The sequence below is a fragment of the Mustela lutreola genome, chromosome 8, assembly GCF_030435805.1.
Source record: "Mustela lutreola isolate mMusLut2 chromosome 8, mMusLut2.pri, whole genome shotgun sequence".
NCBI classification, from domain to species: Eukaryota; Metazoa; Chordata; class Mammalia; order Carnivora; family Mustelidae; genus Mustela; species Mustela lutreola.
In genome coordinates, this window is record NC_081297.1 from 11385335 (window position 1) to 11452110 (window position 66776).

A 66776-nucleotide genomic window follows, 5' to 3' on the forward strand; every position below is an offset into this window, starting at 1 on the left:
ATGAGAGTGGGAGAGAACTTCTAGAGATATGTTTAGGCAGGGACTGCGGTGACAGGGTCACGGGTGCCCACGTATCTCCAAACCCAGCAAGTTCTCAACACTGAAAATGTTTGCATCCGTGTGTACGAATGCAGCTTCCTGAATGTCAATCATGCCTCAAGAAAGTGATTTTTTTTTTTGAGACATACATGTGTGTACACTTCAGGGGAGGCCTTCAAGACCCTGAAGACGTGGCCCCCCCCTTTTTTTTTTTTAAAGATTTTATTTATTTATTTGACAGACAGAGATCACAAGTAGGCAGAGAGGCAGGCAGAGAGAGAGAGAGAGAGGAGGAAGCAGGCTCCCCGCCGAACAGAGAGCCCAATGTGGGGCTCGATCCCAGAACCCTGGGACCATGACCCGAGCCGAAGGCAGAGGCTTTAACCCACTGAGCCACCCAGGCGCCCTGACGCGGCCCTTTTTTGAGAGACAAGCTTCTTTTCTCTGCCTGGGTTTAGAGGACCCTTTGCAGGAATTCTTGCTTATTCTTTGATTCGAACATGGGGTGTCCTGTTGCTGTCATGTTCTGTGAGGTCGTTTCTTGTGACAGCGGCCCACCCCCTACCCAAGGAGCGGCTGTGAAAGCCACCAGGTTGTCCGAGATCGAAGGACTTGGAAGGGGCTGGTTTGGACGACTGAGTCCTGTTGGAGGCCCCTGGGCCAGAGCACGGCTCCCGAGTGAGGGGCGGGCGTTCCCACTGTCCCCCGCCCTGGAAGAGGTCCATCCTGGTGTGAGGAAGTAAGGATCGAGCGAGAAGGGTCTGGAGGAACGGCCTGGTCCCTTCAAGGCTAAAGTTGGGCCCAGCATGCAAGGTTGGGACTGGTTCAAGGGGAAGCTGGTTCCCACCTCACGGAACCTCACGGGCAAGGAGTCCTACAGTGTAGGCCTGCAGGCTGTGGGCGAGGTTCGTTAATTCAGCAAATATCTACTCAGCCCCTGCTCTGTGCCGCTCACTGGTGTTACTCTTTGTATTACACTCTCCTAGAAGGAAAGTCTCGCCGAATTCACACCCTGACCCGAGGGGTCACACTGGGGGAGGGGAGCAAGAGAAGGGTCTGTGCCCACCCTGGGCAGAAGTTCCAGAAAAGACGGGAGGTCCTCCCCCAGAAAGGGGAAGGAGGGGGATGCGAGTCGCAATGGCTGAGACTCACCTCAGAGTCCTGGTCAAGGCCCAGGGGAGGGTGGCCTCAGCCAGCATGCGTTACTGGGACAGCCAGGGATCCCTGGAAGGCTCAGGAGGAGCCCCTAGAAAAGAAGCTGTTCTAGGAAAGCAAGACAAAAACGCAGCCCTATTGCGGGGGAAGTAGCGAGGCCTCCCCCGCTGGTGAGGTTTGGGGTGGCCCCGCTACAACAGGGACAAGGAGAGTGGGTTTCAGAAGGAATATAAAAGGAGGAGAACAGTTCATCCAAACACACACACACACACACACACACACACACACACACACACACAATCTCGTTCCCAAAATCTAAAACCTCCTACCAGGACCAATCACAGACACACCCACGACCCTTGAACACCATAACATGGAAAGGGGTTCTTGACACGTGGGGGAAGCAGAACCTACTTTGCATCGGCCGCTTTCCACCCGTCACCTCTGCTGAGGAAGTGAGTCTGGGACTGACCACGTGAGGAAGGGGAAGTGACAGCCCCGTCGCAGCTGCACCGGATGGCCGAGCGCCCGGGGGGGCGACCCAGCAGCCGTCCTATTTTGGTCCTGCCTGGGTTCCGCTCTTTTCTGCTGAAGCGGGAGCGGAGGGCCACCACCTCCAATGTGCAGGCGTGAGTTTGCTCTGCTTTCCTATAACATCATTTCTGTCTTGATAAGTCACTTCCAAGCCACCCACGTCTGTTCACTGGCTTCCCGGTCCTTCTGAATCAGTTAGATGGGCTTTTCCTTCCCTTGCGTCTCTCCAAGAGGGGAGGTCCCGCGGGCTTTGCAATGATGTCACTTACCCTAGCAGAGGTGACCTCTCCCCCAGGCTTGCTGACTCCGTGGGCTTTTCCAGAAAACCAAGGCACAAATCATTTCTGCCTGAGAACCTTCCAAACCTACATTAGTTTGTCATATCCTATCGAGTGTTTAAAACTGTCATGAAATACACATGGCATGAAGACACCGTCTTTTTTTTTTTTTTTAAAGATTTTATTTATTTATTTGACAGAGAGAGATCACAAGTAGGCAGAGAGGCAGGAAGAGAGAGAGAGAGAGGAGGAAGCAGGCTCCCTGCTGAGCAGAGAGCCCGATGCGGGATTCGATCCCAGGACCCTGAGATCATGACCTGAGCCAAAGGCAGCGGCCCAACCCACTGAGCCACCCAGGCACCCTGAAGACACCGTCTTGTCATGAAATATACGTGGCATAAAGACATGGTCTTGACCATGTTGAAAGCGCGGCGGCTCCAAGTACATTCACAGGGTTATGAAACCTTCGCCACCATTCCTGGCCAGAACTCTCTTCTTCTTGCAAAAATAAAACTCTGTTGCCATGACACAACAATTCTCCACTCCCCCTCCCCACCCCGGCACCCCACCTGCTGTTCTACTTTCTGTATCTATAATTGTAATGACTCTTGATGACCTCACAGAAGTGGAGTCCTGTGGTATGTGTCCTCTTGTGACTGGCGTGTTTCACTGAACGTCATGTTCCCAGAAGTCACCCATGGGGTAGCTACCGCCCAGAGCTTGCTTCCTTTTTAAGGCTGAACGATATTCTGCTGTATGGACGGACTGTGTTTTGTCCGCCCATTCCTCTGTCGATGGGCACTTGGCTGGTGACCAGCTTCCGGCTGCTATACATCAGGCTGCTGGGAATTGATTCTCTGGGCGCACACCCAGAAGTGTGATTGCTGGGGGACCTGGTGATTCTCGGTCTACCTGCTGAGGGCCCACCACGTGGTTTTCTGTATGGGCTGCCCCTATTTGTAGAGTCCCGTGGGCAGGGCACGGGGTTTCTGGCATAACCAGTCATCTCTTGCGCTGGCTATTTTCTGGGTTTTTGATAAAGCCATCCTGTGGGTGTTGCGTGGTGTTCTATGGTGATAGTCTCTTGAATTTTTTAAAAAGTCCGTCCAATCCGCTCCAGACTCCAGCAGGGAAAGCCCTGCTCAGGGTATCGCTTTCAGCATCTCACTCCATTCTCCACTGTCTAGACATTATTTTTGTCTCTTCTTTTTGGGAAACCTCGCTCGGGTATTGCCGGGATCCCTCCCAGCTGCCCGATGTTGGGCAGCAACCAAAAGGAGAGGGGTAAGACTCCATCTCTTCACCACTTAGGGGGCTGGGTGGGGCCCGAGGTGGACAGTCCCCCTGGGTTGGTGGCAGGGGTGTTGCAGGTTTACTCCGCAAATACGGTACAAATACGGGGGGGGGGGCACAAGATGGAGGAGTTGGGGAGTTCTGCCCTGGAGTATAATCTTTGCGCTTTGCCCCCTGGCATCCAGTGTTAGACTTTGGGAACTCTAAAACCCTTCCCCTTTCAAAAAAAAAAATCTCAGTTCCTGTAGACGAAGTGAAGCTGGGCTTTAAGTCAGGAACTATGACCAGGAGTTTAAGCGTTCTCGGAGGGGCCTGGGTGGCACAGTCGGTTAGGCTTCCAACTCTCAGTTTCTGCTCAGGTCATGATCTGGGGGTCATGAGATCGAGCCCCACCTCAGGCTCTGTGCTTAGCGCACAGTCTGCCGGAGAGATTCCTCTCCCTCCACAGCTGCCCCTTCTTGCTCCCCTCCCACTCTCTCCCTAAAGTAAACAAATCAATCTTAAATGTCATCTGAAACTCCGTTGACTGCTAGGTGGTCTCCGGGTTATTCTGTGAGGTCCCTTTGGAATGAACGGCTGTAGGCTCGGGGGAGGGGTCAGTAGGGGTGGTCCTCACTGACCCGCAGGAGCAGGAAAGGTGTCCTCACCCTCCTCCCTCCCAGCTGCCCCCAAAGATGTGTCTTTTGACTGTGGCTCCACCTTTCCAAGCCCAGAGGCTCCCTGGTTGGGCACTGCCTGGATCTGTGCTGGCTGGTTTCCCGGAAAGAGATAAAAAGAGAGAAGCACCCCGGGTGCCATCAGGAGATCAGAAAAGAGAAATGAGTCTCTTCTTAGCAGGGGAGCATTTAGCAAGAAGGGAACTGGTTTTCGGAGGTCCTGGTCCTCATTCGCTCCCTGGGACACGCAGCGGAGCTATTTGAGGTCAGTTGCTTATCCGTCGTGTGTCCCAGTTTTCTCTTCTGCAGAAAGACACTAATCATACTCCTGCATGGGTTGTGGAAACGGATGAATAATCAGGGCCTCCCACAGAGGACGAATGCCCTCAAATGCAAAGTCAGGAGTGGGGATGAATGCTTATGGCTCGGAAGTAAGGAGAGACGCGCTCAAATTCCGAATTTCAGCGTTGGATGCAGAAATGGCGCCTCAAGAAGGGTCTGTCCTTGAAGGGAACGCTTCTCACCAGAGGCAGACTGAGCATAGCAAGTTTCTATAATTCATAAAAAGCCTCTCTCCCTCCCGCGGAGTTCCCTGGGACATCTGTCAGGAAGAAAATTAAGCCCTTAGTTTGTGGGAGGCTGACTTGAAACCCTAAAATGGTGTGTCTGGATGTGTCTACACACATCTTCTGGTTTAACGGTCCTCAAAGGTTGGAGAAAGGGTTCTGCTGCTTTAAAACAAACGGGCAGGAAAAAAAAATGTATTTAAACCCTTATTTAAATAAAACTTGTTTTCAGGGGGAAAAAAAAGTGTATTTAAACCCTTCTTTAAATCCTTCTTTAAATAAAACTTGTTTTCAGAAAAAAAAAATAAGACAAACTGGCAGATTTTGGATAGAAACCAATTCACCAGACGGATAAGAGGGGAACCGTTGGGTTGACTGTGAGGTGGGGGCCTCTGAACACCCCACCCACTCTGGCAATCCATAGTCCTAAGGTCCCTCCTGGGAACCTCAAGGGCTTCGCATGACGCAATGTGGGAACATCCTGACAAAGATTCTCTCCACAACCAAACTTTCCCACCTGGCTTCAACTTCCAGACTCCCCTGCTTGTCTTTGCGTGGTCCAGTGTGAGCAAGAAAGCTTGTTCATTTGCTCTAGCTAGAACCCCACCCTTCATACGACTCCCCTCAGTATCAGATCGGGTACTTTACCCTCCAGCATGCCTCACATGACATGGTGTTTGATCACCCTGGGCCTGCCTTCAGCAAGAATCCTGCTAGGTCAGTTCGTCCCTGATGTTTCTTTCTGGTAATTTTCCACCTACTGACCCCCACCCTCCCGCTCCCCACGGCTATAAACCCCTACTTGCCCACGCCATATTCAGATGGAGTCTGGCTCTGTAATGAGGTCTCTCTTCCCCGACTGTGCTAGCCCCGAATAAACTGTGTTCTTACTCCTTTAACTAGTAACCAGCTCTGGCTTTTCTTGAACAACCTCAGTTAATTCACCTCTCCCATTTGATGGATGTGTAGACAAGTCTACAGAGGCTAGGTTCCTAAAACCTGAATGTCTTGATTCCAGGCCCAGGTCGTGTCCCTTTCTGTGATGCCGAGCATGGCGGAAACCATCGATAATGGCGTAATGGGAGTGGAGATGGCGGGTAGCATAGCAGAGAGGCAAGGGGAGAGGGACAGGAGGCGAAAGATGGATATGAGCAACATTTCTGCGCCAATGACAAAAATCAAGAGGGCGGGGTACCTGGGTGACTCAGTGGGTTAAGCTTTTGCCTTTGGCTCAGGTCATGATCTCAGGGTCCTGGGATGGAGCCCCGCATTGGGCTCTCTGCTCAGCTGGGAGCCTGCTTCTCCCTCTCTCTCTGCCTGCCTCTCTGCCTACTTGTGATCTCTCTCTGTGTCAAATAAATAAACTCTTAAAAAAGATCAAGACGGCATGTCTGACTGAAGGAGGTTGGAGGCAGCTTCTTCAGACATAAAACATCATGTGAAAAAGAAGAAACCCTTTTCCCCTGAGTTGGGGAGAGCAAAGTTGATGCTGTGCTGTTTTCCATCCATTGGGCAAGAAGACCACATCTCTCGTGTTTATGTAGCAGCACAGATTACTGAGACCGCCAGTGACTGAAATAAGCATTTTTTGAAACTCTCTTTCTATTTTTTTTTTTCTTTTTTGAGAGACAGAGAGAGAGAAAGAGAGAAAGTGAGCGCGTGCAAGTAGAGGGAGAGGCAGGGAGAGGAGAAAGAGTCTTAAGCGGGCTCCATGCCGAGACCCCAAGATCATGACCTGAGCCAAAATCGAGACTCGGACGCTTAACCAACTGAGCCACCCAGGTGCCCCTCAAAACACTTTCTCTTTAATCAGTGATACTCTAACCTCAAGTTTATAACATTTGGGTCTTTGGTTGGAGTTTTTGCTCATCGATCTGTGAATTCTCTGGAAGGGGAAAACAAAGCAGCAAAGTTGGAGGAATTCTTAGCTCACCTGTTCACCCTCCACCTGTCCCATCACGCCTGCCTACTGAGCCTCCATTTTCTTTATTGTTACAAATGGCGAGGAAGTCTTTGAAATGCCTAGGAAACTACTCATTCTGCACAGCTCTATGTACATGTCAGTATAAAGGCATCTAGTGTGCATTTTAATCTTTGTGCAGCCAGTTCAGCGACATCAATAGGCAGTTTCTAAGCCGAACCCAAGATCATAGTCCTTCCTTTAAAAACACCCAAGAGGGGCGTGCCTGGGTGGCACATTCGGTTCTGATATTTATTTATTTATTTATTTGAGAGAGAGAATGAGCAGGGGGAAGGGCAGAGGAAGAGGGAGGAGCAGACTCCCGGCTGAGCAGGGAGCCTGATGTGGGGCTCGATCCCAGGACCTTGAGATCATGACCTGAGCTGAAGGCAGATGCTTAAACCACCGAGCCCCCCAGGTGCCCCAATAAATAAATCTTAAAAACAACAACAACACTGGAGAGAAGAGGAACAATGCTTCTGGGGGACAGTTTGGCAACACATACTAGAGGTCTTCAAATAAGTTCGTATCCTTTGATCCAACAAGTATGTTTCTTAGAATTCACTCAGAGAAATATCAGAGCTATGCACCGAGCATATGCAAAACGTTCACTGTGGTCTTACTAATAATATTAAAAATTAGGGGCACTTGAGTGACTCAGTCGGATAAGCAGCTGCCTTCAGTTCAGGTCATGATCCTAGGGTCCTGGGATCAAACCCAGCAGCAGGCTCCCCACTCAGCAGGGAGTCTGCTTCTTCCTCTCCCTCTGCCTGGTGCCCTGCCTACTTGTGCTCTCAATCTCTCTCTCAGATAAAGAAAAAAAACTTTTTAAAAAAAGTTGGGAACAGGGCACCTGGGGCAGCTCAGACGGCATCTCAGAGTGTGGGATTTTTGATCTCAGGGTCATGAGTTTGAGCCCCATGTTGGGGAGAGATCCCTTAAAAATAAAATCTTTTAAAAAATTAGGAACAATTTAAATGTTGGTCAAGACAGATTGGTTAAGTAAATTATGGTAAAGCTATCTGATAAAGTAGCATGATGTTATTTCAGCCATTTGTAGGGGAATAGTGTATCATGGAAGTATTTATAAATTATTTTACAAAAAAGTAAGTGGTAAAACCTCATGCTGTATTACTCCAAGTTTACGTTTTATGTTATGGGATATCCGCATTTAGAAAATATGAGTAGCTTAGACACAAACTGGGACTTCTCTACGTCTCAAGATGTAGCTGTAATTGGTTTGGTTCGGCCTCACGAATTCCATGGACTGTGGAAGTTCAAAGCCTTCCCTGAGACTCCTGCTGTTTTCAAGTAGGAGCGGTGGGAGCAGACACGTTTTCATGGCTACATCCCGTAGACCCAGATGTGGAACTCAGCCCTGCCTTTAATTTACATACACCTATGATTCCGCACGGACGCCCCCCCACCCCGCGACGTGGAGATAAAGCACATAATAAGCATGAAGCACCTTGGGGGGAAGGGGCGATGGAGGACAGGAAAGGAGAGGTTTCTGTGTCAGCTCGCAAACCACTTGAAACTGCACCCGAAGCTTTTGTTCACTACATGCCTCTGAATTCTGCCAGTGTGTTCAGCTTATTCAAATTAAGTCGATCCAAATAAATAAACAGAGGAAGGCAAAAATGTTAAGGTCTTTCTTACAGTAGAGGATCGTGATGAGAAATCCAGAAAACAATGGTGTTTGACACCTGTAAATCCAGGCATGCCAAAGTGCCCAGGCGCCACTGACATCCTTGGATTAATGACCCTTGACCCTTGATCGATATCAGAGTTAGCGGCACGGACCTACCTACCACGCAGTGGAAAATCCCCATGTAACTTTGGACTCCCCCAAAACCTTCACTACCGACGGCGTAAAAGACCGATGAACATATTTTGTATGCTGTATGTATTACATACTATATTCTCGTAACAAAGCAAGCTAGAGAGAAGAAAATGGTACTAAGGAAATCACAAGGGAAAGTACATTTACGTGCTGTGTTCTAAAAATCTACCCCTCCAGGGCGCCTGGGTGGCTCAGTGGGATAAAGCCTCTGCCTTCAGCTCAGGTCATGATCTCAGGGTCCTGGGATTGAGCCCCGCATCAGGCTCTCTGCTCAGCAGGGAGTCTGCTTCCCACCCCCAACTTCTCTCTGCCTACTTGTGATCTCTTTTTCTGTCAAATAAATAAATAAAATCTTTAAAAAGAAAAAAAAAAAAACTTATAGAAATGTACCCCTCAGTGGACCCACACGATTCAGACCCGCACTGTTCAGGGGTCACCTGCATAACTCATGCTTCGCATATTTAGACCAACAGTGCGGGGGCGGGGGGGGGGCGTCAGTTTAGCCTTTGTCATGACTTTGAGCCTTGCCTTGGGCTCCATGCTGGATGTGGAGGCTACTTAAAAAAAAAAAGAAAAAAAAAGGGCACCTGGGTGGCTCCGTGGGTTAAAGCCTTTGCCTTCAGCTCAGGTCATGAGCCCAGCGTCCGTCCTGGGATCGAGTCCCCTGTTGGGACTCAGCAGGGAGCCTACTTCCTCCTCTCTCTCTGCCTGCCTGTCTGCCTACTTGTGATCTCTGTCAAATAAATAAGTAAAATAAAATAAAATAATAAAATAAAATTAAAAAGAAAAGATTACATTCAACAATGGAAGTAAAAGTCTGGTCCAAACTAACAAAAGGGATCCACACTGACATGCGGTTATGAAACAAGAGAATAGTGTTTCCTTATTATATGTAAGTGAAGTTCTCAAAGCACCACATACACAGTAAGAAAACAAAATCAGAGGCTCATGGGGGGTTGAAAGCCCCTTGTATGTTTCTGACAAATGTTTCGGCATTTTCTTTCTTTCTTTCTTTTTAAAGATTTTATTTATTTATTTGGCAGAGAAAGAGAGATCACAAGTAGGCAGAGAGGCAGGGAGAGGGGAGAGCCTGCTGCGGGCTTGATCCCAGGACCTGAGATCATGACCTGAGCTGAAGGCAGAGGCTTAACCCACTGAGCCACCCAGGTGCCCCTGTTTCAGCATTTTCTTATCTGAATATCAATCTCTCCGTGGAAAGGTGAAGAGCACGGAAGGCCGCTCGTTTCTGCGCGTGGCCTGCGGTAATCTGCCTGGGCTGCGGTAACCGCACGCCTCAGACTGGGTGGTTTTAACCGCAGAGGTGTTATTTTGTACGATCCAGAAGCTGGATGTTGGAGATGGGGGGTGGGGGAGGTGGGCAGCAGGGCTGGGTTCTTGGCGAGGGCCTTCTCCCTGGATTGCTGACCGCCACCTTCCCGCTGTACTGCCCACAGCACAGACCACATTCTGGGCTCTTCTTCTTGTGAGGACACTAATTCCACCTTGGGCCTCACCCCCACGACCACATCTAAACCTACTATCCCCCAAAGTCTTCTTTCCAAATACCACCACGCTGGCGGTTTGGGGCTTCAACATATCAGTTTCGAGGGCGCACAATCCGGTCCACATCACAAGCCCCAGCCCTTCTTCATGTGGAGGACCACACTACCAATGTGACATCCAGAATCGGTGATCACAGGACCCTTCGCGCAGAGAAAGCGGGTGCATCTTGCCTTGTCTCTGACCACGGGCGGTCTTTGGATTTGGTTTACTAATTCTTACTTTGCCCACGAAATTGTTGTCTGCCTTTCCTTCCTGTCATCCACAGCTGATCAATACGACCAGTGAGACAAAACAAGAGAAGCCCCATCATCTTTAAAATAATTTAGAAATGAATCCATCTAGAGCCGCCCACATAGTTTTGCTGGGTTAGAGCACCCCCATGTGTTTGCAAAGGGAACTACCTACAGAAAAATCGACCTTAGAAAAATTATCATCGCCTCGAATCAATGATCCATAATAATTTTTTTGGTCTTTGTGCACAGTGAGCACCTACAGCTGAAGCCTCATGGTGGCAGATATAAAGAAGATTGGAACATGAATCTTGCCCTTGAGAAGCTCACGGTGTAGTAGAACATCAGCCACAGAGAAAGAAACTCGAAAGGAAAGGCAGAACGTGACAAATCTCTTTAACGGCCACAGAGAAAGTGCTATGGAGGCCCAAAAGAAGGGAAACTTCCTTCCAGCTGTGGGTGTCTGAAAGGCTTCATGGGAGACATGACATTTGATACCCCTGGAGGACTGGGTATAATTTAGGGACTGTCATTACTTCACCCGTGAGATATTGTAAGTCGTGGGGAAATAAAGACCTCAAGGCAGAAACCTGTAGAAAGAACAGTCTGGAGTTTTAGGCTACTGGAGTGTGCATTTGTGAAGGGTCATGACATGAATTAAGATCAAGCAAACTTGGGATTCTCTGGGTGATGGAGTAGGAAGGAGCCAACGAAGGCTTATGAGCACAGGAGAGATGCTCATCTCGTCTTTGATTTACCCAACAATCTCATTCAACCAATGTTAGTGTGTTGATCTGTGCCACGCACCAGTGTCCGGTATACAGAAGTAATGCAAGCGTACGTGGGCTCTGCTCTCACAGCTTATGGCAGAGAGAGGATAAAGAAGTATTCACCCAAGAAATACTTGACTCAAGATACTGATAAGGCAGAAAAAGGAGAACAGGAACTTACGAGAGAATAAGGAAGGGCTGAGGACTTCACTGAGACTCCGTGTCACTGACAATGACATTAGAACTGAGATCTGAAGGACATGGGGAGGTGTCAGCCAGGTGCCTTCCATGCCTTTGTAAAGGCCCTGAAGGAGCCAGGGGTCTGCTGAGCTCAGGAGACTGGGAACAGGCTGATGTGAGTGGAGGTCACAGCAGAGGAGGAAGGCAGCAGAAGGCAGCAGAGGGAAGTGGGCACTAGCCTGTGCTGACCTTGTAAGTCATGGCAATGAACTTGAGTTTTAAGTGCCCTGAAAATCCAAGGAGAACTTGACCACATGGGCAGGTATAAACACCTAGTCCGGTACAATGCGAAGAACGTACCAGAAGCAGGGGCATGGGCAGCTCTGGAACATCAGTGGCAAGATCCCTGCAGTTGCCAGTGGTGACTGCGTCAAAGCAGCTGTCAGTGGGGGTGGAGAGGAGGCTCCCAGAAGGCTGGTCTGGCCCCAGTATAGACTTCGAGGGGAAAGGCTAGAAACAGGGAGGCCCCTGCGAGTGTCTTCATGGGGGATGGGAGTGGAGCATGAGAGGGGAGGGTGGTCAGTGTGGAGTTTGGAAAAACCCTACCCAGACTCCCAAGGTGGGGAACCCCCAGCCTAGGGGGAAAACAAGGTAAGAAAGGCCTTCAGGGAGACATGAAAGCTTTGAGACTGTGCGGAAGTAAAAGGAAGCAATGGGACGGAATGGGGACAGAGGGTGAGTCTGAACGGGACCGCGCGGCACGGAAGCGAGGATGACACCAACCAGACACATCCAAGAAGGGGTGAGGAATGAGGTGGTTTCAGGGATTATGACTCTCTAACCTCTGACCAAGCTAAGAGTCCCTTGGGGAATGTGAGAAAACACACCTTTTAGGCGTTCAGGGGTGCAGCGGAAGGACTGTGAGAGCATCACCGTGGGGAGGGTCGGGCAGAAAGAGAAAGACAGCGGGAAGGCAACTAAGAGAGAAACAGAAGCCCCAGTAGAAATCACCTAAAATAACAGCCACCTACTTTGAAACTGTATTACATTGTTACATAAAAACAATAGCAGCTAAGCCTTTAGGGAGCTTCCCAAGCTCATATTACATCCCCAGGTGCCTAAATCCATTACATAGGTATCATTTAACATAAAATTAGCTCCAAGTCACATAGCATTTACTGGTGAAGCCAGGATCTGAACCCAGGCTGCGTGGCTCCCTGGTCCAGGCTCATCTACAACACTCTACACCGCTTTTCCTGTGGTAGAATACGCAGCTTTTGGCGTAAGATCAGCGCTCAGGGCAAAACACGGAGTCATCCCGGACTCCTCTCCCTCCCTCGCACCCACACTGACCCATCAGCACGTCCTGCCCACTCGACCTTCAAAACATACCCAGACTCTACTGCTCACTTGCCCCACCACGGGCACCCAGTGCAGGACCACCTCCTCTCCTGCGGATTGGGGCCACTTCCTTCCAGCTCGTGCCTGCCTGCCTTGCTCTGCGAGAAAAAGCCAAGGGTTCACTGCCACCTAAATCAAGGCCACCTCTGCTTCTGCCTCTACTGTCCCACAAGCCTTCATGCCCCTCCCCCGCCCCCAGCCTCACTGCTTGTCACCGCCCCCTGATACTTGCAAGACTCACTGCCTCACTCCTGCTCCTGTCTGGTCCCCACTCCAACAGCATCTTGACAAGGGTTCCCTGACTCTCCCCCTGCCTTATAATAAAATAGCAGCCTCTCCCCCTGCCCTTGCCCTGCGGTATCCTTCCTCGTGGCATCCGTCAGCATCGGACACGCTGCCCACAGATCTGTTTCTGTTCTGCTCCCCGCACTAGACTTCAAGCCCTCTGGGAGTAAGGACTTGGATTGGTCTCCATGGCATCTAGATCATCACCTAGCACACAGTCTGCTCAATGAGTATTTTGTGAAAGGATGAAAATCTTGTTTCCTCCACTTTACAGATGAGGAGGCAAGCTCCTTGGTGAATGGCTCAGGACCATCAAACCAGTGAGGGAGTAACTACCAAAAAAGGAAACTTGTCCCTCCCCGCCTCCAGCAACCAAGCAAGAAACTACTTCCAGTCCAGCCCAAGCCCCCTCCTTCCCACTCCCTCCACCAGCACCTTAATCCCCGGCTGGGGCTGTCTGAAATTTCAGGCAATAGACCACTCGGCACAGTGGCCCGTATGTGCTTCTGGCTGGACGTTCACCTGTCCGATGCCGGGACGGCTGCTACTCTTCCTTTGCTCCCAAAATACTGAAATCGAATGTAACCTTCTCTCCGTGTGGCGGGACTGGAATTACTGGGAGGTGTGGTGAAAGGCAGGAGGCACCTAAGACGGGAACCCTGAACTCCCTGCCCTGCAGGGGCTCCAGGACTTGCCCTCCCCGAGGCTGGCTTCGCCCTGGGGTCTCGTGGCCCTTCCTCGGCAGGGACCCCCGAATGGGGAAGAGCGGCCAGGCTCTCCAGCCTGCAGCCTCCACCTGGCTGTCTTTCTCTAGCATCATTTAATGGATCCGATGTTGACTGTTCCTCTCCCAAATGCCCTCGTCTCCTCCAGCAAGGGGCTATCAGTGTGCCATAAGGATCCTTTCGCTTAGCAAGCTCATTCAAGCCCCGATGTCCAGCCCCAATGCGGTGTGACACACGCGCCTCCGGCAGCCCACACCTCTCCCCTCATCCCTCCTCGGGGCTTATGGACCTTGTCTGGTTTAAGGCAAGACTTTGTGCAAAGTGGGGATAAAAGGAACTACATTTCATCCATGCACTCCTGCTCCCTCCCTGCCCCCGTTTAGTTTCTAAATTAATTATCACCCAACTGGAGGTTATGGCTTTGTCCGCAAAGAAGTTTCAGGTTTGCAAAGGCATTAGGATAATGACCAGTGGATTTTAAATAAAATATAAAATGATAGAATCGGGGCATTGAAAAGCATCTGCAGCTGAGAACCAGGGAAGTCTATTCTCATTTTATTACCTGACCAGGGAAGTCTAATAAATATTTCTGGTTTGGGAGGACTGACCTCCCAAATGGCTTTGGGGGGAGGGACAGATATGAGGAGAATCAGAGGTCTGAGGGGGCAGCCAGACCTGTGGAATCAGCCCGGTGCCAGAGGGACCGCCAGTGAAACTCAGCCCCACTTTCTCACTGTACCTCTGAACTGTGTCATTACAGCGCCTGCCTTAGAAGGGCCCGAAATCAATAAAAAGAAGTTCAAAAAACCACTCCATAAGCAGCAGAAAATCTGCCCTTCACTCTTCTTTCTCTGCACGCGGAGGAGTTCTAAATCTTCCTTCCTTCCTACATCAAGCCTGAGATACCAGGCTCCTGAGAACTGTCTTTAATTCGGCGTTATTTCCGCAACGTTTCTGCCAAGCATCTGTGGGTCTTTAAAGGGAACGTGAAAAGGTAGCAAAGACACAGCTATACAGCGAAGCTATACAGCACGTGGCACCGAGAAGGGGCACATAAATCAGAGCCAGAGAGAAGCCTGCGAGCAACCTGAAAATCAAATTGTGTCAGGGAGAAGGTCCGTGTGGAAAATAGATTAGACGGGCGCTGAACAAGGGAGAAGAAAGACAGGCAGCCCCTCCGAAATGAATGAGAGGCAGAGGAGGCCTGGAGAAAGGGCCGGAAGGAAAAGACCGTTGGCCATCTTAAAGCCAGGGAGGAGGGGTTCTGCAGTGGTTCGAGTCCCGCTTGGACCCTGCGAAGGCCGTCCATCTCCACTGTCCTGTGTTGCTTTGCCACTGTCCAGCCAGAGCAACAGGCTCTGAAGGAAATGACGGAAGAACAGAGGCAGGAAAGGGAGGGGAGAGCAGGCACCGGGATTGAGATGAGTGCAGAAACCTCCACCGCAGCCCATCCTGCTGGTGACCTCCAGCTCCAGCCCCAACTTTGCACCCACGGTCCTGAGCACAGGGGCCGCTGGCCAGCCCTCTCGGAACCGGATTGCGACAGCTGCCTCACCAGTCACCCTCAGAGGGCAGATGGGGAGCAAAAAGCACAGGCACTGGGCCGATGGGGGGGCCTCTCAAAAGAGCCACTATTATTATTATTATTAAATAAAATGTAGAAGTACTGTATGCTGTCTCTGGAAACTTCCATTTTTGTCTGTGATTTGCAGGTTCTGCAGGCTCTCCTTGCCCCTTCTTTTTCTCAAAACCGTAAACTCCAGATTTCTCTTCTATTCCAACCCCTGTGCTGGGATACAGCAGTCTCTCCATCTCCCAACCAAAGTCCCATCTGCCAGCAAAACAAATCTTGCTCAGCCAGTGGGAAATGTCTTCCAGGGGCGGACTTTGGCTCCTGGTGGTGATCATTCTGCTCTTGCTTTGTGATCCTGCACGACTCGCCTTTCTGCAGGATGTGGCATGACCAAAGGGATGGATTCGAGTCCCAGTGCGCAAAGTCAGTGCTCTAGATTTCTAACTTCATTTTGTATGTCAGCTTAATTTCTATGTCAGATCTCCATTCTGCCTGGAGGCAGAAACTTAACCTAAGCCAATTCAGAATTCTAGCACCAGTTCCTGAATCATAAGCCTAAGTTAGTTAACCACACTGAACCAGGGCTCTGTGCTTGGGAGATCATGGTAGTCATTAGGCAGTCATTGCTGGAGAAGATTCTGGCTCTGCGCTTCCAAACTCACAGCAGGACTGCACTTTCCTACAAGCTAAGTGTGGTCACGTGGCTTGCTTTGGCAAATGGAACATAAGGGCAAGTGTCAGTTCCAGAAGGAAGGTTTAAATACCAGTTCCCGCTTTTCCTCATTCTTTCCCCACCCTCTGCCACAGAGACTGGCAACTTTCCAGATAAAGACTGCTCCAGTAGGTCCCGGGAGGCCCAGGACAGTGCTGACCCAGCACAGCGCTTTCCCCTGATCTCCAGTCAACCTGAAGTGCAAGTGAGAAATGAGTCCGTTGTTTCAGCCACTTAGACCTGTTTTTGTTATTCCTGTTAACCTGGGTATATTCTAGCTTACCTGAAGGGTACGGGTGATGGCATCCATCTGGGATGGCCTCATTCGCTCTTCAACTTGGCAATCCATACTTCCTGAGCCATCCTCCATCCCCCACTCAGGATCTCCTGGTGTCCTGACCTTTGTCATCTGTTTCTGAGACCCTCTCCAAGGACAGAAACCCACCTGTTGTCACAGCATCACACTGGGCCACGGGGAGTTCTATGGGAGGTGTTCAGGCCCATCGGCTCAGACATTTCATGGCATCTCAAGTCTTATGACTTCCCCGGGGTTCTATCAAGGAAATAGAGCACGCCTGCCTCTGCCCCAGCTAGGGCTTCTCACCATTCCCACTTCTTCTCCAGGAGCCTTAGACCCAACACTTTCCCCAAATCCTATAACAGCTGCTGCTTCTGGCTTTTCCCACCAGCCCCACTGCCCTATCTTTGCCCCCAAACCCAGAGAACTTAAATCTAGCCTCAGGCTGGAGACCTCATTCTTACTCACGAGTACTACCTTCCCAAATCTATTATGTCTGTTTGGTGTTCCTTCCAACACCCAAGGGTCACAATCTGTGAGCCAAAATTTGCCCCGTGTTTGTCTCTGAGTTCTGCCAGACCCCCTGTTCCTTTGAGACAATGAATGAGGAATACTCCAGCTCCCTTCATGGAGCAGGGACCAAGGGTCAGGGAAACGGAGCAGCTGTGGTGGTGCAGGAGGTCCCAGTGGATATTTCAGAATACTCTTCTGTACATAAGTGTTCTGTCCAATGATGAGGCTGAGAATTAACCCAAGTGTGTGACTATTTGAAGCCAACATGCACCCCCAACAAAACCATTTGACTACGTCTTTGTATAATTGTGATCCTTGCAAAACTTCTCAGTGTACAGGATGTGGAGGGTCCTGGGCACAGTGTCTCTCCTAGAGACTGTAAGCCCCTTGAGTGTCCTGCCAATCTCCAGACTTGGATCCGTTGTGCACCTGGAGCATGGACAAGACAGGCTGGCCTGTGAGCAGGGGCCACATGTCACAGTGGGAAGCAGAGAAGTGGTGTGATCAGATAGATTTTGTTTCTTTTGTTGCTTTTTTAAAATAAAGATTCAATTAACTTATTTGTCAGAGAGAGAGTGCACAAGCAGAGGGAGAAGCAGGCTCCCCACTGAGCCGGGATCCCGATATGGGACTCAGTCCCAGGATCACCAGATCATGACCCGAGTTGAAGGCAGACCCTCAACTGACAGAGCCACCCAGGCGTCCTGATCAGACATATTTCTTTCTCTCCCTCTCTCTTTCTTTAAGATTTTATCTATTTATTTGACAGACAGAGATCACAAGTAGGCAGAGAGGTGGACAGAGAGAGGAGGAAGCAGGGTCCCGCTGAGCAGAGAGCCCAATGTGGGGCTGGATCCCTGGACCCTGAGATCATGACCTGAGCCGAAGGCAGAGGCTTAACCCACTGAGCCACCCAGGCGCCCCGCCCCCCATCAGACATATTTCAAAAAGATGCTTTTGTTGACTAAAATACTTGAAACAGGACAGCAGTGGAAGACACAAGTTTGTGTCCTGAGACCAGAGCAACTCCTGCCGAGGGTATCTACTATTGAAAATGAGCATGTAGTCAATAAAAATAAAGTATTTAAGAAAAAATTTTAAAACCTCCAAACTTTGAGAGTTTAGCTAACACATGACAATGGAATATTCTTATTATACTTAAGCTTTCCACGACAGGAAATTCTCTGTCTCCTGTAGGGCCAGCCGATTAGATCCCAAGAAGGAGCTCCCTTTCCCTCCCGGGTGCATCTGAAACACCCGAGAGATAGATGGAGGGTTTTCGAGGAGAGGACACGAAGTCCTTCAAAAGTCAACGCCGGTGTGGAATGCACCTCCCTTTGGGGCCTGTGATCCCCCGCGAGGCCTGAGCGGGTTTGCGGTGGCCGGACGGAAGTAACCACGTGGCCACCACAGCTCATACCAGTCGCCACCTGCCCACCCTCATTTTCCTAATCCGCGCAAACCGCATTCTCGGCGTCGATGCAGAAAGAAACAAGCCCTTTCCCCGCCTCCCCTGAACTCTTTATCGCAAACATTTGGCCTGCAGGTTTGGTGTCTGCGCACCAACCCAGACTCCACCCCTCAGCCCCACGAGGGGGGGCGGGGCGGGGCGGGGCGGAGGGGGCGGGGCCTGGCGGCGCGGAGCCGGCAGCGCGGGCGGTGAGCAAGAGGCCCGACGGCGCCAAGGGCGGGATTCGCGGCGGGGCCTGAGGGCGTGGAGGGGAGCCGGTGGGGCGGGCGGAGGTGGTGGCGCAACGCAAGGAGGCGGGGCCGGGGCCGAGGCGCGGAGCGGCAGGGCGGAGCGGCGGGGCGGAGCGGCGGGGCGGAGCGGCGGGGCGGAGCGGCGGGGCGGAGCGGCGGGGCGGAGCGGCGGGGCGGAGCGGCGGGGCGGAGCGGCGGGACCAGGCGTCCGAGGGGACAGCGCGGAGGGGCGGGGCCGGGCGACGGGAAGGGGCGGGGCACGCTAAGGGGCGGGGCAGGGAGGGTCTGGCCTGCGGGAGGAGGCCGACCTAGACCTGGCGTGGGAGTTCCCGCTGGGTTTCCCGGGGCTGTTGCGACCCTCGGCTGCTGAGGCGCAGCGGCCCGGCTCGCACCCGCGACCCTTGGGGCGTCCGGCCCTCTGGGGCACGTCTCTGGCTGCCATGGCCGCCGCCGGCTTCCGGGCCTTCGGAGCAAAGGGGCCCGCCTGGCTCGGGCGAAGCGCGTGGGCCCAGCTCTCCGCCGGCTTCTGCAGCAGGGGTCCCGCCGGGGCCGCGCGGCCGGAGCTCCCGCCGCGACCCACCCGCGCGCGGCAGCAGGACGGCATCAGGTCAGCGGCGGGGCCGCGCGGGCGCCGGGCCCTTCCGGACCAGCCCACGGGCCTAGCGGGGCAGCTCCCGGCTGGGGGTGGGCGGCAGGGACCGGGCAGAGATGGGCAGTCACCCCACGCGGAGGCCACCGGGGGCTCGGCCAGGGGCCAGCTATATCCGCTGGGGACACCGGTTTGTCTGTCTCGGCCAACGAACCCAGCCGCGGACACGGTGTTTCCCCAAGTCACTTGCCTGGGCACTGTAGCATTTCGGATCCTGCAGGACACACCGGAGAATTTCAAACGGGACAGCCTCGGAAGGCCCCAGCACTGCCCCTCAACCCCCGGGGCAACGGATCCGAGTCTTCAGTGGATTTTAGGCTCCGTGTGGGCAGCTCAGCAGGTGGCCACACCGCTGCTGTGGCCTTGAAAAAGAGGTTCTGTGCTTCTCACAACCTTGACCTGGTTCCAATGCCAGGTTAGGCAAAGCCGAGCTGCTCCTGGGCCCGGCCCTGGGAGTACCCGAGTGGGGACAGGTCAATATGAAGGACGAAGGGCACACTGTACTGAGCTCTGCCCTTGGGCTCAACAAGCCTAAAACCCTTAAAAACAAAACAAAACAAAACAAGAAAACCAGTTCACAAACTGGAATTGGAGTAGCAAAGGTTAAAGGACCACTAGCCCCATCCAGGCCTCACCCTGTTGTTTCCCCGCCAGGGCAGGGGTGCAAAGAGAGGCCTACCCAGCCTGCTAAGTATTTAAAAGTCACAAATCAAACTAACAGCTAAATATGTTTTCTTCTCCTACTCTGAGAAGTGTGTCTTCATAGACCTGGAAGACCATGCTCGAATTTACAATCCTGAGGCTCCTAGGAGTCCCCCCAAAGCAGTGGCGAGCCAGCTGCTTGCTGGCCTGCAACTTTCTTTTCGTCCACCCTATGTTACCCCCTCTCACCTCTCCACCCCTCCTTCCTGCTGCTCTGCCAGGAGCTTGGCACACAGGTCTGCAGACACCCCATCCAGTGTGCCCAATTCTCTCTCTCTCACCTCCCTTCCTAGAAATAATTGTTCGTGGCCACTCCAGGGGCTTAAGGATACCCCTCTGCAAAGCTAGAGAATTCCAGAGTCTCAGGTAACCACAGCAGGGTCTGGAAGCGGGTGGTGACTTCCAGGTGGGCATATCATTCTATACAGGTGGACTCCTGGCTCATCTGGCAGGGCACAGCTGGAGCTGGGGTACCAGGGTCAGTACCTAGCACAGGCGGGGCTCCTTGCTCATTGTCAAGGGTGCCCCTGCTTCTGCAAATCTGGTTCAGAACCCTGACATCTGGCACGGAGCCAGCGGACTGAAGGTCTGGGTAGTTAACTAAACATGAGTCCAAAGCTAAACATGCGTCAGAAAGGGAGACAATGGGAAGAATCAATCTGCCATAAATGCTCGGAATCAGTAAGTAGGAACCTCCAAACGCACCACAGAAGCAGTGGTATGTTAGGCATGAAGCCGGTGAGCTTGAACAACTCAGCCACACCTCAAGCATCCCTTTTCAGAGCTGTTCCTCTCAGCAGTGATAGTCATGGAGCAGGAATTGGAGTACCGTGCTAGGCACAGTACAGTTGCTACCCCTAATCCCTCTAGAGCCTGCGAGGTAGGTGACGGTGTCCCCATCCTACAGTGAGGAAAGGAGTTCAGAGAGGTGGCTTCTGGCTCAGCTGGGAGGAAGGAGAGCCAGGAGGCAGGGAAAGGTCCGTCTGCCTCCGAAGTTGTTTCCACTCTGCTGTCTAGCTCAGTGTCCCTGCCATTGAGGTTTAAAAGAGGTGGCAAACAAACTAACAAACCTACCTAGGTGAGAGGAAAATTTCCAGGAGTTAGTGAAATTGGCTGTGAAAAATCAAAATGCTATTTGGGGTCATTAATTCACTCAGCAGGTGTCTGTCGAGTGTCTGTGAACATGACAGGTGCCTCGCCTCATGAACGTTCTGGGGGTTTACAATGATGTGATGGGCTCCTGATAGCTCACTGGGGCCTCCCCAGGGCCCATCTCTTGCCCTGCAAACAGAAATACTACACTTTTTGTCACATGCTCTGGCAGTGACCTCCCTCTTAGTGATTCCCTCTTCCGGTGATCGTGTTGGTGAAGCTGTAGGTGCAGGGTGTCACACGTTTCGACCCAAGATAGTCACTGGGAGAATTCAGACTGCTAAGATTCTTAGCAGATCTTATCAGTCAGCTTTGACGGCCAGTTCTAAAGGGAAGAAACAGCAGTCTAAGAAGGCTTTCCGTTTCTGGCTTGAGCAACTGAGTGGTAGCATTAAGATGAAGGGAGTTGGGGACGATGCCCCAGGATAGTGCAGGAGGCATGGGAATGAACTTGTAGCGTAGACCTGGAGCTCAGGACAGAGATTTGGGTGAGGGCAAAGGTTGGGGGTCATTAGCATAGTGGTACCAGGCGAAGCCAAGTCCATGGTCAGGTTGCCTTGGAAGAGCATGGAATAAAAGGTGGTGGGGGAAGCTCTGAGAATCACACGGGTGAGCAGAAGGCAAGGAGCGCCCTGAAGAAGGTGAGGAGGACAGGCTAGAGAAGCACCAAAAGACGAGAGTCAGGGATGGGTGCCTGAGTGGCTCAGTGGGTAAAAGCCTCTGCCTTCAGCTCAGGCCAGCTTCATCGGGCTCTCTGCTCAGCAGGGAGCCTGCTTCCTCCTCCCTCCCTCTCTGCCTGCCTCTCTGTCTACTTGTGATCGCTCTCTGTCAAATAAGTAAAATCTTAAAAAAAAAAAAAAAAAGGAGACAGAAGGAGAGTATGATCCCAATGGCCACTGGACTTGTTCTGACAAGGAGGAGATTCTGGGCGAGGACAGATTGAGTGGAGTAGCAGGAACAGAAGCCTGGCTGGTCTGGGTCGAGAAGTGAACTCAGCAGTTCAGAGCACTCTGACAGGGTGTGCAACGCACAAGCCATGGGGTTAATGGGCCACATATGACCAGATGCTGCTGAGCAGCAAGAGGATCTGGGCGCTGGCATCTTTCTGCATGATTTTGCCCAAGGCCTTAGAATTTAATTTAAGCATATGTCACTGATGGGATGGCAGCTCTGAGACTTGCTACAGAAAGCACACTCATTATCTTACTGGAAGGTTCGTGGATACTTCTTTTACGACACCCCAGAATGCGGGTTTCACTGCGTATCTGCCTATCAGCCGCTAGTCATTCTCAGCACCCAGGAGGAAACGGGACTGTCACAGCCGTCTGAAGCCAGAACGGTGTCCCAAAGAAAATGGGTACTCATATAGCGCTGGAATAAAGTCACTCACCGGAGTGGTTTTCCAGAAGCCGGTGTCCCAGAGGGCGAGTTTAGGAGGATCCAGGCTGACACACAGCAGGAGTATCCGATCCAGAGAAAGAGCGAGAATGGCAGAAAACCTGGAGGTGGGGACAGAGGGGAAACAGATGCAACGTACAGAACAGTAGCCTGGGGTCTGGTTCCCCGCCCGTTCCATGTAACTGCACAAAGAGACATTCCTGTGTACAGGCAGCCCGATGACAATATAGTGAGACGTTGGCATGCCCACTCCTAGTCGGAGGACATGTCCCAAAAGAGTCCCCTTGCTGTCTGCTCCTTCCTTCTGCTCTTCACACATCACCCGTTCCCAGCGCGAATTATTCTGCAGAATTACAGGATGCCGCTCGAGAAACACGGAAAGATGCTGTCATCGAGATGCACTGGCTGCTGTAACCATGCTGCCCCCTCAGTGGGGTGCGTGTGAGGAGTTCTGGGGGTGTGTTTTCCATTCTCGGCTCCGGCCCTGAACTTACTCTCTTGAAGAAGAGCAGAGAGAGAGAAGTGCAAGGTAGCCACACGTGGCAGCTTCCTCGGGCTCCCGCTGTGGTCTCACAAGCCTCACAGCCTCTCGGGAGGTTTAGTGGTGGTTTCTGGAACTGCCATAACCTACCCTTTGCAGGAAAGAGGCCGTCATGTTTCTGACAGTAAACCTGGAGAAAAAGAGAAATCCAGGGAAAGGGGGTGGGAAGCCCAGTCCACATTTTGGGTAGTCTTGTTTTGCCTTAGCCATATATCTTGATAGTTGGCAGAGCCTCTCAGTAGCCTCTAAGCACCAAGGGTTCCCTGTCCTGGTGTTTTAAAAAGAGCCCCCAGGGTAAGAAAGGAGTCGGGGTCTTCCATTTGTTTTGCACGTGTACTTATAATTATACAGTGATTATAAAACGTTCTTCCCAGGAACATTGTCTTGAGTGATCCGAAGAAGAGGAACGCGCTGTCCTTAGCCATGCTGAAATCTCTGCAGAGTGACCTTCTTCACGAAGCCGAGAGCAAAGACCTAAGAGTCATCATCATTTCAGGTACTGACCGGATATCCGGCCTCAGTGTTCTGTAGTGACCCGGAAGCAGCTTCTCAAAATTCTTTGGTCAACTGAGGCATTCCTTCCCCTCATAGGAGAATTGTTTCTGAAGCTCCTTTACAAGAACATTATGAAAAAAAAAAACCCGGGTAATTAGCGGTAGAAATTATAGGGAAGATTACCGTGCGGTGAGAATATGTCTTTTTCCATTTTGTCAGACGTGTCAGGAAACATTGCCACCCCTGGCTGTGCTGGTCTCCCCATCAAAGTCCGAGAACTGATGTCTTCATGGATCTGATCCGATGGGTTTAATTACTAAAGCTTTCGGCAGACTACCTAGCTGGTCAGGACGGGCTGCTGGGCAATCGACTGATTTGTCTTTTCCATTCTTACTAAGCTTTCAACCGAGATCTGTGTTCTTCTTCAAGGGTCCCAGGAAGCATGATCTATTTTGCTCATTTCTTTCCTTCTCTTTTTCCAGTAAGAACTTTTACCAGGTCGTCTGGTGACGACAGCAGCATAAATAACAGCCTGCCAGCATTGTAAAGCAACCACAGAAAACAGATGCTGCCCTATGATGCACTATGTTTTTTAAAAAAGTTAAAAAATCAGTGTTTCTGGAGGCAGATACTTAGAATGTTACTTTCTTCTCTGTGATTGAATATAAATTTTCATCTTTTTCAAAAATCTTTTAAATTTTATTTATTTATATATTTATTTATTTATGAGATAGGGCATGTTCCCGCACAAGCAAGGGGAGGGGCAGAGAAAGAGAATCTCAAGCAGACTTCACGCTCATCATGGAGCCTGACACAGGACTCGATCTCGTGACCCTGAGATCATGACCTGAGCTGAAATCAAGAGTCAGATGCTTAACCAACTGAACCACCAAGGCGCCCTCAAATTTTCAACTTTTCATATGGTGAGGGGGAAAGAAATAGAGGAAGTATTGTCCAGGAGCCATGGGGGTGTAAGCCGGATGCAGTAAGCCGGGAGCTAACTCAGAGCCACGCAATTTTCTCACTGGCATGCCGGGAGTAACACCGTCTGTCCCAGCAGCTGCAGCCAAAGGGAAGAAGGAGAAGGTGCTACCAGCTGATGGGTGGTGGCCATTTCGTCATTGTTGTTCAGGGCAACAGTATCAGTAAAACCACATCGTCCAATCCCTCGTAAAAATAAAAGGGCTGTCCTCACACTCCGACCTTCCTGATCCCCACCTGTGTGGGTGGCCGCGATCTGGGGACTGAAGAACAGGGACACCGTGGGAGGCAGGGTGGATTTGATGGGCCCAAATGAGTCTATATAGTCAGGCTGGGCCAAGTCCAGACACAGAAGTGTGAAACCGGAGGGTTAATTCTGGAAGGAGGACATTTACTTGTTGGCATGGCACGTTTTCGCTGGTTCCACCACAGACCTTCGAGAACCCATGCCTCACCTTACTTTGTCACCACAAAACCCTGGCTGTCACTTTGCAAGCAAAATAGAATTATTCTATCAAATCTGAGCCATCAACTCAGTGTCCATGGCATTAGCACGATTGCTGTTACGTTACCCAGGAGGTAAGTAAGGGAATGTTCAAGCCCTGGCTGCTCACTTCTCTTTCTTTTCTTTTCTTTACTGGAAACATGTGCAGCTGAGGGGCCCGTGTTTTCTTCTGGGCATGATTTAAAGGAACTGACGGATGAGCGAAGCCCAGATTATCATGCTGAGGTGTTTCAGACCTGTTCTGAGGTAAGCCGGGCTGAGGGGCGACATCACAGCCCCAAAATGAGAGCTACGTGAAATACTGAATGATGCTTCCCATGGACACCCAAGGCTTTCTCTCTGAGACCGAGTCCCTGCAGACTGGTCATTGGCCTATCCTTCAACCAGGTCACTATTTGGTTTCGATTTTCAAGTGGGCACTGTTGGCAAGAGATCTTGTCACCTGCCGGAGAAAGGTCGATACAGGCTGGTGCTGACTGTGGCCGCATCCAGGACCGTGGGGGTGTGTCTTGGTAGACACGTCTCAAGTCAGAGGGTGGGTGTGAACATCTGTAGAGGGGAAGGGCCCAAGATCAGTGTAATTTTTAAAAAATTTTAAACTAAAACAACTCTGTTAATGGCAGAGAGAGAATATTTGTGAATGGAATAGCCATAATGATTTTAAAGATTATTTTCAAACCCTTCTTCCGACCAACCTTTGTAATCACCACCTCCAAGTGGAAAATGAACCTCTTCACGTTTACTTCTTGTGGTCTGTGTCTTTAACCATACGAAGGAGAGAAACTGCCAGCAGAGAGGAGGAAGAGGAACAAAAGGCTTGCGAAGATTATAATCATACTGAGTCCACCCCCGGATAATGAGAAACCGAATACAGCCTACAACTTCAGGTCATGCTTCGCTTGTTTCATAACTCGTTATTGAGCACTACTGTATGCACAGTACTTGCCAGGCACTGAGGGAAAAAGAAGGAAAAACAAACCTCCTGCCAAACTGAAACTGGAAATGTAGGTGAGAAGCAAGACAGAACACAGCGTCAGGGGTGCCAGGGTGCCGCAGTCCATTAAGCAACTGACTCTGGGTTTCGGCTCCGCTAGTGGTTGTGAGCTCAAGCCCCATGTCAGGTACTACGATGAGTGTGGAGCCTACTTGAGATTCTCTCTCCCTTGCCCTCTGCCCCCACCACGCTCTATGTATTTCACAAATAAATAAATAAATCTTTAAAAGCTCTCTTAAATAAACCAATCTTAAAAAAAAAAAAAAAAAAAGACTGAAGGCAGTTTCATAACCTGACCCTAAAATTACTTCACCGAATTTTTCATTCATTCATGGACTTGCTCACGTATTTGGTCGTTAACGATTCAACAAGTATTTCACGATACGTTCTCTACAGACAAGACAGAGGCGCACACCAGGGAGGCTGGCAGGAAATGACTGAGATGCCTTCTCGGCCACCATTTGTTTTCCTTGCTCTTCCAGAATGCCGTACGGAGAGCCCGTTAAGAGTTTTCTCATGTCGACAAGCCAGGAAAGCAGTTGACTTGAGGCTTCACAGAGACGCAGAAGCAGCCCGGAGCTAAGGCTTCGGTGTTTTGTTCCACAGCAGTGATGTTTATGTAATGTTCTGCTCCGGTGTTTAGCACGGCGCTTTAGAAGTGATTCCTCTACAATATCCACTGTGTTTGGCTAAAACAGAAAAGCATGAAAGAGAACCACTAGAGCCCTTCCCTCCTCCCTCAAGGGCCTGCTTTTATCACTCTGCCATGGTGTCTTCACGAACTGAGATCCCAACGGGTTAGCCAGAGGGCCACAGGGGAGCCCAGCGCTGCTTTAGAGGAGAAAGGCCAGATTTCATGGATTCTGGCAACCCCTGGATGCCTCGGGCTCACTGAAAAAGACAAGAGTGCATAAATGGGATCCTGTCCTAACAGGGAGATCAGAGCGGAAGTGCCCTGATTTCTTGAATACTTCTAAGAAAATCACAATGTCCTGGACAAATAGGAGCACCATGAACTTGGAAGATTTCCGCTTCCAAATGTGATCAACGGACAGACTGGGACAGAATGAGCTAGAGATTTCACTGTTCTGTTCATGCACGAGAAAATGCAGGTTTAGAGAGGAAGATGGAGATTCCTGACTTGGCTCAGGATCTAAACTGTAGCAGATTCCTTGCAGACGCCAAGTGCCACCGTAATTGTTAATTATTTACAAACCAGGAATAGGGTAAATGGAGAGGGAGAAAAAATCGGGGCTATGGAAGAGCAAAAGGAACCCTTTGTGGAGCTGACCCGAAACATTTCCCTGGAGACCCACTCCGTGTGTGTCTTTTGTCCTGTTGAAGTCTAGGTGGAAACCTTAGTCCAGGAAGAGCGTCTTCTCTTTCTCCTCGGCCTCGCTGCTGAAATGGCGATGGGACAAGGCTGCTCCCAGAGCCCGCAGTCACGTTCCTGAGTGAGGCTAAGCTGCAGTTACACTGATGTCTCATTTGGAGAAGGCAGAGAACCCAGGAAAAAGACTTAGTTCAGGAAGGGAAACTAGAAGGAAAAATCATTTCTTGACGACCAAGGGATTGGCTGCCTCAGCTGGTTTGTTATCTAGCTTCTCTTTGTCTTTTCTGTATTGCTAACTTTATTTGAAGTATGTTTTGGGGGCACGCGGGTGGCTCAGTCGGTTAGGGGTCTGACTCTTGATTTCTGCTGCGGTTGTGATCTCAGGGTTGTGGCATCAAGCCCCATGTAGGGCTCCTTGCTCACCGGGGAGTCTGCTGGAGAATCTCTGTCTCCCTAACCTCCTGTCCCCACCATGCGGGTGCACATGTGTGCGTGCACACTCTCTCTCAAATAATCTTGAAAAAAATAGAAAAATTTAAGAAATTAAAGACATTTTGGGGGTATCTGGTTGGCTCAGTCAGTAGAGCATGTGACTTGATCTCAGGATCATGGGTTCAAGCCTCATGTTGGGCATGGAGCCTTCTTAAAAAAAAGTTATTAAAAATATGTTTTAATTATACAAATAATAAACATGGAAAATTTTGAAAACCCAGAAAAAGAGAAGGCAGGAAAACAAACTGCTGATACTAGACCATGATCATACCACCCAGAGAGAATGCTAATATTCAGCAGATTTCTTTCAAACCTTTTCCCACATAAACCTATTTGTCTGAGTAATCATACATAGGGGCAATTATGCTGCATAACTGTATAATGTGATTATAACACTGAATGCTTAACCATGTGCCACATACTATTTTGAATACTTTAGACATTTATAGAATTCTCATGTTCTAGAAGATTGGTACTATTCTTGTGCCCATTACTATACCCAGATGTGAAGAGCAGGGGATAGCCAGTGGGTAAGCAGCAGACTGGGCATCAGACCCCAGGAGCCTGGCTCCAGCCCACTATGCAAGGTCAGACCATGCTGCTCTGTCTGGTGGAAAACCTCATAACGGGAACAGAGTGTTCCATTAAGTGGACAATTAGTTTACATCGTCACTTTTCTTATTTATTTGTTTATTATTTTTAAAATATTTATTTATTTGAGAGGGGGAGAGAGAGAGAGAAAGCGAGAGAAAGAAAGCACAAGCAAGGGGTAGAGGGAGAAGCTGCCTCCCCGCCGAGCAGAGAGCCTGATGCGGGGCTCGATCCCAGGACCCTGGGATCATGATCTGAGCTGAAGGCAGAGGCTTAACTGACTGAGATACCCAAGACCTCCTTCTTATTTATTTTTATATATTCATTTCTTATTAGTTTTTCACCATTATAAAATAAATTTTTAACATCTTTTCCTAGATACCTTTTTACCCTATTTTAGGATTATTCCTTAGAAATGTTCCCTGGATGAAAAGTACAAATATTTTTAATATTGTTGGGATCTACTCTCAGTATTTTCCCACCAGGTTGTACAGAATCTTAGTGCTTCGTAGCTGGCACACAGGAGACCCAGACTGTTCGACGCTAATTGCAGCCAAGTGACTTCCATAAGTAACCAGCTCATTAGGTGACAGACGACACTCAGAGTCAAAAAAAATCTTTCTTTGCTGCAAGACGCTACAAGTTCTTGAGCAAGAGTTCTTCCCCTTGCTGTTGTAGTTCTCGGAGAATGAGCTCAGTCACTGACCACACTCGTCCTCGCCTAGAGTTCTCAGAGCTCCTACATCCGTGAGCCGTTTGGGGTGTGGATCTGCACACGTGCATTCTTCTGAGGAGAAAGTCAATAGATTCTCACAGGAGAAAGTCTCAGATTCTCACAAGGTGACCCCCTAAGAAAGTCCAAACCACTATTATAGAACATGATGTCATATCCCTAAATATATTATTTTATAGTAAAGCTGCCCAGTAGAACATGTTTGTGAATGCAGAAGGCTGAGTTCCTTGGGCAAAACCTTCACATCAAGGAAAGTCATTTTCTCAGAGTGGCCGCCCTAGGAAACGAACCCAGATGTAGCAGCTCCTTCCCGCCTGCGCTCCTTCCCTGCCAGGGTTCAAAGTGCAACTGTGTATACGTCCAAGTTACCAGAGCGACACAGTCTGTTTTGTGTGGCATTAAAAAAAAAAAAAAATGGAGAAATCAACCAAGGTATTTGGTAAGCTGTAAAAATAAGTTCCAGAAATTTATGGAGTGGGGGAGGGGTCGTGCGAGCCAGTTTTGGGCTCCTCTCTGTGCCAGGGGCCCTGTTTAGGGAATTTTGTTTGTTTTGATCCTGACAGGGCTCCTCCCCCCCATTATAAATGAACTGAGAGAACATTTAGGGCCGAAGTAATTGGCGAAGTAATTTTTCTTCCAGCTTCATTTTTCAAGGAAGCAGCAAATACCAGTTTGAGACTCGCAGCGGGCGTGCTCCATGCAGGCGCGGTTGCCCAGAGAGCAGAATCAGCTCTGTGCTTCATGGGGGGCTGCTGGGCGTGTGGTCAGAGGGGACCGCGACCTCACAGAGGGTCCTGCCGGGTGTAGAAGGACCAGGGCTGTGCCAGGTTCAAATCTCCCCGCCTAGGCGAGTTCCTTCCCCGCTGAGCTTTCTGGCCCTGGTTGTCACCTACTGTCCCCTCCTCCCCTGGGTCTCCGGAAGACCGAACAGGTGGTATTTGATGCCAGGTTAGTTCTCGTCAGGCTTCCTTTCACCCTTTTTTTCCGAGACTCTGATCGAGGGGACATGCTCTGGGAAGGGTGAAGTCACAGAAAATCGTCCGCATGCGTGTTGCATTTTGCTTTCGGCCGGAAACAAAGTCGTGTGTTTGCCCTTTTAGGTCATGCTGCTGATCCAGAAGCTTCCGGTCCCCGTCATTGCCATGGTGAACGGCTTGGCCACCGCGGCCGGCTGCCAGCTCGTTGCCAGCTGTGACATTGCCGTGGCGAGCGACAAGTCCTCTTTCGCCACCCCTGGGGTGAACATCGGGCTCTTCTGCTCCACCCCTGGGGTGGCCCTGGGGAGAGCAGTGCCGAGGAAGGTAACTGAACACCCTGTGGGCCCTCCCCATGTGATCCCCCAGGGCACGGGGTGGTCGGTTCCAGAACTCACTAGTTACAAGGACTGGATCAGGACATTCCACCCAGAGTGTGTGAGGTGGGCTGCGCTGCAGTGTCCCTTCTGAAGCCAAGTGTGGGGGCGGGGATGGCCAGCACCTGTTCCTCTGAGCTTCTCACCGCGTGTCACCCTCAGGACGAATAGTTAGGGTCCTGCTTTGTTTTGTTTGCACACGTTCTTGTCCCCTTACTGGCCCTGCCGTTGAAACTCAGTTTTGTTGGAACACCTGGGGGACCTAGGTCAGTATCAGGAGGCCAGGATGCTAGTGTCCCTGGCTTATTGTTTGCCAGCGATCTGTCTTGTTCCAGAAAGTACTGAAAAGAGCTGATTCCCTGAGTTATATCACATTTGCAATGGTTACATTTGAGGAGAAAGACGAGCCCGTGCTTGGCATATTGGATCTGCCCTGGAAGGAGTCACATTACATGAGGTGGTTGGTCGTTGCTGACCACGGTGAAGTCCACGTTCTTCGTTAAGCTCATTCTTCCTATCACATCATAAAATAAGATTTACTAAGGAGCTCTTAAGTGTAAACCAGGGGTTTCCCTATTCTAGAAAAAAATACATCCTCATTCTCAACTAGAAATGTGTTTCCAGAAAGGGAGAGGTTGGCGAAGTTGTAGAACGTAGGGAACCTAAAATGCTTTCTAGAATATATTATCCATTTTAACGTCAACTACAAAAATTAGCAGTTGCCCATATGCCTGAGGCACAGAAGAGATGAGACCCCAGGGAAATCAAGCGGCAGGAACAAGAAGTTTAGGGATGCGTTCCTTTCCTTTATGGTGCCTCATTAGTTTTTACAGAAACGTGTATTTGTGAGAAAGGTCTGAAGGCAGAGTGTGCGAGCACACACCCTCAGGAACAGCGGCTGAAAGTGGGCAAAGGTGAGCTATCAGACATAACAGCTTGCCAAAAGGTTTGCAGACTAAGCGGGTTTCGTCCTGTCAGGAGACAAGTTCACTTTAAATGCATGTACAGTAATTCAGCAAATACTTCTTAAGTCTCTCCTCTGTGCCAAGTACATGAAATCGAAGTGCATCTCAAGTAGATTGTCGGAGCTTGTTGACACACTGCCATACAATTGTGCAGATCAAGTCACGAGGCCTGTCGCGTCATCAGCAGGTGGACGGGTTGCCCCATCAGCAGGTGTTCATCTTCCTTAACACCTGATGTTCTGGAAGGGTCCACAGTGAGGCACCCAAACCTTTGTATCAGCCCTGCTGTTAGGATACGAACCCATTCTTTCTTAACACAAACAAACTTTTCCCATCGAGGCTTACAATGGAGTCCTACAAACGTAAACATTGTTATCACATTCGTCAAATGTTAAAAGAGTTTTTGAGAAGAGAAAAAAACCACATGTGACACACACAGGCCTTAAGTTTCCAGGAAGCCCGGTGCTCAGAACCACCCTGCATAACTACTTGGCGTGACAGATGAAGGGGCAGGACATGGCAAGAACAAAAGTAGCTCCGACTTCCCCTGGGTAGTTTTGGCAAGGGCCAGGCCTGCTGAGAAGATGTGGGCAGAGTCTCCAGTATCGTCCCCACTCAGCTCCTTGATCTGTGCTCCTTGTGATCTGACCCCGGGGTTTTTTCCCAGTTAGTAGTCTGAAAGTGGTTCAGAGCTATCTGTAGATATCTTTGCCTGTTGGGTTCATTACTCCACAGAGGCGTGAGGGGGATACACAGTTTGGGGTCAACACTCATGATCTGAAATCACAATACTGATAAAGGGAACTCAGTGGGAAGAAGTCTGTCAGAACCTAGGGCCTTTGCCAGGTTGCTGGATCTTCAGATCTCGCCTGTGCCGCCCTCTGGAGGAGGCAAGTAGGAATTCATAAAAATATAAACCTAAACAGAAACACCCCTTCCTGCAGTCATTGCTTGATTGCCCCCCTATGAACACATCCATACACAGGCCCATGGGCTTCGGTGGGTGGGGGGCACACGTTTCCTCTGCGTGTAGCCACAGGGAAGCAAGGAAGTGCTTTTGCAAACTTGCCGGGCTTGGGAGCTCTACCCTTTCTGCCCCAGCTAGAGCCATGGGTGTGGGTCACCAGTGCCCTCTGCTGGTCACCGTGGGAAATGGCTCAGCAGTGCAGGAGTTGGAGAGTGGAGGTTTCTCCGCGGGGAGCAGAAGTGATGGAGTGCAGCCCTTGTGTTCAAGCCAGACTGAGCCCGGGCATGAATAATTTTCCACATTTGTAAACCGTCTCTCTCCTCTGGCATGAGTTAAATAATGCATCTTCATTGCACCTTCTAAACACTGCCTGCTGCAGCTGCTCCCCTCCCCAGCCAGAGCGGGCCCTCACGCAGCTGGTATCCCGGGGGAGCATGGGAAAATCCGAACCCCCACTCCTCCAGCCCATCACTTCTCTGTGGTGGGAACGCTGGCTTCCATCTAGTTGCCTGGGGTATCTGTGGAAACTTTGGGTATTTGTGGAATCGGATTTCCTCAAATCTCATTAGAACAGAGTAGAACTGGGCACCTGGGGGCTCAGTGGGTTAAGCCTCTGCCTTCCACACAGGTCATGATCTCAGGGTCCTGGGATCGAGCCCCGCATCGGGCTCTCTGCTCAGCCGGGAGCCTGCTTCCTCCTCTCTCTCTGCCTGCCTCTCTGCCTACTTGTGATCTCTGTCAAATAAATAAACAAAATCTTAAAAAAAAAAAAAAAAGACAAAGAAAAAAGAACAGAGTAGAACTTCCAAGCTGGAAAGAGTGTTAACGTCTTGCCACTCAGCCTGGTTTGGAGACCACCAGAGAGTCTGAGAAATGCAGGGTCCCAGCCGTCCAGACCGACCACATCAGAATCTGGACTTGAACAGAGAACTGCATGGCCATTGGTCTCCATGCCTTTGAGACCATGTAGTTCAACCCCTGATTTACAAAAGGGTTTGAGGGGCAGTTCAGGGGCTTACCTGATATCTCCCAGCAACCAAACCCGCCTGTGACTCCCGGTTGGCTTCCTTCCTTCCTGAGCCCTTCCTGCATCGCCAGCCAGTTCTTACCATAGGTGTGACTCGAGGGGCCCGCAAGACCCCTCTGCTTTAAAGAATCACCCCCTTTCAGGGCCAGTTAGTAGTGATACCTAATAGTGATACCTAATAGCCAATCAGAGTCATACAAATGTACAGTTGCAATAGGCGTGTTTCTATCATCAGTGCATTTATTAGGTGCCGACTGAGTGCCCAGCAGGGTAGCGTTAGCTACACACTTACTGTCTCTCATCTCCGCAATCCCACAGGAGGACGGAAGGCTCAGTCCCACCTTCAGATGAGGAAATAGACTCAGAGGGCTTAAGTTGCATGCTTAAGATTTTGTGGTTAGGAAGTGGCCCACCTGAGATTGGAACTTGGGGGACCAACTCCAGACCCAAATTTTGCTGCCTCAGGTGCTGTTGTTTTTAATGCAAGTGCCCCAGGAAGCGGAAGTGTGAAACCCCCAGCTTGTTACGGGGACCCAAGAAGTGCCATCATAAAAGGCAGCTTGAATTGATGAAGGAAACGGATGAGAGAAGGTGCTTTCTCTCTCATCTGAAGCGAAGATGGTGCCGATTAGCTAGAGAATAAACAGGCTTTCTTTTCTTTAGAGAATACAACTCTTGTTATTCAACCCGCCTGGGTAAAATCTCTGTAAATCAGTATGAGCCCAGGAAGCAGATGATAAAACCAAGGCCCAAAGAAGAGGATGAACCAAGCAGGGATGCTGACCTTCCTCCCATCAAGACGTCCTTCAAGGGTAGCCTGAATCCCTTTAAGACCTTCCTGGTCTCCGGGATGAAAGGAACGGAAGCGCCCGGGAGAGCGTGCCCATGCCTGGTCGAGGTGGACCGCGGCGCACCTGTCTCGGGGCTGCCCCGGGCCAGCGATGCCTCCCTCAGGAAGAGCCGCAGGGGCCGTCTTCCCGGTTCCCATCTAGTCAGACGCATCCGTCGTTCGCTAGAAGGAAGCCGCTCAGCCAGCCACCTCTCCACCATCCTGGCTCTTCACCTGTTCTCTTGGCTTCTTTGCTTTTGAAAACTGGCTTTGCCGGGACACCTCCTGGGAGGTGACATGTCTGTGGTGCTGCCTGGGTGTGAGGAGGGACAGAGAAGCAGAGCCCGCGTGCCCGACTCCAAGCCCCGGGACCACACCGAGGCCACCCAGATTGGGTTCCAAAGCATGGTGAGACTTGGAGCACCAGGCCCTCCTCGTGATCCCTCGTGATCCCTCTTCATGGGACAGTCTGTCACTTTCCATCAAGTGGGAGAGAGGATGGGGACATCAGTGAACTCCCTGCCGTTGAACAAATCAGTTGTTTTTTTGTTTTTTTGGTTTTTTACTGTGAGTCTGTGTAAGCGATAATAAAGGAAGTTTGCGCCCAGAAGTGAGGATGGATCCAGGAGTGGAGGGGACCTGTCCAGATGCTGTGGTCCCTTCACCTACCCGTAGGCAAGGCTGCCTTTAGAGCATTCCAGAAAGATGAGCGTCTTGCGTCTTTGACAGTATTTCCATGTGAGGTGATTTCTGAATTCAGCAGTTCTCATACCCACTGGAGATGGTAGGAGAGGCCGGTGTAGGCACCGTTTTATTTCTGAGTGTGCCGGGCTTGAACTTGGTGTGGACCCTTCAGAGGGTGGACTGATCTCTGATGGTCTCTTGTGTTCTGACCATCTGTCTGTCTCTGTCCTCCGCTTGGTTGACTGACTGACTGAAAGGGAAAATATCTTCTGTCCAATGACAACCCTTCATGCTATAGCTCAAGGTCACTTCCTTTTTGTGGATATTAGAGACCCTGAAATAATATTAGGAATCGTTCACCTAGAAGGCAATTTAAGAGATCATGTGTTCTCCCATGGGCAGAGCTGCCTGGGCCTGACAGACAGGGGTGCCGTATTCACTCCTCTCCGGGGTGAGGACTCCACATTCTCCCAGACTCATTCAGTTCACGAACTTGGATGCCCCCCCCCCTTTTAAATGTGTTTTTGGCATTGCTTCAGAATTAAGACATTACAAAAACTCACAGTCTTCCTGTGTGTGTATTAGTCACCTTGGGCTGCTGTAGTACATGCCAGGGACTGGGCGGCTGAAACAACAGAAATTTGCTCTCTCACAGTCCCAGAGGCTGGACGGCAGCTCGACGTGCCGGCAGATGTGAAACCCACGAGCTCTCCTCCTGGCTTGGAGCTAGCCGCCTTCCTACAATGTCCTCATATGGCGATGTGAGAGAGACATGAACACAGAGATCCCTAACTCTGCTCCTAAGGCCCCCAATCCTATGGAATCAGGGCCCTACCCAGCGACCTCAGTTAACCTTAATTCCTACCCCAAAGGTCCCAGCTCCAAATACAGTTGCACTGGGGCTCAGGACTTGCACATGTGTATTTTGGGGAGACACAGTTCAGTGCATAGCACGGCCCCGGATCCTTGGAGCTCTCCTCTGTAAGTCTTTGTGGGGTGAAGGGATGCCCAGGAGGAGGTTGGCTCTGCTTGGGGTTCCTGCCCATGGAACCCGGCCCCCAGCCCCCAGCCTCAAACGCAGACTCGTGCCAGGTCCCTCGAGTGAGCAGAACCATCATAGTTCTTTCCCCTGGTTCACGTGTTGTTTCTGTCGCACTCCATGTGACTGTGAGCCCTGCGGTCCTTCGTTAGCTGCTCTTTGCCACATCTCTGAGAGTCGTTCGTACACATGCAGGCCAGCTGGGGAAAGGGGACGAGAAGCGACGTGCCCAGGGGTCCCGTCAGGGAGCCACACTCCGCAGACAGGACAAGATCCCTGCCCACACCCTGGCCCGTGTCCAGGCCTGCAGCAGCTTGGACTCCACAGGACTCACTCTGAAAACTTCTTGAGCTCTTGGGCCCTGGGCAATGGCAGAATCTGAGCCAGACAGGAGCTCGGTCCGTGGGTCGTGGAAGCAGGGGAAGGAGAACAGAGCCCAGGAGGCTCAGGAAGAGAGCGACACTCATGCAAGCATCCGGTGGAGGAAGGCATTGACGAGGGGCCGTCCCACGGACAGATGATGACCCGGCCAGCAGGTAGGGACCGCTCGGGATGGATGAATGCCTGTCCGCTGAGCCCGCCACGGGAACACTGATGCTTTGATTGTAACGATTTCCTCCTTACGACTCTCCTAGCATTCACAGCTACTCGTTTTAAGAAGATTTTTATTTATTTATTAAAGAGAGAGAGTGAGGAGAGGGGCAGAGAGAGAGAAAGAAAGGGAGAGGACCCCAAGCAGGCTCCCCACCCAGCGTGGAGCCCGACGCGGGGCTCGTTCTCACAACCCTGAGGTCATGACCTGAGCTGAAAGCAGGAGCTGGACACTCAACCGACCGTGCCCCCCAGGCACCTCTCATAACTACTCTTGGAAGGCTATTTGAGGTCTTGCCCATTGCTGTAAAGGGACTGCTGTAAAGCAATTGACTGTAAAGGGTCTGATGACTTGTGTTCGCCAGATTTGATTTTTAGTGTTGTTTTTGGGGCTGGCCACTGTCTGCTGTGTGGTCCCATGAATTTCTGGAGAGCCGCCTGCATGAATGGAGGACCAAAGGCTGGAAGGTGCAGTAACCCTGCTTTCCCCTGGCTTCTGACTGGGGACCCCGCTGACATGTGCTTGTCAGGCAGCGACAGCAGACATTGTCCCGGCCCCTTCATGTGACTCACTGGGTGTCTTCTGCGGGGTCTTTGCAGCCCTTCCCCCGCAGGACCTGGCTTTGAACCTCCACGTTCAACCAGGGGCTTCTAAGAGGCTTTGGCGCCAGGATACTATTCCCGGTCAACTAATGCCCAGTCTCTGGGGTGACCCGCAGGCATAGACTGACCCACAGGCATCGCGTACCTGCTGCCTCCCACATGCTGACATCACACGCCCCCAAACTGGACATGCTGGGATTTAGTCCACTGCCTAACCTTGCAGAGGGGAAGCCGGGGCCCAGCTTTACGTGCCCTAACCAGTGTGTTTCCCACCTGTCCCCACGATGGCAGGAGTCCCCGATCCCCGCCTTCTGACCCCTCCCTTTTTACCAAAGCTCCGCCCCTAGCTGCAACAGTCTAGCCTCATGATCTAGAAAAACCATCTAAGTCGGCGGTTCTCCCTGGGAGCAACACTGGCTCAGGGGGACATCTGGTATGCCAGGGGGGACGTCTGTGAGGGTCACAGCTTTGGGGTGAGACACAGAACTCCTGGCGTCTGGCAGATAGAGACCAGGGATGCTGATGAACATTCTGCAATGCACATGGCAATCCCGCACCCCAAGATACGACCTGGCCCCAAATACATGATGGCACCAAGGCTGAGAAACCTAGTCCGTAGCATGATCTAAATGCTAATGACCCCAAAATTTGATCTCAGTCTAGTCCCCTTACCCACTACTGCAGAGGAGACCACCCATAACAGTGGCTCAAAACAACAGCAGCAGATTGTCGAGCTCGTGAATCTGCAATCCGGGCAGGGGTCCCCGAGGAAGCTTCTCGGCTCTGCAGTGTGTGTGGCCTCAGCTGGGGGAACGGAAGATGGGGTGAGCATCGTCTAGATGGGGTGAGCATCGTCTGAGTGTTTGCAGACCCCTGTGTCGGGCTGCTGGGCAGCCTCTCGGCGGGGACGCCAACTGGGTCGGTCACTGGAACACTTCGCACGGTCTCTCATGTGTCTCAGACTTCCCCATACACCATGGCAGCCAGGTTCCAAGACCAGGCGGCCTAAGCAGACGAGCCAGGTGGGAGCCGAGCCACCGCTCTGACCAAGCCTGCGAAGAACGGAAGCCTCCTCCACCGGCTGTAACACCTGCTTTCACCCATCCACCCCTCCAAGCACGCATCAGTACTTAGTAAGCCGCCTACTGTGTGCAAGAACTGAATGCAGAACTCAACGGAAGAGGTTTGAATAAACTCCGTGATCTGGTGGCGTTCACCTGGCGATCACAATACACAAGATCAACGTGTCAAGCACGCGGTGTGCTAAATGGCAGAAGCACAAAGGATGAAGACACAGCCGGAAAGCGGGGGAGTGCTGGGTGTGACCCCCAGGCTGACTAGCCTGGTCCGGGAGGACCGTGTGGACAAGAGGACACAGGAGCTGAGACCTGATGGGGACGAGGGCACCGGTCTTGAGGACACCAGGGGATGGAGCATCGCAGGCTGAGGGGACACCAAGTACAAGCACCCCAAGGTGACAGCATGCCCAGGGCGCTCAAGGAGCGGCGGGGCTGCAGGGGGTGGGGGGAGTAGAGAGGCGCCTCCTCCCCACCCCCTGGCCCGTGCTCTGAGTCTCTGTGTGCGGCGGGAATCATGAATTTGAATCTCAAGAGGCCAGGCTTTGTGGAAAGAGAACTGAGGTGCAGTACAGGGCAGGCTAGGGGACAGAGCAAACCACTGAGAGTAGGGAGCCTCTACCTCGTTCTGCAGGCCTGGAAAGTGTGGGGGGAGAGAGGTGGTCAGAGGGAGGCAGGCTCTCGTGTGAGTTACATCATGCCAGGATCCTGAGTCTGGTCCCTGGAAGGCATTTTCTTTCAAGCCCCCCATCTCTGGTTTTAGGGGCTGCTCTTTCAGTCAGACTGTGGTGGTGGCATCTCTGAGCATGCTCCTCCTTCTGGAAAGTGGCCCCTCTGTCGGTCTGGGGCAGGCCTGGGGCTTCAGTTTTGGCTCCCTCCCATCAGATGTCCTGTACCTGGCCCTTGCAAGAGACAGAGGGGAGCCCCTGGCTTCGGCGGTGCTGGGAGAGCAGCGCTGGTGAAGGAGCCAGGGAAGGGCCTGACTCTCTGCCTTCTCCGGGAAGGGGGCGGTCGGGTCCTTCCCTGGGCACTTGCCTCCTCCTTGCTCTTGGAAAGAGCCAGCCCTGTCCCTGGCAGGAGTCTGGGTGTTGTAGACGTCGGGCCTGACGGATGACGTGTTCTTTGAGGAAGCAGATAACTGGGCTGAGGTGGTAGAGAAGTAGGCAGAGGGGAAGGGAGACGGGGGTGCTTGGCCAGCTGGGGGTCACAGGGAACATGCCTGAGTAACACGCTTCCTCCCTCAGGTGGCCTTAGAAATGCTTTTCACCGGGGAGCCCATTTCTGCTCAGGAGGCCTTGCTCCACGGGCTGCTGAGCAAAGTCGTTCCAGAAGAGCAGCTGGAGGAAGAGACCATGAGAATCGCAAAGAAGATTGCCTCCTTGAGCCGTCCCGTGGTATCTCTGGGCAAGGCCACCTTCTATAGGCAGCTGCCCCAGGACCTTCGAACAGCCTACCACCTCACCTCCCAGACCATGGTGGACAACGTGGCCCTGAAGGATGGGCAGGAGGGAATCAAGGCCTTCATCCAGAAGAGAAAACCCATCTGGTTGCCGTGAGTGTTCTCCTCAGAGAAGCGGAGGAAGAGGGAACCTCCACTCCCTGCCTTCTGATGCCCAAACTCCTCTGCTGCCTCTTGACTGCGTCGACAGCAGCCTGCTGTGTGGTCCCTGTGAAAAGCTGTGATTTCCTGGGGGAGGGAAAAGGTGGAGAACAAATCAAGTGGAAGCCGGCCAGCACCTGTGCCAGCTGGCTGTGGTAGGGGGGAGCCTGGTCCTTGAGGTGATCCTTCAAGGATCCTTCAAGGATCCTTCAAGGACCCTAAGGATGAGGCTACACGGAGACACAGCAGGAGGCTGCCAACCGGGCTCCGCCTTCAGAAGTGTCTCCTGAGGTCGTTCTGGCTGCCTACTGAGGGCCAGATGTTTCCAGTCTCCACAAGACCTTCTCCACACTGAAAATCTTGTTTCTACTGCTCAAAGGAAAAGGCTTTGGGATAATCTTCTATGATTTAAATAGATTAAATATTGAGAGGGACTGGTCATTTTAACTTTCCCCAGCCAGACTGCAGGGTGTCCGAGAAAAGAAAGGAAAAAAAAAATCACTGTCCTCTTTTTGGTGAGCCTGTCCCTGGGAGGCGCACACCAGGGGCCTGACATAATGAATGTCCCGGCCATCCGACATCCAATACCGGGACCCCAGGCTAAAGCTGAGGATGACAACATCAGGGAGAGGTGGGAGGGACACGGGACACGGGTTCTTCCCACCACACACCACCAGCTCCGCTCAGCTGCCGGGCAGAGCAGTGCCCCCGAGGATGGAGCAGGTACGTGCACCAGGACCTGAACCTGCTCCTCTCCGGCTTTGGGTCCAGCCCCGCCCAAGATATGTTCCAAGTCTTGTCCTCAAGCTTTCACACAGGGTTTGGTTTTTGTTTTGTTTTGGTTCGGTTTTTGTTGTTGTTGTTTTTTAAAATCAATTTATCTCCCCTTGGAATAGAATGTGGACATGAATGTGGTCAGTCCCAAGGCTGAGACAGAGAAGTGTCGGGCTCTGCCCTGGGGCTCACACGCATTGCAATGCATGTCCCCAGTGTTTCCACAGGTTTCTATGGAGATGGACAATTTTTTGCTTTGCCAGAGTTTAGAAAGGTTAAAAAAAAAAAAAGAGAGAGAGAGAGAGAGCATCTTTTTGGAAAGGAGGAACTTGTTACTGAGATGCTGGTCGTGTGTAGAGGTCACCAGAGCTGCCATTGGCCGGACACCTGGGACAAGCCCGGGACCCTCTGTATATTCTCGTGTCACCCCGTGGCACAGGTGCTCCGATTATCACCCCCTACAGCTGAGTCGTTGAGGCCCCCATTGTGCTAGGTCCAACAGCTGCCCCTGGGTAGAGGGAGGGTCCCCAACTCTGCCTGAAAGAGCCATGGGTGCACCTTCCCCTGGCCACGCGGCCTCGTGAGGAGAGCATGGGCCAGCCCCGAGGACATGACTCCCTGGCTCCGAGGCAGCTTTCCAGAACGAAGGAACGGAACACGTACTGCTGCGGCAGAACTCGACCAGTGCTCGGGGGACACTGGATCTAACTGTCTGCAGACCACAGCCGGAGTTTTCACTACGAAGCCGATGAAGAGCGGCTGTCGTCCTAGGCTAGATTGGGAAGGACGGGGCCATCGTGGTCTGCTCAGAAACAGTGCTGGCCATGGGGCCCCTGCTGTGCCTTCCTGCCCAGGTGGCCTGACGGGGAAGTTCCCCCTTAATAGCCCCGCGATCACACAGTGTGGGGGAGAGGGTGTTACATAGGCCCTGGACTTCGGAGAAAGTGGCAAAGCCTTCTCACACACACATTTGGCAAATAAAAATCAAAAGTCAACTTTCCAGTTTCTGTATGAGGATGCACCGTCCCCTGAAAGCATGAAGTCCCTGGGGCTCTCTGAGCTGGCTTCCCAGCCTGTGAGCCGCGCACACTCAGGGACGAGCTATAAATCTCAGTCCTCGCCCGTGGAACAAATAATCCGGAAGGAAAACCTGCGACCCACCCTCTCGTGTCAGAGGATTCATCCCCCGGCAAACATAAATTTGGGGTTAATTTGTATCCCTGCTTCCCTCCACTGGGACATGGATTGCTTTTGGGAAGCCTGGAATGTCCGTCTTTCCGTCAGTACCGGTTCCTTCTCAGGGAGCTTTGCTGAGCTCAGCCCCGCAGAGCACACCCCAGCAGCCCGGGCTCCAGGAAGTCGGGGGCGGGGGTCCCCACTCCCGGCCGTGTGAGGGAGCAGTCCACGAGGCCGGTTTGGGCCGGCAGAACAGCAGCAAGCGCAGTGATCCGGCTCCCCAGCCGGCTTCACGCCAATGAACTTCCAGGTAGCTGTCCTTCAGGAACCGGGGCTGATTTAAGGAGCCCCAATTCCTGAAGTAGCTCTTACTATCCCTCGCCCCCCACTCCCGGCGTGTAGGAGACTCAGAGAAGGGAAGGCATCGCCTCGGTCAAGCCAGCGTGTGGGTTTGGATCCGCAGGATCCCGCAGGATCCCGCAGTCCGTGCTCCTGATTCCCGGCATGTTCCTCCCAACACGCGGGGAAGATCCTGCCCCAGCCTGGAGGGCCCAGGAGCGCGCTCCGAGCCCACCACGCAGCAGTGCCACCGCCGAGGCGACACAGGGTGCTTACCGGAGGCGATTCGGGACGGGCAGGGATTCGAACCCGGAGATCGCGGCGTTCTGGTCCCCGGTCTGCGGGCGGCGGCGAGCGGGCGAGGCTCCTCTCGCCACGCGGCTGCCCCGTGGGTGAACAGGACGCCTCCTGCTCCTCGGGAGGCCCCAGGCTCCGCAAGGCTGGCACTCGGAAACTTGCCACGGAACTCGACACGGGCAGCTTCTGCTCAAGGGAAGTGCTCTTTCAGGAGGGGAGAAGGTGGGCGTTTTGCCTCCAGAAGTGGTCAACACTGGCAACACCTGAGCGCATTCGAGAACGAGAAATCCACGCCGCGTTCTCCAAGCCTCGGGCCGCACCTGCACCTTTCGAAGATGTCACCCCCGGGGAAGCCGTGACCTGAGGCACAGCTGTCTCCAGACTGGCAATTACTCTTCATTTTGCGCACAGGGTTTTTCATCCAGCAACGCCCCCCCCCCACCCCGCCCCTGCCCCCACCTTCCCTTGGCTTCTTCTGAAAACCCCCTGCACTAAAAGTAGCTGTTTCCAAAGTGTGGCCCGTGGGTGGCCTGGATCTTCACATGCCGATTCCCGGGCTGCTCACCAGACCCACTGAATCACAAATTCAGACTTCTAAGCACCCCACCCCCACCCCGCAAAAAAAGGTTTCCAAGTAATTCTGCTGCACACGAAAAGCATGAACTCTGGCATTCCGGCGGAAGCGACCCATCTCTCTGCAGCTGCCCCGTATTTAAACCGTGAGCCCCAGGCAGCTTTTACGATGAGGTTGTGGGCCGTCACCGCTGGCTCCGAGAGGGGCAGGAAGAAGTTTGAGCTCTTCCGAGAGCCTCCAGAAACCTTCACGCGGGCAGATTTCAGGGGCTTCCAAGCCCCGGGTGCTCCGGCCTCTGCCCGAGCCACTCCAAAGCACGGTAGACATCAGAATACAACTGTGCTCCCCACTGAAGGTCATGCTGCTGGTTAGGGAAAGGAGACCATGATTTGCTTTTTGAATTATTTTTAAACATTTGATTAACGATTCTGATTTCTTGGCAATTATAGCGTTAAATCGGGAGTTAAATTCAAAATTATCAAACTTCACGTGTTAACAGTTAATAAAATATTACACTTCAGTCTTGCAAGGGTTTTTCTTTTCTATTTTGGAGCCCAGATTTTATTTCATCAGGTCCGTGGGAAGCTGGCAGGCAGGGTCTCTCTGATGAGATGGCCTGGGGCCCCCCAGCTCCACGGTTTATGGGAGGAAGATCTTCCAGGGAGCGGGGTGGGGGGGGGGCGCGGAGAAGGGGTGAGTTGGCACATCCCACTTTATGGGGTTTCTACAGCCAGTGTGGCAGGCTTCTGACATCCTTAGTGACTTCAGAGCAATAGCTCCCTTGGATTTTCCTGTCCTGAGCAGGACTGTTTAAGCACAGACTATAAAACCAACTTGCACATTTTTGTTTATGTATTTAAGAAAGCTTTCTTTATTTACATTGTATGTTTTCAATATTTACCTTACCAAACAAGATGATAATTTTTAGAAATTATCTAGGTTTTAGAAATTTCTAGAAAATTAGAAAAAGAAAAAAACAATGCATCAGAGGGGAATGCAATTTAGAGACCAACAACCCTTACATTTATTAGTCATATGCTCTGCACTGTTTTAAGCTTTTTGTAGATATGAATACACTAATCCTCATACGAAGTAAGCCCTGTGAATGCCATTATACAGATGAGAAGCCAAAATATGAAGTTATTGAGTGACTTTCTCATTATCGCACAGCTAGGAAGGGGAAGGGGTGGGCTTTGGTTAGTCATTTCACTTTCTTAAAACTGATCAAGGAAATGTGGTCTGAGAATTTCAAAGATCTTTCTGTATCATGTGTCCTGTAGAGGGGAAGTGGTTTTGGGGTATTTTTTAGATTTATTTATTGGAGAGAGCGAGAGCGAGAGAGAGAGAGAGAGAGAGAGCACATGTGCAAAAGGGGCTGAGCGGGGATGGGAGAGAAAATCCCATGCTGACTCTCTGCTGATTTTGGAGCCCACCTTGGGGCTCGATCTCATGACCCTGAGATCACGCCCTGAGCTGGAATCAAGAGTGGGACACTAAAATGACGGAGCCACCCAGGCGCCCCAGGGGAACCCAGCAGGTCTAGTTCTGGGGCATAAGTCTGTCCTTTGCATCACGCTGTAGATACTTCTGCTGTGCGGGAAGTTTCTTTTTCATCCATAGTCTAGTGTCCTACCCTCCCCTCCCCCAACAAAGCTGTGAGCTCCTGCAGGGGTGGTCAGTCCTTCCTCAGCCTTTCAAGCTTCAGAGACCAGACCCTGCTCAGCACCAAGTGGGCCTTCAGTGAGTTGGGCTGGGTCCAGTCAAACATGGCCAGGGTACAGCCTATATGATACGGACAGGCTTTCTAAAATTCTCCATTCACATTTTCTGCATCAGTTTTTGGAAAGTGAAATCGCTAAGCAGAACATGAATTAATTCACTGTTTTCTTTGTGGATCCAGTGAAGTTGGTATAAGCGTCTCTTAGTAAATGTAGGTCAACATTCAGGAGTTACGGTGCTCCACTGGGATGGAATCAGTCCCCGGGGTTCTGTGGAGCCTGTTTTCTTTCTCTAAAGGCATGGCTGAAGCATGTTTTGGTCTCCAAATGTTAACATTTCTGGTGGTAAAACATTCTCCATCCGGAGAGACGGATAAAATACAGGGTCGGTTGGCAAGAGGTGACGACAGCTAACAGGTTTGCACTTGATAGAATCTATCGACATGGTTAACATGCTTGTATGAACCTAAAGCCAAAATTGTCTCATTTGTTACTGTCATCAAAGTCAGTACTCTGATCATTTGAAAATTATCCCTTAGGATAGCAGTCTGACCAGTTTCTACTAATGAAGTTTCCTCAAAGCCCCTTAGTTCCTAGATCAGCAAGCCCTCCCCATCCCCAGGCTGGTTGGTTGTGCCCCTCTTAGCCCATACCCTGCAAGGACCATCACAGGGGCCCCAGGGTGACCTGCCTCTCAAAGGTTACCATGTTCCCAGGAAAACAGATTTAACTTCCTTTTGGTTGCATAGATACCGCCCCCCCATCCCAATCTATCTCTAAAAGAAACTGCCAAGAGGTGATTTTTAAAACCTCAATGCCTAAGTTTATGGAGTGTTTACTTAATTGCAATGCTCTATGCTGGTACTGTAGGATTTTTTTTTAACTATAAGAACATTCCAACCCTCCAGGAAATGAGATAAGTCATGAACACATTAAAATTCAAATATAAAATAGTTATCATGGACCAAGAGTCAGAGCTGAATTAGATCTGGGCTTACCTTTATCACTGACAGTATGATGTGGGATTAGGTGTTGAACTTCTTTGAGTCTGATCTTCTTTGTGATTATAAGAGGGGTGATAACACGTACCTAAGTGATTAGGAGGATTACAATAATGGATGGGTGGCAATACTGCTGATGACCCACCCCCATTTCACCTGCAGCTATGGTGGGCAATTTCCATAGGAAAGAGCTTCCCACTGTTACAGACTGAATTCTGATCCCATAAAATTCATATGTGAATCCCTACTCCCCAGGGTGGCTGCATTTGGAGAAAGGGCCTCTAAAGAGATAGTAGGGTTAAAGGTGGTCCTAAGGATGGGATCCTAATCCAAGAGGACACTAGGAGAGAGAAACCCTATCACTGTGCACATACCACATGGGAACACGGCAAGAAGGCAGCTACCCGCAAGCCACAGAGAGAGACCCTAGGAGAAACCAACCCTCCCCAAACCCAGACTTCGGACTTTCCACCTCCAGAACTGTAAAAAAATAAATTTGTTTATAGGCGTCCCAGTCTGGTATTTTGTTACAGCAGCCTGAGCTGACTCATGCATGTGAGTCATGTCATCCATATTAATTAATTACTCAATTACCCGAGTAATTTTTGGCACTCCCAGGAGCTTGCTTAGCCTTCAACAGGCCAACCTGGAAAGTGAAGGCCTCAAGGGACACCCCTCAAACAGCAGCAGGACAGGAGACTGTGGAAGAATGTCCCCACCCCTCGTCATTGAAAGGAGCCATGCTGAGATGGGGTGCTATCTTTTCTCAGAAGGGCACATCAGGGTTGGGCGCCATGCCCCACAGCACCAACCCATTTGCTAATGCAAACTTCATCAGCTTTTCTCCTTCACTCCCTTCCTTTGTTCCACACCCTCACTTGGGACCATTCCAAATAAACAATCTTCACATAAGTCCTTGATTTGGGGTCTGCCTTTGGGGGAACTCCAAACTCATGTCCAGAGGCAGATTCACATTACCCTCTCTCAGTGACCAACAAAAAAGTGAGCATAAGATTTAGCAAAATAAGACAAATTACAGTGAAGCAATGGGGTTGGCTGCCACCTGAACACCACAGGCATCAAGAGGAAAATCCAGTTTGATTCCCGGATGAGCACACAGGAGCATGATTTGGATAGAAATTTAATGAGAATGCATTTCAAATATAATGAATACTCAGGACAATCATGTGATCTCAGTCCAAATCTGGTGAGACTTTATTCCAAATCTCGAGAGATCTTAGTCCAAGTCTCCTGAGGACTTGGGCAATTCTCAGCTCTTAACCCAAATCTCATGAGATCATGATCCAAATCTTATGAGATCTCAGTCCAAATCTCATGAGAACTCAGGCTCCTAGATTTCTACCCAAATCTCATGAGAACTCATTTCATATGTCTTGACATTTCAGGGAAATCTCATTATCTATTTCCAAATCTCATGAGATTTCAGTCAAATCCCAGGAGGAGATCTCTAAATCTTGTGATGTCTCAATCCAAAAACTCCTGAGATGTCAGGCACATACAACAACATTTCTTCCCAGATCCCCTGAGAGATCTCAGTCCAAACCTCATGAGATCTCAGTCCAAATCCCTGAGAACTTATTTAAAATCTCATGGGATCTCAGTCCAAATATCATGAGAATGTACCCAAATCTTATGATATATCATTCATTCCAAATCTCCTGAGAACTCAGACATTTCTCACTAGATTTCTTCCCAAACCTCATGAGATCATGTGAGATTTCAGTCCAAATCTTGTGATCTCTGTCCAACTATGAGATCTTAGTTGAAATCTCGTGAAAACTCAGTCACATACTGTGAGATCTCAATCCAAATCTCCTGATACCTCAGTCCAAATCTCATGAGAACTGGGGCATTTCTCATGAGATTTCTGTCCAAATCTTTTGAGAACTCGTTTCAATAATCATGAGAACTCAGTGAAATCTTGTGAATTCTGTCCAAATCTCATGAGAATACAGGCACATTCCATGAGATTCCTGCCACTGGAGGCAGTGGTGAGCTCCAGTGCGAGAGGCTGGAAGAAGTTGCAATGTTCTTTAACACCACTGCATGCATTGGTCAGCTACAGTGCAAGCGATGCCTGAAGGCCTTGCAGTGCTGCTTACAGCCACTACAGGCAGTGCTGAGATGCAATGTGAGATCATAGGCAGTTTGTCACCACTGGAGGCAGTGTTGAGCTGCAGTTTAAGATGTTGCAAGGAGTGGCAGTGCAGTTTCTTACAGCTGAGGGCAGTGGTGAGCTGCAGGGAGAGACACTGAAAGCAGAGTCAGCGTCTGTTCCCGCCACTGGAGGCAGTGGCCAGCAGCAGTGCTAGGGAAGCCAGAAGGATTTGCAGTGATACCAACCACTACTTAAGGCAGTGTTGACATACAGGGTGAGCCCATGTATGGCGTGGCTTTGCAGCTTGTCACCACTGGGACAGTGATGAACTACAATATGAGATGCTGAAAGGAGTGTGAGTGAAGTATCCTGACACTGGAAGCGCTGGTGAACTGCAGAGCAAGAAGCTGGAAGATGTGGCACTGCCAGTTCCCGCCACTGGAGCAGTGGTCACCTGGAGTGTGAGGGTGCCTGAAGGTGTTGCAGTGCTCTCACCACCACTAGAGGCAGTGTTGAGATGTAGTGCGAGGCCATGTGTGGCATAGCTATGCAGGATGTCACCACCAGAGGCAGAGGGGAGCCTGACCCACGCCCTCAACTAAACACCACAGGGAGCTATCCTGAGCGCCTGCAGATCGGGCCTGCCCCTAGGCCCTAACCCTGGCTTGAGATTTCTGGCTTTGGTGCCCCGATGGGCCAGGTACCCAAGTCCTCCACACTGGGGACACCTGAGCCATACCTCAGACTCTGACTTCCATCCAGAAGGGAACCGTGCCATTTGGAACTCCACAAAGGATTCAGAGCAGGAGAAATCTGCATGCCCGCCTGAGGCCGCCCCTACTTTCAGAGGTACCCTGGACACAAACCTGGAGCCAGACACTCAGCCTGACTCATGCCCTCTACTCAGCCCCCACAGAAGCTCACCTCAGCGGCAACAGATCAAACCCCAATGTCCCTAGGGCCTACCCCTAACCCTAGTTTTGGTTTCCTGGCCTCTGTGCCCAAGGCCTGGCACCCAAGTCCTCTAGATTGGGGATACCCGAGGCATACTGCAGGACTCTGCCTGCCACCCAGAAGGAAACCAAGCCATTTGGAACTCCTCAAAGGATTCAGAGCAGGAGAAATCTACATGCCCATCTGGAGCCACCTCCAACTTCAGCGGTCCCCTGGACACAAACCCGGAGCCAGACACTCGGCCTGACCCATGCCCTCAACTCAGCTCCCTGGGGAGTTTGCCTCAGTGCAGGCAGATTGGGCTTGCCATACCCCTGTGCCCTAAACCTTACCCGAGTTTGGGGTTCAGGCTTCTGTTCCTAGCCTGGCACCCAAGGCCTCCAGACTGGGGACACCTGAGCCACACCAGAGGACTCAGCCTGCCACCCAGGAAGAAACTGAGCCATTTGCAACTCCAGAAGGGATTCAGAGAGGAGAATTCTGACTGAAATAATCAGTAAATCCCCGTTTATGTCTATGTTTGTTACCATACTGAACACACACCCTAAGCCCAATATTCTCCCTACCTGTAGCCCTCAAATCTGTCCCCTGTGACATTCTTCTCTCATCAGCAGATCAAACCTTCTGTGCTCCTGGGCCTTAACCCTAACCCTAGCTCAAGACATGGGTGAAAGCCAGAACAAGCATTCCCTGTAGACCATATACAAGTGACTAACAGACAAACGAAGGAATGCTCGACATCACCAGCCATCAGGGAAATACAAATCAAAACCATAAGAAACCACTTGACAGCAGTTAGAGTGGCTAAAATTAACAAGTCATGGAATAACAAATGTTGAGGATGCGTAGAAAGGGCAACCCTCTTCCACTGCTAGTGAGAATGCAAGCTCATACGGCCAGTCTGTAAAATGGTATCAAGTTTCTTCAAGAAGGTAAAAAGAGCTATCCTACTACCTGGCAACTGCACTACTGGGTATTTACCCCAAAGATAGAGATTGAGTGAAAAGTAGTGACACCTGCGCCCCCAAGTTCACTGCAGCAATATCCACTATAGCTAAACTGTGGAAAGAGCCCAGATGTGCACGGACAGATGAGTACATAAATACAATGGAATATTATTCACCCATCAGGAAAGGATGTATACTTACCATCATATCAACCTGGATGGAACTGGACGATATTATGCTAAGCAAAATGAGTCTATCAGAAAGACAACTGCCATAGGGTTTCACTCATATGTGAAATAGAAGAAACAGCACAGAGGATCATGGGGAAGAGAGGGAAAGCTGAATGGGCAGTCATCAGACAGGGAGAAAAACCATGAAAGACTTAACTACAGCAACAAACTGAGGGTTGCAGGAAGGGAGGTGGGTAGGGGATGGGGTAAGTGGGTGATGGCATTAAGAAGGTCACGTGATGCAACGAGCACTGGGTGTTATAGACAGCTGATCTGTTATTGAACACTACATCGGAAACCAATGATGTACTCTAAGTTAGCTCATTGAGCTGAAGTTAAACAAAAAGAACTCAAGCAAACACTCCTAAAAATTTGTATGGGACCACCAAAGATACTGAACAGCCAATACAATATTGAGAAAGAAAAAGCTGGAGGAGTCACAATTCCTGATTTCAAGTTGTACTACAAAGCTCTAGTCATCCTAACAGTATGGTCCTGGCACAGTAATACATACAGTGACCAAGGGGACAGGACAGCAGCTCAGACATAAACCCACAATTATGTGACCAATTAATCTTCCACAAGGCAGGCAAGAATATCAAAAGGGAAAAGAACAGTCTCTACAAAAAATGGTGTTGGGAAAACTGGGCAGCTATGCACAGAAGAATGAAATTAGACCTTTTTCTTACACCATCCAAATGAACTGAAAATAGTTTCAAGACCTCAATGGAAGACCTGAAACCATGAAAGTCCTACAAGAGGGCACAGACAGTAACTTCTCTGACATGGACCACACCAACATTTTTCTAGACATGTTCCCTGAGGCAAAGGAAACAAAAGCAAAACTAAACTACTGGGACTACATCAAAATAAAAAGTTTCCACAGAGCAGAAGAACAATGAAAATGTAATCATCAAAAGACAACCTCCTGAAAGGGAGAAGATATTTGCAAATATCCTATGGAATGAAGGGATAGTGTCCAAAATATATAGAACTGATAAAACTCAACACCCCCAAAACAGAACGTAGTTAAAAAAAAAATAGGCAGATGATATGAACAGCATTTCTCCAAAGAAGAAATACAGATGGCCAAATGTCCCCTGAAATGATGTTCACCATCACCCATCATCTGGAAAATGCAAATCCAAAGTACAGTGGGATATGACCTCACACCTATCAGAATGGCTCCCGTCAACAGCACAAGAAACAACAGGTGTTGGCAGGATATGGAGAAAGGGAAAGCCTCGTGCATTCTTGGTGGGAATGCAACCTGCTGCAGCCACTGTGGGAAACAGTATGGATGTTCCTCAGAAAACCAAATTGAGAACTCACTACCCTATGATCCAGCAGTCACACGACTGGTGTTAACCCAAAGAATAGGAGAACAATCATTGAAAAAGATAAATGCGGCCCTGTTTCTTGAAACATTATTTGCAATATAATAGGGAAGAAATCCAAGTGTCTGTTTATAAATTGATAAATGAGACAATAGATATGTGTATACACGCGCACACGCACACTCATGCATGCGTGGTGGAATCCTACTCAGCCATAAAAAAAATGAAATCTTGCCATTTGCAGACACATGGATGGAACTAGAGAGTGTGATCCTAAGTGAAATCAGAGAAAGACAATACCATAGAATGTCACTCTTATGTGGAATTTAAGAAAGAAAAAATAAAGAGAAAAAGACAAACCTAAGTACAGAATTTTAAAAAATGATTTTATTTATTTATTTATTTATTTATTGGACAATGAGCTAGAGAAAGAGCACAAGTAGACAGAATGGCAGGCAGAGGGAGAGAGAGAAGCGGGCTCTCTGCTGAGCAAGGAGAGCTTGGGGCTTGATCCCAGGACTGTGGAATCATGACCTGAACCAAGGGCAGATGCTTCACCGGCTGAGCCCCACAGGTGCCCCACAGGCTCTTAACAACAGAGAACAAACTGATGGTTACCAAAGGGGAGGTGGGTGGAAGGAAGAGTGAACTAGGTGAAGGGAATTAAGATTACGCTTTTCCTGATGAGCACGGAGTAATATACCAAACTACAGAATCACCCTGTTGTACATCTGAAACTAATATACCACTGTATGTTAAGTCAACTGGAATTAAAACAAAACATAAAAACGATTTTTCTTTCGGTAACCTATTTGAAAAAGCTTTTGCTGTGCAATGTTCGTAAGCCCTACTTGGGAGTATTTCCTCGACAATATTTATTCAGATTTCACTGAGTTCTTACACTTTAACTGTTGATCCCAGCCCACAGGAGCATGGTTGCTTTCTGTCCTGGCTCTGCACCTGGCATTCAACGGTGTACATAGAGACAGATGCCACTTCACAGTCCAGAAAGCTGTTACTGTTTCTGTTTTAATGTAAGACAGTCACAGAGTGCAGGACAGGGTTCGGAGCAGGCTGGTTCTCTATCCTGGATCGCTAATTCAATGGTCATTCCCTGGATCCCTTCGGCCAATAGGTTCCCTGTGGATGAGCGTGCTTCCAAGCACATCCATGGAAGGTGCAAAGGTGGGTGGGCTCCGTGCAGGACAGGAAGAGGTCAAAGCACAGACAAGGGTACCATCCCCTGCCGTGATCCAGGAACTGCCACGAGAGCAACAGGAAACCACCGAGGTCATCAAATGAAGGCAGGAGGCACAGGTCACGGAATCTCGAGATGCAGGGCTCCTCCAAGGCTGCTCTGAGCTACCTCCGGGAGGAAGAGGGGGGTGAAGGAATGAGAAAGAGAAAGTGCCTGCCTCTGCTTCATGCCACCTGCCCACCGCTCCTGGCACGCATCAGTCTACATCGCTGACAGCCTGGGCTCAGGATGGGCTGGCTCGGGTCCCTCAACTCTCAGTGGGACAGCTGGCCCCAGGCTCAGGGACATCTGAGGAAGGTGGGAGGGAAGGTTGCCCCTCCCAGGTCACTCGTCTTTGAGCAGACAGCCCTGCAGGACTGCTGAAAACTCACTAACGGGTCTGAAGGACGTGCCATGGATGAACTAAGGCACGGAGAAATGGAAAGCAATATTGGCTTTTAAGGTCAGAGCTGTCAGCTCAGAAAGTGGGGACAGCTTCCCTGAGGAGGACTGAGGGGAGGGCAGGCCAGGCTGAAAACGGAGACGCGGTTCTCCTGATTGGGGACCTGCAGCCCCCTTCCAGGGCAGGGCACCGTCCTCCCCTCACAGGGGATCCACGGAAGTGTTCCATCAGGGGACTGACTGAGCTGCCTCTCGAGAAGGCTACCCTGGCATCGGGTTGCACAGGACCCCAGGCAGGAGGGCCAGCTGGAGGGCCAGCAATAACCCGGGGGCCATGGGGAAGAGCAAAGGCTCATGACCACGAAGATGATGAAAAGTAGGAGGCGGCAGCATGGGTGCCGGCTCGGAAGTACCATGGGCACCATGCCCACAGGTACATTGACTGGGTGCCTTCTGAGCCAGGCATGGCTGACCTCGGTGGGCTCCAGATGAGTCAGGACCACAACCCTAGGAAGTGTGCACCACCACTGCCCTCCCTCCCCATGCTGCTGCTAGGAACCAGTCACCAAGCCGGGTCAGTTTGTATAGAAATGGAGTGGCCTCACTGCCCCCCCCCACACTGCCCCCTGGTGGCGATCCAGGACAACCGACGTGCCCGGCCCGAGACCCCTGTCCACCTGTCTCCGCATGACTCAACAGACAGGAGGGTGTCCCTGAATTCCACAGGATACGATGAGACAGATCCACAGGCCCCGCTTCCCCACCCACCGCCAACACCCAGGACCTCGGCTAGTGACATGAAGCACACCATGTCCCGTTTCTCCCACTTCCCACAGAAAGCTGGGTTCTGATCCCATCAGCAAACAAGTGTTGGAGGGGATGTGGAGAAAGGGGAACCCTCTTACGCTGTTGGTGGGAATGCAAGCTGGTGCAGCCACTTTGGAGAACAGTGTGGAGATTCCTTAAGAAATCAAACACAGAGCTTCCCTATGACCCTGCAATTGCACTACTGGGTATTTACCCCCAGAGATACAGATGTCGTGAAAAGAAGGGCCATCTGTACCCCAATGTTCATAGAAGCAATGGCCACAGTTGCCAAACTGTGGAAGGCGCAGAGATGCCCTTTAACGGACGAATGGATAAGGAAGATGTGGTCCATATATACAATGGAGTATTATGTCTCCAACAGAAAGGACGAATACCCAGCTTTTGTATCAACATGGATGGGACTGGAAGAGATTATGCTGAGTGAAATCAGTCAAGCAGAGAGAGTCAATTATCATATGGTTTCACTTACTTGTGGAGCATAAGGAATAACACGGAGGACATTAGGAGAAGGAAAGGAAAAGTGAATTGGGGGAAATCGGAGGGGGAGGTGAACCATGAGAGACTGTGGACTCTGAGAAACAAACTGAGAGTTTTGGAGGGGAGGGGTAGGGGGTTGGGTGAGCCTGGTGGTGGGTATTACGGAGGGCACGGATTGCATGGAGCACTGGGTGTGGTGCATAAACAATGACTCTTGGAACATGAACAAAGATCAAATTAAAAAAAATAAAAAATTAATTTTAAAAAGTAAATATATTCTAGATTTCATACAACGTGAGTGCTAATGGCCCATACCCCCGATTCCTAGAAGCAACAAAGAGTCAATCATCCAGCATTGACTGGAGGTTTGTGACATGACTTGTCTGACCAAATAACAGCATTTCAGCCAACATCTCCAGGACCTCCGAGTTTTCCCAAGTGTCTCTGTGAGCCTCTGATCCTTCCATCGACCTCTTTGGGAAGATATATCCTTATCTCTGGCCTTTTCTGTGACCCTTCGGTGGTCTCCCCTCCCCCCAACTAGGGCCACCCTTGCCAGGATTCCCCGTGCCCCTTGGCTGGGTGCCCACATCCCACACTGGGCTCCACGAGCCCCATGTTTTGTGCAAGACCTGTGCGCTCCCTCTGCGGTCACCTGGCATCTCCCTTGCAGTGGCCTGCATCTTCCTGCACTGGGTCTCCCCTGACCAGTCTGTGAGGCCAGCCTGTGCCCATGTCAAGCGATGGAAGTGTGAGTCCAGAAGGTCCAGATGACCTAGAGCCTGGGCCAAGGATGGTCCCTGAGAAGAGGAGGAGTTGGGTCCAGGGAGGCTGAGGGAGGACGTGGCACAGTGAGTCACCAGGAGGAGAGTGAGCACCGTGGGGGCCTGGCCCTCCGGCCTGCTGGGAGACCGCACTGGATCTGCGCCAGGACTGGAGATCATCGGGGTATCCACCGTCCCCAGCTGCAGGCTGGCAGTGACTGGCAGGGGAGGGGCACAGCTGGTGCAGGAGAGAGCCCTCTGCAGAGAGGAGGGGGCAGGGACTCCCCAGCAGCAGGTGCACTGGGGAGGACTGAGGGGGGGCATCAGCGGACAGCAGTGTCTGAAGCTGGGGTCTCCACACAGGCGCCCTCCTGAGGCTCAGCACAAGCTTTTCTGGAAGGCCTGTGTCCCCATACTCAAAGTCTGGCCCAGGACCTCTCCTCAAGCCCCAACTCCTAATCCTTTATACTCAGCTCAAGTGACAAAAAACGGCCAATAGTTGAGGTGGTGTTGGGAGCACAGAGATGTGATTTTCTGGCCCATGCTGTAACATTGATGGCACTTTAAAAGTCTCAGGACTTTGATTCAAAAATGGTAGAATGCTGGGACCCGAGACTGCTTTCTAGAAGCCTGCCTCTGTGCCTTACAGCCCTCCCATCCCACTAGCTCTGCTCAGAACCCCTCCAGACCACAGACCCACGATCTTGGATCCTCAGATGGCCCAGACGACATGCCTTCAAACAGCGATCCAGGTGGGACAGCAGGACACACTGCGGATTCCAGCTAATAATTCCCCTCCCTGGAACATGAGGGCTCCGCTGGACGAGCTGTCCGGAAACAGCCAGGCCACGGTTCCAAGAAGACACCAGAGGCTCAGGAGTAACTGAGGAGCATCTGGAGGTCAGGTAGGAATCAGATTCCAGTGGGAATCTCAGGTGGTTTAGCCTATGGGCAGCTCTAATCCCCCTAAACGCGCAGTGTGATGGCTCCACCGCGGGATGGGGAGGGACCAAGCCTGCAGGACCCACAGCTCCACTGTCAGAGGTTGCCAACTTGATCTGTGCACAGGTGGGGAAACCTGGCCATACCCTGAAGAATTTCTGGAAACAGTAGCCATCTCAGTGGCGGTCCTTCCAGCTGCCTGAGGCACGATCGAGCCAGAGCCCAGCACACTAGCCAGAATCGGAAGAAGGAGAAACAGTTCTTCATGTCAATAGTTTCTGAGTTACCGGTTTGTTCCTATGGTTAGTGTACTGTGCGAGGCCTTGAAAATGTGCTCCTCATGTTCTCTGCCAGAGAGGTTCTTGAAAAATCTGGTTTATAGGTAAAATCATCCAGAATTGACATTGGTTGGCACAGCCATGGTGGGAAAAGTAGGGAGTGTCCCCAAAATACTAGAAATAGAACTCCTGTAAGATCCCACCACTGGGTAGACATTTGCAGGAAATTAAGTCAGTTTCTCAAAGTAAGATCTGCACACTCTCACCCAATGTCCTGGAGGAAGGACGGCCACCCTTAGCAACAGGGCACCTGTGTGGGAAGTCGTAGGCAATTGCCATCTGGAGGCAGGTGCCTCCCTGGAGAAGGGGTTGCCCCAGGACTGGAGGTCTCTGCAGCAGCACATTCAATGTCCTGGATACTAGGAGGAGAAGGGCACAGCACCAGGCCAGTAAAGGTTGGGATACGGTACCCCAAATATGGCACCTTCGCAAATTAAATATAGAAACTGAAAGAATTGTGCATAGAGCAGAAGCAGGAAGATCCCTCTGATCACCAGCCATCAGCCGTTCTTCCTTAAAGCAGGTCAGAATACTCCCATGTGGCACTTTCTCTCCCCAGACCGCAGGGAGGACCTGCTGATCACCAGAGTCAAGGAATCTAGGGCCACAAAGTCTGTAGGAACAAACCTGGTTAAACTAACCTTTATCTTCCCAGTTACTTCTTTGTCATTTACCAGCCCGAGTCCAAACTCCTGTGTCTCTCAATTCTTCTTCACACACTGATCGCTTCTTTGTCTGAAAGATAGAAGAGCTGTCTGTTCCAGTCACCTCTGCTGGTCTCCATGTTCACGTGAGGCTCCCACCAGAGAAGAAAATCAATATACTTTCCCTGTTTTTCTCCCGTTCATCTGTCTTTGTCAAATCCAGACCCAGCCAGGGACCTTAAGAGGACTTGAAGGAAACTTTCCTCTCTTGCAGCCCTGGGCAAGGGTTGGTGGCAGGGGGAGGCAGGAAAACCCATCCCATATTCCCGACCTTGGTTAAAACTGCTTCTGTGCATAGCAGCACAGGACTGTGCTTGGCTGGGAGCCAGGGAGAGAGACAGGTGGAACATGTAGGAAGCCACCTGACCCCCAGCCCGGGGCCTTGGCCCCACTGACAAGCCCAGGGTGTGATGATGAATATTACCATGGAGGCATCCTGAAATCAGACCTTCCTCACGCCAGGCTTTGTTATGGCTTCTTGTGGCGGTTGCTACTGCTGGCTTAGTGACTTTCCTAAACTAACTTTGTTCAGTCCGTGTTCTTTGTTGTATGTGGTCACTGGATCCTGTGCTGTTAACTTAGTGGTCAGCTAGTGGCTGGGCAGAGAGGTCACCGTGTTTTCAAGCTATGGGCTACAGATCGGAGGTCCCCACAACCTCCTCCTCGGGTTAGAATAGTCTGATTGAGCGGCTCATGGAACTCAGGGAAACACGTCACTTACTAGATGACCCGTTCATTAAAAGGACAGAACTCAGAACCAAGCAAGCTGGAAGTGATGAGCAAGGCAAGCTGTGTGGCAGAGGCTCAGAGCTCCCCTGCTCTCCGAGTGACCTTTGTCTGTACTTCCTAACTGATGACCTCCCTCCTTCCGCCTCATCTGTTAACTCAAATCAAAGACCTGGTGGGCACCAAAACAACCCCTCAAGCAATAGCTACTCTCAGATGCCAGCAAGATCCCGTGACATGGAACCCAAGATTGACCCAATGATTGACCAGAAACTTATACCCCCCCGCACAACCCACCGACCTTTGTAATATTCTGCAAAGTTACAGGACAAAATATCAATACACGAAAATCTCTTTTAAGGGCTCCTGGGTGGCTCCGTTGGTTCAGCAACTGCCTTCAGCTCAGGTCATGATCCTGGAATCCCGGGATCGAGTCCTGCATTGGGCTCCCAACTCCAAGGGGAGTCTGCTTCTCCCTCTGACCTTACACTGAGGGGACAGAATGGTCTTTTCAACAAAGGGTGCCAGACAACCGGCTGTCCATGCACTGAGGAGTGGAACTGGACCCTAACCTCACACCGCATACACACATGAACCATAAGTCAAAGGCTTAAAGGTAAGAAGCAAAGTTATAAGCTCCAGAAAAAAAGGGGGGATAAATCTCCATAACCTTGGATTTAGCAATGCTTTTCGATCCAACACCAAAGCGTAAGAAGAGAAGGAAAAAAATAGATAAAATAATACCCTCAAAATCCTTCTCCCTGAAGTCGGGACGCTCTCCCCACAGCCGTCTACAGGGTCCGCGGAGTTGCTCCTGAACTCCCAGGCCCCGGGCCAGCCCTGGAGCGGGTGTGGACGCGGGGAGGACCCTGCAGGGCCGAGGCGGGGGGAGCGCGAGCCCCCCGAGGCGGGCGGCCGCTCCCTGCCTGCAGACCGTCTGAGGAGCCCCAGGAGCCGAGTCTGCAGGTGCGCAGACGTGCTCATGGGACACGGGGAACATCTGAGCCCAGGAAGGGGGGACCCCACAGCCCCGCACACAGCACCGCAGGGGGCCCTGTCCCCGCACATGAAGCCACGGAAACCCCACGGTCCACACCGCGCAGGCGTCCTCCGTGGAGGCCTGAGAACGCGCACCCCCACGACAGTCCGCGCTGAGGCGGCTTCTCACCTTCTCCAGTGGCCGTCCAGAGGGAGCTGCACGGCTGTCAGTGTGCAAGCGGCCCCACGTCCTCCCCAGCTTGTCCTGTTAGCGTGGCAGTGGCACCACATCCTCCAGAAGTCTCCACAGCGGTCCCGAGGAGGCCTGGCGGCTGTCTCAGCTGCGGCTGCGCAGGCCGGGCTCAGGGCGGGAGGTGGGGCCCGGCGCCCTCTGCAGGCGGTGGAGGGCAGTGCAGGACCAGGGGAGCTCCCCCGTCAAAGGAAGCACCTGCTCGGTCCTGGGGTCCAGCTGAAGCCAGCTCATTCTGGAAATTCAAGCTGCTTGGAGCCCAATATGCCCCGACTTCTCCAAAAATAGTTAAGGAACAATGAATTGGAAACAATATGGAATGACAACAGTCCCTGACCCAAACGGTGGCACCGAACATGACCCTGGCCCTGACACAGACCCACACTCTGACCCCAACTTGCTCTCAAGCCAGGCCCTGACTCCAATCCAAGACCCTAATCCTAGCCCCCAACCCAAACAAGAATTAAAATGTAGAAACTGCAAATATCCATCAGTGGTGAAAGCATAAACAAGGTGTGGTGAAGTGTTTGAATTTGGGTTCATGTTCAGGTTTCAGTCAGAGTTCTAGATCAGGCTTTGGGTTTAGGGTCAGGGTGAGGATTTAGAGTGAAGGGAAAGGGAAGTTAGAGTTTAGGGCTTTAGGTTTATGATTTAGGGTTTAAGACTCAGGGCTTCTGGATAAAGTTCAAGGTCAAATTTGGAATTTGGGTTCATGCTGGGCTTTGGGTTCAGGGTCCATGACTCAGGGTTCTGGTTTAGGGTTTGGGTTTGTGGTTCAGGGCTTGGGTCCAGCGCTCAGGTTCAGATTCCAGACTTCGGGTTCAGTTTCAGGTTTGAGATTCAAGGTTCCAGTTTGGGCGGTAAGGTCAGGTTAGGTTTCAGTGTTAAAGTTAGGGGTCAAGGTTAGGTTTCGGGATGACACATTTTCTTCAGTTGTCATCATGTACACAAAATTTCTATCTGAAGTTTCTAAATCTGAAATGTTATTTGGGCATTAGGCACTGGCTTGGAATTTAGGATCCCAGTAACTCCCTACTGACATCATTCTGATCGTAGAGTCTCCCAGTCACCCAGAAGCAGCTTTTTTCTTGGCCCAAACATACCCTGGCATAGAGGGGCGAGCTGGTGCCAAGGTTGTGATGATTTCACAATGGTAGAGGTATGAAACCAAATATCGTGTAAATGTTCATGGAAAATGAAATAGGAGAGAAATAATTGGCCAACTCCTGATTCTTTCACAATAACAAGACCAAATTTCCAATAGAATCTGATAATATTCCCTAGGAAGGCCTATGGTATTCATTACCAGTACCAAAAGAGGGCCCCCTCCCCAGGTTTAAACTAAGAATCACAGCAGGATATTTCCTACTTTGTGTCAAAAATAAAATTTTATCATTTGGCTGTTCCAGCGTGTAATTTGTGGAGGCACTGACAACATTTTCCTTTCTCAAATCCTCATCAACACACAGGTAAAATGCAGGCAATGTTATAATGCATTGCTCATTGGAATACCAAGTACAAGGAGGGCTATTAGCAGCAATAAAAAGATATTGAATATGAACCCCAGAAAAAGCACCCTTTATGGGCTAATGAGGATCCCCAACCATAAGATCTAACCTCTCATCCTCTGGAATTCACCCATAAAAATCATCACTAACAATAGCCTGCTGACCACTGTAACCACCTCACCATTGACCTCTAGGCTTGTAATTCACACTCCAACCACCAGGGACACACTTCTCAGCAGCAGAAGGGGACTTGCCCACTCCCGGTGGACCAATTCCTACAGTGATGGCAAAAAATCCCACCCCGGGGGAACCTGGGTGGCTCAGTGGGTTAAAGCCTCTGCCTTCAGCTCAGGTCATGATCCCAGAGTCCTGGGATCGAGCCCCACATTGGGCTCTCTGCTCAGCAGGGAGCCTGCTTCCCTTTCTCTTTCTGCCTGCCTCTCTGCCTACTTGTGATCTCTGTCTGTCAAATAAATAAATAAAATCTTAAACAACAAAAAAAATCCCACCCCTTGGAAATCTCAGCCATTAGGACAAAGTCACAGAAACCACACCCAGAACTCAATAAAGGACAGACATCTCATGAAGCAGAGACTGCAGATCACCACCACTCCCACGAAGTAGCTGTAGATCTGTCCCCTTCCCAGGATTACATGGGGCACCGCATTCTTCCAAGACTCCACCCTCAGAACAAAACCATGAATTGTCCTTGTCAGTCCTGTGCGCAGGCTCACAGTGAGCCCTGCAAAAGACAGACACCTTTTTGAGAGCATTCAGCCTCTCACACCTATCTTAGCAGATAGAGGGCACTCCTCTCTGCGACTTCCGTACCAACTAGAGAAGACTTGGAATAAGTCTTGCCAGACTATATGCAAAGGCATTTTCTTCATCTGCAAAATTATGGACGTTGAAACACCATGGATTCCCCGCACCTCTTTGAACATAGGTAAATTGGAGGTACTTGGCCAGAACTATTATCCCCAACTCCCTATACACACACCCTTCCCTTGTTTACTCTGGACCAGTTTCTATCCACTCTGCTCATTCTCAGCCATTGTCTCTGCAGAGTAGTACAGGAGTACCGAGGTGCTGGGACTGAGGTGCTAGGTGCTAAGTCAGCACCTTGGACCCAGTTACTATCAGAAATTAATATTTGTTTTATTAACAAATGCATCCCAGAAGATCTTGCCCCCATGGCCATTAGAAAAGTCATTACAACAGAGGTCCTAACAAACTGTGCCAAACTCCATGGCTCCAGGGATTGGCTCATCCATGGGCACGTGACCTGGTCCCAGCCAATGAGGTGGGAGAAACCTTGGGTCTCAGCCAGCAGAGCCAAGGATGGGGTGGTCCACCCAGGCCAGGGGATTTTCCATCACAACTGCAGAAGTGGCCTAGGTCAGTCCTGTGCCAGTGCCACAGAGGGCCCAGGAAGCCAGGTGCTCCATAACATTGGTGAGGGCTGAATCGGACTTGTCTTGAAGCCCACACATGCTAGATCCTCCGCTAGCTCAGGAGAACCCTAAATGCACTCATGGTCTTGGCCTGAACAAGACGACCATCTGTGGTATAGAACCTGCAAGATATATACCCACCAGGCAATGGAGACTTACTCAGCCAAACAATACCCACATGGAATTCAACCACAGACATCTTGTAGGAAGCTCAAGGCCTACAGAGAAATGTGGGGGAATTCCTGAGGCCTTAATTGTTGGCCAATCTCACAATCAGCTTTTTATCCTTTCAAGTGGAGGGGCCGGGGTCAGGCAGGATAGATCCCAGTGTGTTTCCACTCTGCCCCTGGAAAAGAAGAGTCATCTCCGCCATCATTCATCAAGTTGCAGATCTGGGGTGTGAGCAGCTACCACCCAGGGCCAAGTGGACCTCCCCCTGTCTTCTCTCAATCAAATGTGGCTGGAACATGAGTTCTAGATGGTCTGTGGCTGCTGTCAAGCCACAATGCAGGAGCGGGGTCATTGTCAGAGACACCACATGGACTGCAGCACCTAACAGAAAATCTTCACAGAAGACATCCCAGAAAAAGTCTGTGCCTATCCCTGGTCTCACAGATCCTAGGATCATGTCCCTTCTTTGAGTAGACCATAGCGCCTCTGGGTAAAATCTAATTTCTTCACCCCCAGAGGCAAGGACTTCCATCCTTTTAGCCAGAACTCCGTCTCCATCCTCCTCTACTGACGCCTGGAATGGCGCGTCTACCGGTCTGCAGCCCAGCGGGAATTCACTGTCATGTACATGGTAGTGATGCTCAGAAACGGGGCAGGGGGGGGTAAGTGTGAACTTGTGATTGTGAGCGCGTGTTTCCTCTTTGTTAGCCACAGTGTGTGAGGAGAATACAATAGAGTAGCATGCTTTCTGTCCCACAGGAATGGCTGGCCACACAATGTGGTTCCAGAATGATCTCAGAAGGAAGCCACCTTCAAGAACAAACTTCATCTGGGTGGACTCCCAAATCCCTTGTCCTGGACACTAGGTTCCACCAAGGCTCGTGGCACACAGGGGGACAGAGACTCCCCCTGCCCATCAGGATTTTGAAGGATGCCTGCTGTTCCAGGACAAAAGATCCCGAAACCATTCATCTGCCTGTCATTCAGCTAGGCATCTGGGAGAGAGATCTACTCCAAGCAGAAAGGACAGACCGAGAGACAACAAAGGACGGTCTCGTGTGACAAGTGCCAAGGCATGGAATACTCAGGAGGACTGGGGGTGTGCAGGTTTGGCCAAACCTGGGGGCAGGGCACCCTGGAATGCTCCAGGAGGATGATCACAGCGGTGTTACTACAGGGAATGCTCCAGAGGACTGGGGGTGTGCAGGGTTGGCCAGACCAGGGGCACAGGTCTGAGAATTATCCAGGAGGGTGTCACAGCTGTGCCCTTGTGTGGCTACATATGTCAGTGTGACCGGGAATTGGCCAGACTAGAAATGACAGGGTGGGCAAGGGGCGGTGTCCCTAAACTGTTTTCTGTAAGGCAAAAGTTTGGTAATGAGATTTCTTTCAGCACGGTTTCATGTCACACGCATCTGTGAGTCCCTAAAGCTGCTTGTGTAGAACATCAAGGACGTAGCTGGCCATTGCTTTTCAAGCCTGAGGTGCCAGGGGGGAAAGCACACTTGATATTTCTTTCTTTTCTTTCAGAGTAGGATGACTTTTCCTGCCTTCCTCTCCGACCTAAGCACAGGGAACAAAGGTAACACAGATCTACACTTGAAAGGGTGACAGAAATCTGCAAACCTACATTCTCCCAGGAGCTAAAGGTTCAGGACCAGGCTGACAGAAAGGGGAGGCAGATAGCAAGGAACCAAAGGAACACGTTATATGCCTGTGAGCTGGCCCACTTCTCTGTCTGTCGGAAGCGAGCCGTGCCTGACAGGAGGGAGTCACACCTGTGTCTGGTCCATCTGTTTGCTGTCCCTGAGCAGAACAGAGGATGTGCTGGGCTGGGTGTGGGTGCTAGGGGGTGGGGGTGGGGGTGGGGGGGAGATGGCCAGCTGGCTACAGATGCTGCCTGCCGAGGACCTGCAGGACCAGCTCCTGGTCCTTAGCTAAGATGAAACAATTCTTATGTTTAGTTGCCTATTTCCCGGGACAGGAAATGTACTCAGTGCTTTGGTATCTTCTCCCATGTTATTTTAAAAAAATAGGTAGGTAAGATAGACATACAAAAGGCTGTCCCTAGTTAATGTATGCAACTTGACCCTGACCCTAACCCTAATAGCTAGTTAAGATATACTCGATTTAGAAAATTGCTCATAAATTAGACGATGGTTTGTAGGAGCTAAAGAATTCAGGGTCCAACCTTCTTCTGTATTATTCTCCCTTGAATCTGGGAAGTTGGAACACATTGGGCCACGTGCTATCTGGAGAGTGGCCACACGGGGGCAACAGTGAGTAAACATTGGCGCAAACCCCACTACAAAGCCTATTCTTGTTCAGTGTTTACAGATCATTTTGGAGATTATGAAAAGTGTGACTTTGTTGAATTTTTTAAAAACAAAACTAATTCTTTCAACCTGTTAAAAATAGAAGACGCTTTCAAAAATCTCAGAGTTGGCGAGCAGATGAAGGCCCAGGAGCCTGGGAAAAGGCTATTACTATGGAATCTATTCAGGTTCCATATTCTAGAGCGCACACCCTGACGTTGGAACCCGTGACAAGTCTCCTGGTCCTTTCCTCCACCAGACACCCCCTACCACCTGACGACTCTGGCCTACTTCTTGGAATGCCCATTCCCTTTTCCAACCCCATCATTCACTTTCCCTGTCACTGCCATAGTACAGAGTACATTGAACTACATTTAAAGGTTTTTTGTCATGTTTGCCATGAAACTATACTTTGAATCATCAAGCCTGATTGGAATCACTTGAACCCACATGGCACCTTTCTGTTAGAGAAGGCTACCCTGCACCTCCTACAAAATGTTTCTAAGGAAGTACAAGTCCATCAGGGCTACAGTGTGAATGGAGGTATACAGCCTGCCTGGTAGTAGTCAGTAATCTAACACGGGTTGACCACCCCCACCAGTCTCACAAAACCTTCCTCTGTCCCCATGAATGTCGTAGTCTGCCCTCAGAAAACACCTCAGGAAACTAAGCTTTAAACTGAATGCTCTCTTCATGCTCTGGTTCAAATCTTGTCCAATCACAAGAGTATGAAAGTAGAAATCAGTCACAAGAAGAAAATGGGACACTCAAAAATATGTGGAAATTTAAGAACATGCTAGTAAATAATCAATGGTTAAAGAAGAAATCAAAAGAAAATTTAAAAGTACCTTGAGACAAATGAAAAAGAAAACCTATGAAAAGTTATGGGATGCGGGAAAAGTAGGTCTAAGGGGGAAGTTCATAGAAATTCAGGTCCTCATGAATCCCCCTGAAAGCTCTCCAACAACCAAACTAATTTTACATGGGAAAGAAGGGGGGTGGGGGGAAACGAGCAAAGCCCCAAATCAGTAGATATAAGGAAATAACAAAATGGAATGTAGAAATCCAATGGAGACTAAAAAGACAAAAGATCAATGAAAATATGAGCTGCCTTTTTGGAAAGATAAAACTGACAGACTTTTAGCTAGACTCACCAAGAAAGAGAGAGGGCTCAAATACAATCAGGAAAGAAAGATAATTGATTCCTGTCTTACATCAAAATCTTGGAAGAGAACACAGACACCAACCTCTTCGACCTTGGGCACTGCAACTTCTTACAAGACGTGACTCTAAAGACCAGGGAAACAAAAGCAAAAATGAACTACCAGGACTTCATCCAGATAAAAAGCTTCTGCACAGCAAAGGAAACAATGAACAAAGCTAAAATGCACCCGTACAGAATGGGAGAAGATATTTGCAGATGGCATTATAGATAAAGGTCTGGTATCCAAGATCTATAAAGAACTTCTCAGACTCAACACCCAAGAAACAAGGAATCCACTCAAGAGATGGGCAGAAGACAGGAAGAGACACTCTCCAAAGAAGACACACAAATGGCCGACAGACCATGATAAAACGCTTCACATCACTTGTCATCAGGGAATTCAAAACCACAATGAGATCCCACCTTCCAGCAGTTAGAATGACTAAACTTCACAAGACAGGAAACAACAAGGTGTTGGCAAGGATGCAGAGAAAGGGGAACCCTCTTACACTGCTGGTGGGAATGTAAGCCGGTGCAGCCACTCTGGAAAACAATGTGGAGATTCCTCAAATATGTTAAAAATAGAGCTACCTATGACCAGCAATTGCACTAATGGGTATTTACCCCCAAAGATACAGAAACAGTGAAAAGAAGGGGCACATGCACCCCAATAGTCATAGCAGCAATGGCCACAAGAGCCAAACTGTTGAAGGAGCTGAGATGTCCTTCAACAGACGAATGGATAAAGAAGATGTGGCACATACATACCATAGAATATTCCTTAGCCATTAGAAGGGTCGAATACCCACAATTTGCGTTGACATGGATGGAACTGGAGGGGATTATGCTAAATGAAATAAGTCAAGCAGAGAAAGACAATGATCATATGGTTTCACTCATCTGTGGAACACAAGAAATAGTGTGGAGGACCACTGGGGAAGGGAGGGAAAACTGAATGGGAAGAAATCAGAAAGGGAGACAAACCATGAGAGACTCTCTTTTTTTTTTTTTTTTTTTTAAGATTTTATTTATTTATTTGACAGAGAGAGATCACAAGTAAGCAGAGAGGCAGGCAGAGAGAGAGGAGGAAGCAGGCTCCCTGCCGAGCAGAGAGCCCGATGCGGGACTCGATCCCAGGACCCTGAGATCATGACCTGAGCCGAAGGCAGCGGCTTAACCCACTGAGCCACCCAGGCGCCCCAGAGAGACTCTTAATCATAGGAAACAAACTGGAGGAGAGGTAGGTTGAAGGGTAGGGTAACTGGGTGATGGGTATTAAGGAGGGGACATGTCGTGATGAGCCCTGGGTGTTATATGCAACTAATGAATCATTGACCATTACATCAAAAACTATACCTTGGCTAACTGAATTTAAATTAAAAAATTTTCTATTAGATTATAAGTCTACTTCTTATTTGAAAAAAAATATGAAAAACTAA

At 50.5% G+C, this 66776-nt stretch overlaps 1 protein-coding gene and 1 long non-coding RNA gene across 3 annotated transcripts; one reads left to right on the forward strand and one right to left on the reverse strand.

Annotated features, from left to right (window-relative positions):
* The first annotated feature begins 18524 nt into the window (after window positions 1-18524).
* Window positions 18525-41342, forward strand: ECHDC3 (enoyl-CoA hydratase domain containing 3). Of its 2 annotated transcripts, none has more exons than XM_059183800.1 (5): window positions 18525-18882; window positions 23092-23213; window positions 24847-24944; window positions 29942-30142; window positions 30528-33286. In XM_059183800.1, the coding sequence occupies exons 1-5, from the start codon at window positions 18716-18718 to the stop codon at window positions 30693-30695; spliced, it is 756 nt and encodes a 251-aa protein (XP_059039783.1). In that variant the 5' UTR covers window positions 18525-18715; the 3' UTR covers window positions 30696-33286. The 2 variants fall into 2 exon arrangements, with proteins under 2 accessions (XP_059039783.1, XP_059039782.1); XM_059183799.1 differs by lacking the exon at window positions 30528-33286 and adding an exon at window positions 39218-41342 and having other exon boundaries at window positions 18534-18882.
* A 10708-nt stretch (window positions 41343-52050) lies between these two features.
* LOC131838102 (uncharacterized) lies at window positions 52051-58796 on the reverse strand. The gene is made up of 3 exons (XR_009356475.1): window positions 58626-58796; window positions 56669-56762; window positions 52051-52401 (listed from the first exon to the last, which is right to left on the reverse strand). It is a non-coding gene; the product is annotated as an uncharacterized LOC131838102 (long non-coding RNA).
* Window positions 58797-66776: the final 7980 nt, after the last annotated feature.

What these genes read in the sequence shown, in the direction of transcription:
- ECHDC3 (XM_059183799.1), top strand. Translation starts at nt 18,716, where the DNA reads ATGGCCGCCGCCGGCTTCCGGGCCTTCGGAGCAAAGGGGCCCGCCTGG. An exon ending in AAGAGTCATCATCATTTCAG is followed by an intron (nt 23,214 to 24,846) that starts GTACTGACCGGA and finishes AAACATGTGCAG; the next exon opens with CTGAGGGGCCCGTGTTTTCT. An exon ending in GGAGAGCAGTGCCGAGGAAG is followed by an intron (nt 30,143 to 39,217) that starts GTAACTGAACAC and finishes TTCCTCCCTCAG; the next exon opens with GTGGCCTTAGAAATGCTTTT.